Source organism: Arachis stenosperma, chromosome 2 (assembly GCF_014773155.1).
Source record: "Arachis stenosperma cultivar V10309 chromosome 2, arast.V10309.gnm1.PFL2, whole genome shotgun sequence".
Classification (NCBI taxonomy): Eukaryota; Viridiplantae; Streptophyta; class Magnoliopsida; order Fabales; family Fabaceae; genus Arachis; species Arachis stenosperma.
In genome coordinates this window covers 10,190,093-10,247,005 of record NC_080378.1, presented here as the reverse complement: position 1 = coordinate 10,247,005, position 56,913 = coordinate 10,190,093, and the positions used below count along the sequence as shown (strand labels likewise).

General features: G+C 32.9%; 6 protein-coding genes and 1 long non-coding RNA gene across 11 annotated transcripts; 5 read left to right on the top strand and 2 right to left on the bottom strand.

The window, feature by feature from the left end:
- Positions 1-1,233: 1,233 nt before the first annotated feature.
- On the bottom strand, positions 1,234-6,364 carry LOC130961832 (plant UBX domain-containing protein 9-like). Its single transcript, XM_057887853.1, has 11 exons — positions 6,218-6,364; positions 5,481-5,557; positions 4,545-4,965; positions 4,368-4,451; positions 4,186-4,275; positions 3,501-3,623; positions 3,189-3,398; positions 2,983-3,102; positions 2,235-2,378; positions 1,920-1,976; positions 1,234-1,544 (listed from the first exon to the last, which is right to left on the bottom strand). Exons 1-11 carry the CDS (start codon positions 6,299-6,301, stop codon positions 1,437-1,439), a joined length of 1,518 nt encoding a protein of 505 aa, XP_057743836.1. The 5' UTR covers positions 6,302-6,364; the 3' UTR covers positions 1,234-1,436.
- Positions 6,365-14,619: 8,255 nt separating this feature from the next.
- LOC130962078 (uncharacterized) lies at positions 14,620-18,898 on the top strand. Of its 5 annotated transcripts, none has more exons than XR_009079710.1 (5): positions 14,620-15,200; positions 15,800-15,913; positions 17,603-17,779; positions 18,122-18,225; positions 18,467-18,898. XR_009079710.1 is itself a non-coding variant. In XM_057888171.1 (2 exons), the coding sequence occupies exons 1-2, from the start codon at positions 14,918-14,920 to the stop codon at positions 15,871-15,873; spliced, it is 357 nt and encodes a 118-aa protein (XP_057744154.1). In that variant the 5' UTR covers positions 14,620-14,917; the 3' UTR covers positions 15,874-16,060. The 5 variants fall into 5 exon arrangements, 1 of the variants encoding a protein (XP_057744154.1); XR_009079708.1 differs by having other exon boundaries at positions 17,997-18,225; XR_009079707.1 differs by having other exon boundaries at positions 17,603-18,225.
- A 1,226-nt stretch (positions 18,899-20,124) lies between these two features.
- LOC130962526 (sugar carrier protein C-like) lies at positions 20,125-21,675 on the bottom strand. Its single transcript, XM_057888731.1, has one exon. The coding sequence runs from the start codon at positions 21,673-21,675 to the stop codon at positions 20,125-20,127; it is 1,551 nt and encodes a 516-aa protein (XP_057744714.1).
- Positions 21,676-23,064: 1,389 nt separating this feature from the next.
- On the top strand, positions 23,065-24,610 carry LOC130961778 (protein EMBRYO DEFECTIVE 514-like). Its single transcript, XM_057887783.1, has 2 exons — positions 23,065-23,477; positions 24,089-24,610. Exons 1-2 carry the CDS (start codon positions 23,133-23,135, stop codon positions 24,407-24,409), a joined length of 666 nt encoding a protein of 221 aa, XP_057743766.1. The 5' UTR covers positions 23,065-23,132; the 3' UTR covers positions 24,410-24,610.
- A 17,731-nt stretch (positions 24,611-42,341) lies between these two features.
- Positions 42,342-46,133, top strand: LOC130960160 (uncharacterized). The gene is given in 6 exon segments (XM_057885464.1): positions 42,342-42,469; positions 42,605-43,610; positions 43,612-43,907; positions 44,814-44,985; positions 45,075-45,646; positions 45,839-46,133. Coding segments are annotated over 2 exon segments (1,068 nt in total). The 5' UTR covers positions 42,342-42,469; positions 42,605-42,818; the 3' UTR covers positions 43,888-43,907; positions 44,814-44,985; positions 45,075-45,646; positions 45,839-46,133.
- A 1,468-nt stretch (positions 46,134-47,601) lies between these two features.
- On the top strand, positions 47,602-49,963 carry LOC130962033 (uncharacterized). The gene is made up of 4 exons (XR_009079698.1): positions 47,602-47,780; positions 47,871-47,925; positions 48,014-48,143; positions 49,617-49,963. It is a non-coding gene; the product is annotated as an uncharacterized LOC130962033 (long non-coding RNA).
- A 4,388-nt stretch (positions 49,964-54,351) lies between these two features.
- LOC130962525 (uncharacterized) lies at positions 54,352-54,843 on the top strand. Its single transcript, XM_057888729.1, has one exon. It carries the CDS (start codon positions 54,352-54,354, stop codon positions 54,841-54,843), a length of 492 nt encoding a protein of 163 aa, XP_057744712.1.
- The last annotated feature ends 2,070 nt before the right edge of the window (positions 54,844-56,913 follow it).

Genomic DNA, 56,913 nt, shown 5'->3' with positions numbered 1-56,913 from the left:
ATAATATGTTTTTAGTTCCACTTTTGTATACAAGTTTATTATCTAAACATGTCTCTTGAAAATTTTTATATTTTTCTATATTATCTTAATTGATATGTGATCTTTATCGGATGATATTAGTATTTGTGTTGGTTACTATATTTGTTTAAAAGAGATGTTCATAGATTAAGAACTTTATTTTAATTGAACAATACAAATAATATTTTGAATAAGAGGATTTGTTAGTATTATCTATTTTATTTATTATAATAAAACTGAGTTTCAGTTTTTTTTTTTTATCTAAAATTTGTGAATCATGTTTTTCTGCACAATTATATAAAGAGGTGATCCATGCTGTACTAAAAAGGTATAGCTAAAAATTAATTAACAAAGTTGGTCATATGTAATATTTTTTATCTTTTTTATTAGTAATTTATATTTTATTATTTGGTAGATAAAATAAAAACAAATTTATAAAGTTAAGTATATGGCCTTAAAATATAATTATATTAAAAGTATTATCAAATAATAGAAAAAGGTAAAAAGAGTAACAGTTATAAGAGTGTTTTTTTTTTTAATATGTTTTAAAAATATAATAAGTAGTTTTGTTTTACACTTTATCATCTAATATAATTAATTTTAGATATATTTCTCCTCATTTGGTAGTGAAGTGTATATTTTAAATAGACAAACTACAAAAACTTTGAAAAACCAATTAATTATTTGTTTGTTGATTTTTTTCGAATGTTGGTGCTCCATTCCATGATATAATTTTGAGGTGTTCTTTAGTTTGTTAATAATTAAAAAAAAACAGGGAAAATGAATGAGAATAAAAATATAGTATAAAATTATGAATTAACTTTATTAATAAGATATATTAAGATGTACCTAGTAAAAAAAATTGTATCAAATTTAAACATGAAAGATTTTCAACAAATTGTATAAGAGATTAAAGAAATAAAATAATAATAATAAGTCTTGTAGAACCTGTATAAGATTTTAAAATTTGACAAAATCACCCACTATAACGTCATGCTTTTATGTTTGAGTGTTTTTGTCAAATTTTAAAATCTTTCGAGATTATTTTTGTCTTTCGCATCTTTTAGAATCTTTTTATCAGTATCAAAATCTTTCAAGTACCATTTTGGTAATATACTCTTCTCTACCTAATCGCTCTAAATTTGTAATGATTGATGCAAGAGGAGATTCCGGAACATCATCATGAAAGGATCAACCACATTTTGCTAACTGCCATCCATCCGAATATAATATTTGAAAAGCTAGTAAGGAGATTTGTATAGACAGAAAGATACCATTGGCCCTCAGTGTCCAATGAATATATGTCTCAAATGTTAACCTCTTTACACTATATTGCCAAGTGAGAAATCCTGTTTTGTTTTGTCCTACTCTATATGTACAAATACAGATCAGGGTACTTACAGGAACTTAGATGAAAGCTAAATAAACTCCAGAAACAATGCCTCACTCTTGCTGCTAAGGCCAACTTCACTAAAAGTTAACTTGCCATCCTTGGTGCTATAAGCGCATCGCGGGTATGACTTTACCTGTATAAGTATCCAAGCAATGATTGAAGATCATTTTATTTATCTTAGTCACATAGACCATATGATCTAGATAAATGAAAAAAGATGATCTACACATACTGTACCAATAACAATAAATTTGGTTCAAAATGCATTTTATCAAGACCAAATGGGGAAAAAATGTGACATCATCATTTCAACCTTTGTATTTCAGGATATATTGTGCAGAAAGAACACAAAATTAACGAATCACATAAACAAACAGTAGTTTGATGAACCATAACTCGTGGTTCTTTTTCGCCAAGTAAACAAAAATTGAGGTTCATTCAAATGACAAAATTGTAAAAAGCCATGGCATAAACAAGGTAAATCAAAATATAGGAAGGAAACACTTACAACTCTATAGGTTCCAGGCTTCACTGCTCCATGAACGTCTACGAAATCAAAAAGGGCCTACAAGGTAGAAATATGACATTTAGTCCACGCGAGAAGAAAAATGATTGGTGGGAAACAGATTATATGATTGTAGTGTATATGTTCATCTTTGAAGATGAGCAGTATGTGTATATGATTGTGAAGAAATATAAACATATACTACACCCTACATAGATTCCACCCATTATTAAAAAAAATCATAATGAATTTGATTGTAAAGAACAAGCATCACAAATTCAGAATGCTACAGCCTTCATACCCTAATTAAACAGTTACCTGAAGCTTGTCGGATTTGAGAAAGCGACGTTCACTGCGACTACCATCTGGCATCCGAACAACTATAGTAATTGCATTTTCATCATCTACTGGTGGTTCCTTCGAAAGCCTAACTTCTTTATTATCAAGCTGTTTTTCCAATTCCTGAAACCAGAAGGAATACAGGACTCAGTGAAGTTTTATTATCGAAGGACAAGAAATCCCCCCCCCCCCCCCCCCCAATTAAATAATAAGAAAACAGAACATTTATATAATCACAAGTAGAATTCTTTCAGTAAAATTGCAAATCCTAAGACTGCTACCCCATACCACAATCCACCCAACTAAGTTAGTGAAAACCCAGGTGGGAGATATGATTCAATATCCGTGCAGAAGAAGACTTAATATCTTGAGTGATCTCAAATTCTCAATATCCCCTCCCCCCCCAACACACACAAAAAAAAAAGGAAGTGTACAAAAGAGTACACCTCAAGAACTATGGCTAAAAATTGAGTTGCTTCAACTAGTTTCTAATGAATCCAAACTCCAAGATAATGACATAGACCTCAATTATATAATATTGTGGCAACTTAAAACACTATAAAACAATAAGCATAAGAAAAAAGAGACTCTTTATAATTACTTGTGGTTTAAGAGAGCAGAAAATCCAATCCTTTAAGAAAAAAGTAAATTGGACTCAAAAAGCTCCATAGGAATATAGGATAGAAGGGCCAAGTCAACAAGTCACTAACTCAGATAAATGTGCTACCTTTGTTTCAAGAATCTTTTTCAACGATTTTTCTTCCCTCAGGCAATGAGTTTCAGCTTCTTTTAAAGAGTTCAATTCCTTCTGCTTATCAGCTTGTAGTGATGCCAGATAAGCAGCATCCTGCATCAAAACATTGACATGTCATGGCATCCTGTCATGACTCATGAACGTTGATCTCGCAACCATTGCAAGAAGGAATGTAAAACCTGTTCTTTTCTTAGCAACTGAGTGTCACTTGATAATTGTGACATTGGACTGGATAAACGCTGCGTACTGGGATTGATATTGTTCTCTGGATGATGATGCAGATCAGGCAAAGGTGAAACTCTCTGAGAACTGTGAGTGGGTGTCTCACCAAAAAGTGCAGCCTCAAGCATCAATGCTTCATTAAGCTCATCAGAAGAAATATCACCCCACTGCATATCAAAATAAGGGAAAAAAGTAGTAGCATAACAATAATAAATTTTAGGTCTGAATATTCACACATGCATAAAACAATCTAGGGTTCCCAACAGTACCTTGTCTGAAATGAAGACATCTTCAGTTCCTTTAAGTTGAGCAGCAGAACAATGGTTCGATGGATGACCAATGATTGGCTGTGCAACATCTCTAGGTACATTTTGATTTGATGATGTTCCAAGCTGTCTTGGAAAAAATATATATATATTCGTAAGAGGAAAGAAAAACATATAGTATCTCCAAGTGAGATTGGATTACTTAATTGCATACTCCAAGAAACAAACTTCTAAAGTGCTTTCATTCAAGTGCATCAAAAGCACACAAGATATGCAAACCCAACCAACTTTAATTATGTACTAGAGTATTCCTAGTTCCATTTCAGATTTAGGAAAGTATTATTCCATCTATCTATGGCACAACCATAACTTGAAATGGTCCAAGAGAATTTGCAGTGGTAAACACCAGCAAAGCTAGGATGAGACTCTTGGAGAAGCCAAACATATGAACTCAACAGAATTTAATTGAAACATGGAACTTTCTCAAAAGGGTGTTTTGGGGGGGATCCATTTTTATACAAAGAAAAAACAATATGCAATTTGAAGTTATGTAAGCTTTGGAGCTTGGAAGGGCCATGGCCCTCGAATCTTAAATGCAATTCCACCTAATGTATGCATATAACTCTGCATTGACACATGTGGTCTGTTTGTGGATATGAAAAGAGTATCAAGCTTGGAAAACATGCACCTCCATTGTGCTTCTGCTGCTGTTGCTTTCCTGTGTCTTGCTTATTTCCTTAACCATAAATTCCCGAACAGCTTCTTCTTCCTCCGCAGTCTATATTCAAATTGATTGGAATTAGAACTAGGAATCATAAAGATCTAACTAGTGCAAATATAATGGTCCCAAATAAGAATAATAAATAGAACCTTTATGGAAAGTGAAAGAGCATGAGCTAAATCATCATCTTCTTGTCGAAGATGATCACGAGGAATTTCATCATCCAATGAACCCTGAAATATTAATGTTTCATCAAGGAGAATTTCAAAAGAACATAAAAAACCACAGATAATTTAGAAAGAGTCAACTTTATGAGATGGGTATACATTAACATCGCCATGTTGTTCCCATGTAGACCTTTCTCTGCTATCGTTCTTTGAGGCCTCAATTGCAGCCTGAATCAATGCTTCTTCGACATCATTATCAGATACATGTTTAGAGGTGTTAGCCTGTCCTAAATTATAGTCATTATGGTGATAATCATGTGTCCCATACAAATTGCCGGTTACATTTTGACTTGTAGGAACAGTACGCGGCACATTATCACTACTTGCACCAATCCCATTGTATGAATCTCTGAGTTCTCTCCTATAATTTGGATCAAGTAGTAGTGAAGGTCTAAACCTTCTAGCAGCATTGAGGAAAGGCATTACCCCACGCGACCAACTACGGTTCTGATTATTGGCATTCATATTAGACTGAATATACTGCGGAGAACCACCACCACCACCAAGGTTTTGCCTCTGACTAAGTAATTTATTCACATTCACAAGAAAATAAAATAAATCAATAAACAAATGCATGTGATCTTGGACTACATTTCTACTTGATGAAAAGTGATGAAATGAGCTGGATCTAAATCATATTAGGTTCAAGTTGTTTGCATAAGTTACAGTAATATGAAATCTATAAATATCCCATACCATTCTTACACACTGGTGTTTGGTTACTGTTTGTCCTGAGACCCACAAGACAGAGAAATATAGGAAACAAAAACTTGCTCAAAGAAGGGGATCGAGACAAAAACTTAAAATTGTCTCCATATCCAAACAATTTTCAAGATAATTTCTATATTTTCCAAATAGGACACAAGAAACATGTCTTAAAGTACGATTTCTATTGTCCCACCGTCTTCTATCTTAGAACAAGAACCAAATGCTAACCTCAATTACATTCACAATGAATATCCAAAGATAGAATTAAGGTTCCAAGAAAGGAAACAGTAAGAAAAACTATTGCAACTGTGTCATACTCATACATACGTGGGCATATTATCAACATTACTATCCAATTGCAGGAAATGAGCATTAATAGCTTCATTCACGTTGCCTCCATATTCCTAACAAAATCCATCAATGTTGTTACAAACAAAAAATGTCACACAATATGATAATAATTAGGTGAAGAAGCTAAGAATATAGTGGAGTAAAGAGAACGCGAGATTGAAGAACTGAAAATGTAATTGATCTGAATTACTAACAATACAAAAACGTATCTGTTGCAGAGTCATAGGACAGTATTAGGCTAAGACTCTTTTACCCGATAACTAACCAAACTGAATTTCTATATTGTAATCACTAAATACCAAACTAGCCAAATCAAGAAAGTGTCAAGACTTTGGAGAAACAGAATCTGTCCAAGAAACAGAATCTTGATTTGCTTATCTCTATCATCCCCCTTCAAATTCAAGGATACTCTTGAAGTGACCTTGAATTTGCCAAGAAATTTGTTGAATGCTGCCACAGATAGAGGTTTGGAAAAGAGTCTTGGCCTATAAATACTGTCCTATGACTATGAGTCTATGACTGCAACAGATACGTTTTTGTATTGTTAGTAATTCAAATCAATTACATTTTCGGTTCTTCAATCTCTCGTTCTCTTTACTCCACTATATTCTTAGTTTCTTCATTAGGCAAATGTTCTTTGCATAAAGTAACTAAATCCAAAGGAAAAAAAAAAGCCAAAAAAGAAAAATTAAGAAAGGAAAAGAGATTATTACCTCGAGTCTTTGGATGGCGACGAACTCCGGTGCACCGGTCATACGCATGAAGTAAGCGACGGCGCTTTGGGATGGGGTTGCCATTTCAGTTGAGATCGAGATCGAGATCGAGGAGGTGGAGAGAGTAGAGAGTGTAGTACTGTAGTGTCACTGTGAAGTGTCAAGTATGGAGATTCGCGCCACCTTTGCCATTTTATATATATATTTTTTATTTAATTTTATGTTTTGTCGTTGTGCAGCATTTCTCTGTGTGACGCGTGGCACCGATCCATCAGTTGGGGGACTTTTACTAATTTACTTTTTGAAATTTTATATTTTACTTTTTTAATTAAAAAATAATAAAAATGAATTTTACTAATGTTATTCGATACATTCAAAATATATTCACTATTTATGAATTTAATTACTTTTTATATAAATGTCAAAGATCAAGATCAGGAATCTAAAAGGCTTGGTTAGCTATTTTGAGTTAGTTCTGTTTTTGTTATCAATTTAGTTACACAATATGTCATTATATTTCTATAAATAGTAATGTCTTATACATGAAGTAATACAGAGTTCAAATTATCAGATTATATTATGTGTACATTAAAATTAATCAATAAAATTAGTTATTAATATAAAATATATATTAAAATATAAATATATATTAAAAATAAATTAAATTATATATATATTTATATATAAATACATTAATAATTAATTTAATAATTAATTTTAATATATAAATAATATTTTTGATACCATTACGATTTTCTATCCATTCCTTTCATTCATATTAAAAACTTTTATATAGTATCAGAATTAAATAGTATACACGATAATTATGATCCTTTTCAACAATTTTACTTTTAAATATCGTACAAATTGAGCCTAATTAATCTAAAATTACAGATTAAATGGGTTAGTTCGCATATAAACTAAATGGATAATTTATTTAAATTTGTAAAAAAAATATTAATTTTTTGTTAATATTCTCTTAATTTGATCCGAAAACTTAATCTATTAATTTAAAAATTATTTATTTAAAATATTTAATATAAAAATATTTTTTTAAAATATCTTTTAAAAAGAAATTAAAAAAATAAACGAGTCAATTCGTTTAACCTGTTGAAATTGGCATAAACAGTTTCGAGTGAAAAAATCATATATGACCCGTGAATAAAGAAGACTTCAACGGGTCGGTCCCTACGTCTTGTAAACTTAGGCGGACTAAGTCTAAATAAGTCAGATTGGTCTGTTTAACTACCTTAAAAAAACGTTTTGTTAGTGAATATCCCTATTATAATACCATTTTTTTTAAATTATAAGTTAACTATAAATAAGTATATCTTTAACACATAATCAATATCTATATATACATATTTTATCTGACAAATATAATTTTATATCTGTATATCTTTGTTTCAATGTTTCGTAATATGAACAAACACAACTTAAAAGATAGAAGTTAAAATACTAATTTTGAGATTGAACAAAGTATTCTTAACATTCATTTTACAATTATATTCTCATTTTAAAATCGTAATTTCAGAGTTACTCATATAATAACTTTCTTCTTCCCCTCACTTTTTTATTCATTTCTCGTCCTCTTTTATGCGCCTCCAACTCAAACCACTTATGTCAACTCTCTTCCTCCTTTCTTGCTATCTAGTTTCTTTCTTCCTCCATTATTTCAATGTCTTTGAGTCATCGTCGCCTCTATCATCATCATTTTCTCTTTTGTTCTTTGCGGGTTTATCTTCGTCGTAGTCATTGCCCTTTGCATTTTTTTTAGAGGTGTATACAGATCGGATCATATATGATATTCGCGTTTTTTAGTGTCGATTCCGATCCGATCCGCAAATGTGCAGATTGAATCGGATCAGATATATCCGCATAATTGAACCTTCTCTTTTTAATCATATTTTTATGTAAAAAATTCAATAAAAATATTTCTTTCACACTTTTAAATTTATTTATTTCTAAAATATTTTTAATCAAACTTTTTCTAAATAACAAAAATAAATAATACAATATATGAATAATAATTACTAACTAAAATATACAAACAAGTAAATATAATACCAAACATATATATATATATATATTTTAATTATTATTGTGCGGATCGGGATCCGCGAATCGACCAGATACGCGGATGTAGAGCAGATATTCACGATCCAATCCGATCAATTTGCGTATCATATGCACAATTTTTGGATTGAATGCGGATATTTTTCGCAGATCTGCGGACACAATCCATCCATGAACATCGCTACTTTTTTTTCTCTACCTCTCTTCACTCCAACTTATTATTTCTTCTCCTCATTATTATGTCTACCTTTGTCAAATTTCTACGGCCTCTATTTTGTGTTGTGACTGCCTTTGTCTGTGTCCTAGATTTGTTGCTGCCTCTCCTTCATGTTGCATCTGCTTCATCTTTGATGTCATGAGCTTCTAAATCCATCCACATTTCTTCTTTTTCCTCTCTCGATCTACCTCCGCTTGCACCTCTATTCCATGCTTTAGTCTTCCTCTACCTCTGCCTGCTTTCTTCGTCAACTCATCATCTTTCTCTGCATGTTTCCATTTGGTTCTTTATTCTTTTGTATATTTTTAATTTTTATTTATTTAAATTTTAATTTAGATTTTGTTGAAGTAATTTTGTGTTGGCTTGTTAGATTGAATTTGTTATTAGGGTTAGACTTTTTAATGTTGGTGGTTTAGTCGAGATGATGACTGGTGGTGGTGAAGAAATAATAATAATAATAATAATAATAATAATAATAATAATAAAATTGTGATTTGTTTTTGTCATGTTTTTAATTATCATAGAAGTTAAAAATTTTGTTTTATTGCATAATAATACTATAAAATTATCACAATTTATGATGTTTGTCTAACAGTTATTTAATAACATTTAAAAATATTGATTAAAAACATGATGATGACTTATTAAACTAAAAATATTAAATTTTTGACTAAAAATATAAACTAAAATAAGTTAAAATTGTTGGTTTTTAAATCTTTCTGTTTATTGTATTATGGCTATAGTGTCTATGTTATACACAAGCCAAATACAGCCTAATGCTAAAATCTGCTTATATTTTTTGAGTTAATTATACATTAAGCTCATTTGTCCACCCATGAACAATTTCCTTCATTTTATTTTATCCTTAAACAATTCTTATTAAAAGAAAAAATAATACGCTTTTATTAATTAAAAAATCTTAATTTTTATTTATTAATTTTATATTAATAGTTTAGATTAAAAAATAACCTACTAATGAGATTAATCACTTTTTGACAAGATTAAAGAAAAAATAAAAGTTCAAAATCTCTTAATATATTTATTATCTCTAATTAACTAGTATATGTAATACATGTTCACTAATGAGATTGGTAATGTTTGGGGGTTTTCGTGCGTGTCATACATGTTCATTAATGAGATTATTTTTTTTTTGTATTACTTGGTTTGACTTAGATAAAAAATTATTTGGATAAATAATGTAAGATCCTGAATTTTTAAAAAATAAATAATTGACTATTTATAAGTTATTATATTATATTAAGATATACTTTTAAAAAAAATTATTTTCAACAAAAATAATTAAATAGAATTTTATAATTATTACATTTTAATTTAATTAAAGGTTGTTGGGCGGAAATCGGGATTCAACAATACTTGCTTGAGATTGAAGGCTTGAATGAATCAAGGGTCCAAGTTCTTCAAGCCAGTCAAGAAACTAAGCTCAGACAAATTGCAGTCTGCCCCGGCCCTTTCTTAGTAGTGACTTTGGTCAGGAGCCTGGTCTTTACTCTTCTGTGTGGTATTCATTCTCGTTTGGCTCTTGGAATCACATCCAGTAGTGGTTGGTGTCCTTTTCTCTCGTCAGGCAGCTATCTCGAGCTCACTGAACACTAACTTAATCCCCTTTGTGCTGTTTCACTTAATAACACAAGATTTAAAAGGTCTAAATTTTATTAAAATAAAAAGTGGCTAAGTTTCAAAGAAAATATTTTAATTACTGAAAACTATTTGATTTCGATTTATTACCGAAAGTCTTATTTTTAGCTTGATTTATTAAGAAAGTATAAGGTTTTACATTCAGTTTTTGATAATAGATTTTATTTCAAGTTATGTCTTGAATTCGGTTTATTAAGTAAAGGGACCTCTGCCACAGAAGAGCAGAGAGTAGAAACTGAAAAGATATTGAGTGTTGTTGGGCCTTAGTGCCAAGTGTCTAGTGAGGACGGCGATACGTAACGCTCACTTGACACAATAGAGATGGGTCATTGAGGACGGCGATACGTAACGCTCATTGGAGGCCGTGGGCCTTGTGTGTGAATGATTGTGCGAGGATACCCGTGTGTATGGAATGACTTTCAGGAGAAAGTAGCACATGCTTCAGCTGGAGAATCAGCGCCTGCAAGAGTTTGAAACCTTGCAGAGTTTATGCCATTGGAATGTCTTATATGACTTGTGAGTCGGATTGCGTCGGGTGCGGGTCGAGACCGACAAATGAGCTCATTACCTGCGATAGAAATATACATGCATCATACTTGTTTGTGCATATTTGTTTGTGAGTGTGTTTCCTATAATTGTGGGTGTGCTAAATGGCTGTCTGAATTATGTTTTCTATAATTGTTGAATTGAATTGTCCCTTGTTGACTGTTATTGTTGACCAAGTACATGTAAATTTAACTTCTAAACCCGACCCTATTAAGAACTCCCCAATTCTTATCCCCTATCTCCACCCCTTTCAGCTACTACAGGTGCAAAGGCTCATTGCGAAGCTGCGGGAGCACAGAGGAATATGTTTATGAGTTGAGTTGTTAGAATTTATTTTTCCTCTCGCCTTGTTAGTTAGAGTTTTTAGAGGAGTAGAATTTTTTTTTTGGAATTTTGAAATAAGTTTATGTATTTAATACTATGTGAATATATATACTTTTGTAATTTAGTGGTTTAAAATAAAGTCTCTTTTCGTTTTTTTAATTAAAGTTTCGGTTCGTTTTCACAAGGCTCAATATTAAATAAAATAATATATAATAAAAAGGTTTAGAGATAAGTAACGCTCAGACTTTTAGTACAATCATGAGGTGCTAAAAATTAGGGTGTTATATATAATCCAACTAATCTATCTATTATAATATAAAATAAGATATAAAAAAAGGGACTAAAATAGTATTTAACAAATTAATAATTGCTAAGACTTTAAGTTTTCTATAAATTTGCTATGATGACAACACTAAACTTAATTTGCAGTAACTTAGAGAATATATATATAATTACAGGTAGAATATCACAGTAAATAGTATTTATGTAACCAACTTATTATTTTAAAAAATTCTCACATTAAATTCTTTAATTATATAACCGAACTTACGTTATAAAAAATGTTAGTACATAAGGGTTTAAATTCTGATATTGCATATACTATTTGTTGAATAAACTTATTATTTATAAAATTATGAAAATTATATAAAAAAATAGATCAAAGTAATATTGCTTGCAGTAAGTAAGCTAATGATATATCTAAGTTTTATGTAATCAATCTATCATCTATTTCATAATTTTTTTTAATATATAAAAGTTTATAATATAAATATATTAATTCATGTCAAAGTCTAAATTTTAATATTGTATGTCTTATTTGAGTAAATTTTATTTTATAACATTATAAAAGTTATATAAAAGAAGATATCAAAATAATATTAAAATAAGCTAATTATAGATATAAGTTTTATTTTAAACTTTTATATAAAATTCTGATGTTAATGCGAAATTGTACTTTTAATAGTATAGAGAAAATATCTTATTCGTTTAAGAATTTTTAATAATGGTAATAAAATTTTGAAAATCATTTATATTTTATCCATATAAAGACCGTAAACACTATGTAAAAAACTAAAAACTAAAAATTTTGTGTATATTCATAAATAAATAGAATTGACAAAATAAATTTTATTTATTTTTATTTGTCATTATTTAAATATTATCCACACACACATATATATTCTCCTATGTCCTATACTAAAAATAAAAAGAAAATTAATTTATAAAATATTTAAAATATAAAATATTATATTTTTTTTTCATTGTACACCATTATCAAGTTTCTTTATCAATAATTTTCTATTAAATTACAGAAAATTGTAGAGTTTGCGAATATATACGTCATTCATTAGTATTTTTAGTGGATTAAAAACAAAAATCGAAGATAATATTAAGTTATTTTAAAATAATTGGAACATAAATGAAATGAAAAAAAAACATCATTAATATAATATATTTTGAACAAAAAAAACTTTTATATAAGGATAATCTAAATTAATTTGATATTTTTTAACTAACGGATTGTGGATTGGTTATATTTTTATTTTTTAAGTTGATTTATATTACAATTAAAAAAAATATTATATTCATTTTTAATAAATGTTATTATGACGCTTTGATTCATAAAATGAGGAATAATAAAGTATTGAACCTATCTTTTCTATCAGGTTCAAGCGTCCGCTTATGTGTTAGTGATATTTTTTATATCAAGGAATAAAAGGGTATTAGCTAAAAATCAGCCAAAATATTTTTGGTGAATTCAAAATCTTTATGAGTTAATTAATATGGATGTTTCTTCTGCTAAATATCATAATGTTTCTTTTTCATACTAAATGGATGTTTTTTTTATATATTTTTTGAATTTTTTTTGTATTACAAATATCAATGTCTCTATTTTTTTAAGAATTTCATATTTTTTAAATTTTATAGATATTTAATTATTTTTACTAAAATATAATTGGATGTTTTTTTTGTTAAGTATTATGATGTTTTTTTTTATATTAAATGAATATTTTTTTAAATTTCTGTAATTATGTAATTTGCCGTCTCTTTAATCATCAAAACGGCACCTAATATTCCAAAACGCAAAGAATAACATCGTGACGATGCTACTACCGTGCCATGTTTCGGTGAACCATTGTCCTTTGATGGAGAATTTAAACCCTCATTCATCACCACCATCTTCTTTTCACACAACCCTCTCACATATTCCTTTTTAGAGTAAAGTATCGTTTTTGTCCCCAACGTTTGGATAAGTCCTATTTGTGTCCCTAACGTTTAAATCGTCCTATTTGTATCCTTAACGTTTATAAAAGTGATTCAATATTATCCTACTATCAATTATACAAACAAATCAAATTATATTTTTCAATTATTCTCATTTGGATGTATTCATTCTCAATTAGGTCTCACTTGGATGTGTTCGATTTTAATATTATACCCACTATTTGTGTTTAGATTCAATTATGTCTCTAGAAAAGTGAATTATGTAAATGTTGTAGGAATTAATTTTAACTTTTGATGAGCTATTTTTCGAAGTGGATCATCGATTCTATCCCAAACATTTGTATTCTAACTTAAAGAAGAGATTTTTAAAACTCAAATTAAAGCGTTCATAATGTGTAATTAACAACAGGATAACATTGAATCACTTTTACAAACGTTAGGGATATTAATAGGACGATTTAAACGTTAGGGACACAAATAGGATTTACCCCAAAGGTTGGGGACAAAAATGATATTTTACTCTTCCTTTTTATTTGTATTCCTCACCGTTTTTCTTATTGGCTTTGAACTTGAAGAAGAAGAAAAAGAGGTATCACTCATCACTAGAATTATATACCACAAAACACACGTACAAAGTGTCGCCATCGATCTATCAAACACCGTCAAGAACACCAAAATCAATATCATAATGACGATGGGACGAAATCATCATTGTCGGAATACGCAAATCGAACTACTTGGAATAAACCTTCTTTCTTCTCTCATCGAGTTCAGCTAGAAGTTCTCAAAACTTGTCTAATCCACGTGTTGAGTATGGATTCTTGTTGACGGTGACGAATTCGATAAATCAGATGTCGGTGATAGAAGAGAAGTGGGTTGCAGTGGGGAGACGGAGAGGATCTGACGGTGAGAGAGAAAAAGGTCTGTGTGTGATTGTTGGAGGTGGGTAGGTTAATGTGAGAGAAAAAAAATTTTTTTTATAGGTTTTGATTAGATTTACTTAATCAATTTTAGATTTTAAATTAAAAAAATTTAAAATTAATTATTAATATAAATTAATGTGATTTTGTTTAACTTTTAACTGGTAACCTTTTTGTTCCATATACTTTTTCTTATATCGACTCAACCTACAACCTACTTATGTAATTATGTGTTAGAAATTAGAATCCATATTTATCAAAAAATTATTGAGTTACATTTGTCAAAAAAGTTATTAAGCTCATCATGCCTCCAAAAGTCCATCACAAAAAATATCCAGAAAAAAAAAAAAAAACCACTGTCAAGCTGCCGCCAAATAAAGGACTAATATTACCCGGTGTCACCTACTGGCTACCCATACCCATTGAAGGGATGAAAATTTCTCTCTCTATACCAATTTACCTCTGTAAGCTATAATTCTCCCAAGATCAATTGCTTATATCCCTTACCCCCACTTTTCATTCTGAAATCATATACATTTTTCTCGTTCACCCCGTTTTCATCCCATATTTTTCCAATTTTGTCCCACATTTCAAAATTTTCAAAACTTAAAATTTCCCAGGATCATTCTTTCATATATTATTCTCCCACCTTTATATAATCCCTTCGTGCACATTGTTCATTTTAATCGCGATGCAAAGACGTCGACTCCGGCAACGACGACGATCTCCCCTCAAATGGTGCGTGTACTCAAGGGCTTAGGCGAGAGCCATTCAAGAGCTATGGCAGTGGTGGTCGCGGTTGTTGCGCGTGGTGGTGGATACGGAGGAGGAGGAGGAGGCAGTGGCGATGGTGCTTGCTGCAGCTGCGGTGGGATAGGTCACATGGCCACAGATTACAACCACGGAAGAGGCGGATGCGGTGGTAGATACGACGGCGGAGGCAATGGTGGAAGCTGCAACAACTGTGGGTATTCTGGGCTTTTGCAAGGGACTGCCCAACAAGCTCTCGCTGAAAAATGTAAATATAATGCTTTAATTTCTCTGATCATTATGTTATGTTTGACATAGAGAACGGGTAAACGAATTTTCAATGGTTTGCATTTTCTTGCGGTAGTTTCTGGATTTTAATTTTGGAGTTTTTATATTACGGTTTTATTTATTTTAATTTCCGAGTTTTTGTGTTTGACAAGGAAATATGTGATTGAATATTTTCTGTTCTGTTTCTATTGTTAATATTGTGGTCTTTCTGTTCTAATATTGCTCATGGTTGTTCTGTTCTCCTATGTTTATACATATACTACTATTGAGAATTTACTATTAAGTATTAGCTAATTATATTGTATTGCTTATGTTGTTGTTGTGGTTTGTCGATATATGTTCTTCCAATATCATAGTTTCTAAATCTATTTGGCCATGTCTATAAAAAATAAAAATAAATAATATTATGTTCATTGATATCATTATATAAATAAGGTTCATCATTGGTTCCTCTCTAAAAGAAGGTGGTCAAGGTGTTTCTCTCTGAACAGATTTAGAAATTATACTTTCTGAGGAACAAGTGTCTCTACTTTATATCATTGCTGGTTCTAACTTTTTTCTTTTCCTCCTTTCAAGAAGTTACTGCGGAATCTTTTCAGCCATCACTATTCTTCTCGAGATTATGGAGAGATTTGAACTATGGATGTAGCTGAGTTTGAAGGAAAACTATTTGCAGCAAGTGATGCTAAGGAGGTAACTTTAATAATTTTTAGTTTTAAAAATGATAAAAGATAGACACTATTAAGATAAGCAAGGTGCGATATATGTTAATAAAACCAACTTGGTCTACACTTCGAACACACTATTAAGTTTGGTAGAAGCAATGATACAGATGACAAAAATTAAGAATGAAATACCTTCCTTCCACCAAAGCCTTCTAGTCTACTGAATTTAAGATAAGTAACATTGTGAAGATGTCTAGTAATTACCCAAAAACAAAAGGAGGCTTCTTACAACTTCAATCTTTGGCCAGTAATGGCAACGGTTTATTCACTAGCAAACCTTTAATAATTTGGTGTTATACACATTCTTTAGCTGAAGCATTCTTACATAGATTAGATATCTTTGTTTATAGATTGTAGTTATAGGAGGGAGTGGCTTTGTTGGTTCTGCCATAGTCTTCTGAATGCTCCTCCCCGTGCACGGTTAAATGTCTTTACTTCTCATATATGGTTATTTAATTTGATCATCCAACTTTCTCTGCCTATCTATGTTAGCTTATTTTACTCATGGCTGAGTTGTTCACCATTCATCAGTAGCAAGGTCTAATTTCTCTAAAGAATTATTATATAGAGGCTTCATGACTTGCTTTGTCCAGATTATATTCCAAGCTCTTGAACTTTCATAGAGCTGAATATATAATTAATACAACCTTTAATCTTCATTTAGAAAGTTTTCCATTTCAAATTTGTGATACGGTAACAATTGCTAGACTTTTGAATCTCACATTGTTTTTTTAGCTTATGACAGTTTTTTATTCCCAATGTCCGCCAGATCTCAGATACTTCTATCATTCATTTGTTAACTGCTTCCTTCATCTAAGTCATGCCAAAGATTGAAGTTGTAAGAAGCTTCCTTTTGTTTTTGGGTAATTACTGGCCATCTTCACAATATTACTTATCTTAAATTCAGTAGACTAAAACTTTGGAATTTATAGCCTATAATTCTTTCCTTTAATAGTGAAGGTTTTGGTGAAAGGAAGGTATTTTATTCTTAATTTCTGTCATCTGTATCATTGCTTCTACCAAGCTTAATAGTGTGCTCGAAGTGTATACCAAATTGGTTTTATTAACATATATAGCACCTTGCTTATCTTGAATCTGCTGAGGAAAGGATAGGGTTTCTTGCATAGGTTGTCTTTGGAGAGTTAGGATATATCTCAAATTTGACCCCTTAAATAAAACATTGCTTGAATATAGGATGATCCTTTTATGCATACAAGTTGACTTATTTTCTTAGGTAGTGTGAGAGTTGATGATATTAAATATGAATTTGAGTAATATTTATTAACTTTTACATCTTTTTGGTGATAGCCATAGGTATATCTCTCTTATTAATCAAAATTAGGGGGAAAATAGGGATAGTGATTACGGTTGCATTTTGACATGGATATATCTGTATGACTTTGATGTGTGCATGTGCCTTTGAATTATATGCATACTTCTAGAATTTTCATGTTTAAATCTTAGTAGAAATTATTATCATGAAGGATGCATTTGTTTGTGATTTTGGGGGTGCAGAAAGTACCTTTCTTTTTTTCTTAATTTTAGTATATGTGATTGTGGTATAGATGTTGTGGATGCATACAACTTTGGATGTGAAAATTTGAAAATGTTATTATATCTGAAATACTATGCAATGTGCATTCTCTGATTTAACCAGTGAAATTCAAATTCCATATCGACTGTTCTCTTATATGGTACAAATGGGGATGGATTTGCAATTAGCAAAGCAGCAGGTAAAATTGAAGGCATTCATGATAAGTCGCTAAATGAAGCCGAGGTGGCAGCAGCTACTGAAGAGAAAGGAACTTGTGCTTTTAAAATTAATCCTTTTCAGGTAACTTAGTTGTGAGCTTTTCAAAGATATTGTTTTGTTCTTTTACTGTTATGCCAATTCCTTTTTTTTTAGTTTTCCATCATTATTATTATGATGATGATATTAATCTAATTTGTGTTGCACAATTATTGTTGAATACTGAGAAAAGTGTTTGTGATACACATATAGTAAATATTTGCTAAATTCTTGGTTTTGGTTTTTCTTTTCCTCCTTTCAGGAAGCTATTGCAGAATCTAAGCCATCACGATTATTTTTTCGTTTTGCTATTTTCAGCTTTTTCTTCTTATTATTTTTTGATTCAGATTTTCTTCTTATAAGTTTTTTATTCATTGACTAAAACAGTTGAGATTGGTTAGCACCCGAGTTTACAAAGACATTTGAACTGTGGATGTAGATAGATCAGTTTGAGGAAGAACTGTTTGCAGCAGCCAGCAAGTGATGCTAAGGTATGATGATTGAATATATCTTCAATAATTGAGGGGTAATTGCATTGACTATATGGTAAGTTGCCAAATATTCAGCACATAAATTGCTTTCAGCTATTCTCCATATCTGTTTTGTTTGCCCCCATCTCTGTGGTCCGTGGAGGAAGTTTTATGTAAATTTAATCTTTTTCTTTTGTTTTCTGTTTTGATTATTTATGAATTAAGATCATAATATTGATTTAATATTGGTTGTTTCAATAAGGTTCAAGCTATGGTCAAGAAGCTTTGCTTTCAGTTAGCAAGAAGAGACCACCAGTTTCTTCCTTCAAATTGCTAAAGAGCAATGGAACCTCCAACTTTGCTTCTACATCACAAATCAACAACAGCTTCTGTTTCTTCAAAGTGAGATAACAGTAACATTGTTGCTACCCCAACTAGCAGCAACAACAAGCATGCTTAATTACTAAAAGTGAAATCAAATTATAATCTATATAATCCTTCTCTATGTAACTTGCAGAATTATGATCTTTTTCATATTTTCTCTAATCTTACTCCAATATTTAACCATTGTGTATCTTTTTAGCTATAGTATTATTTTACTCACGGCTCTCAGTTGTTCATCATTTGTCACTAACAAGGTCTAATTTCCCTAATTAATTACCATATAGAGGATTCGCGAATTTGTCTGACCAGATTATATGTATATGTTTTGATATTTGAATAAAAGTTATTAACTAAATGTACTGATTTCACATATATGTATTTATTTATGAATTGTTAATGTTATCAAGGGTCATGCACTTTTTTTTCCTTCCATATGCATGAGGCAACATGGTAATGAAAATGATGTGTGCATCTTCAGGGTGGAAAGGCACAATGAGTCAGTGTTATGTAGCACTTATCAATTTCGACTTTTTTAGTGTAAATTCTATTTTTTCTTCCTACCAAGTATAGAAATAGTACATTCAGTAAGGAATAAAAGGCATATTGGTGAGTTTTCGTTTTACAGCACCCAAACCTATAAGATTTTTTGGTGACACATGACATATTGTTTAAAAAGTTCTGCTAAGATTTTGACTAAGTATCTTCATGAATGCAAATTTGGTTTAAGAAAGGAGCATTCATATATTATTATGATGAAGCATTCTTTCTTTAAATCAATTTTTATGGAAAGTAATCATAAATTATTGTATCATTAAGCCCAAATGATTTATTTCCGTACATCACACTGGTTCATTCACTATTATTATTATTATTTATGGTTAGTTTTTTTTGTTTAATTTGTTCTATCTAACGGAATCACTAATAATAATAATAATAATAATAATAATAATAATAATATACAAGAACAATTATAAAATTGTACAATATCACCAAAAATTTAACAAAAAATAAAAACAAAATAATCATAAAAATTTGTCATTTTTATATTTTCTTTTTTTGCTATTTTTTTTTGACACTGTGAATTTGTCATTCTATGTATTGACCTCATATGTTCGTAAATAGCCAATAGCGAATTCCAGTATTTAGTTTGTTCATAATCCGACGAAGAAATACAGCGAATTATGTATGATTATTCGCATTTATAATCCGTTAGGATGCAGTGAATTATACATAAATTTCGTTAGCGATTTAGCGATTTATATATAAATGTGTAATCCGCCCGTAGAGTATTGCTGTTTACATAGATATGTAAAGCATTTTCAATTGTTATAATAAAGTAAATTTGAATCTACTCATTTTATTTATGTAAATTTATCCAAAACTTAATAACAAGTGAATTATTTATTAAAATAGAAAAGAAATCTTAAAAAACTGTAAAGTCTAAGTCACTATTTACTTTCTAATTAAAAGAAAAAGTTTAGAGAACCAACTATAGACAAACTCAAGCTAAAATTGAAACTATCTTAAAGGATCTAATTAACATGAGTTATCCACTTTGGCATTAGCTTCTTCACTTGCAGATTTGACAAATTTCTTCCAATAAGAATGATTTTGCCACACAACAGACATCTCTTCAATGGGAACTCCTTTGGTCTCTGGAAGAAACTTATAGATAAAACCGCTCATAACCAAAACAAAGCAAGCAAAGAAGATAAAGAGGCCAAATTTCATGTGACAGAGCATGGAGGTGAATACTTGAGCAATGGCAAAAGTGAAAATCATATTAACCGACACATTGATACTTTGAGCTGCAGATCTGACTTCAAGGGGAAATATCTCGCTGGGAACCAACCATCCAAGAGGACCCCATGACCATGCAAATCCCATCACATAGATGCATATAAATCCCACCACAAAGAACGCATACCATATTGGCAACATTCCTGGATTTCCATCCACTCCAAATTTACTTGCTATCGCGGCGGTTATCACAATCTGACAGATAAACATCTGAGCACCGCCTTCGAGAAAGAGCTTGCGCCTTCCAACTTTATCAACGGTGAAGATTGAAACAAAGGTAGCAAGCGCATTAAAGCCACCGGTGATCATGGAAGACATAAGAGAAGCGTTGCTGCCAAAACCAATTGTTCTGAACAAAACCGGAGCATAGAAAGTAATCACATTCATGCCGGTGAGCTGCTGGAAGAAAGGAATGGCTATGGCCATCACGAGCTGAGGCCTATAATGCCTCTTCAACAGAGTAGCCCATGGGTGTTTCACTGCCATGGACGATTGACTCGCCTCAACAAGGTCCTTGAACTCTTCGTCCACATCACTGGTTCCTCTAATCTTGATCAGCTCTTGCTTGGCTTTGTCATCTTTTCCACGCTCGATCAAGGAGCTCGGCGAGTCGGGGAGAAAGATTGCGCCGATGATGATCATGACGGCCGGGACAGCCGCGAAACCCAAGCTGTAACGCCAGCCTTCACCGTTCTTCATCTTGGCGAAGAAATAGTTGAGGACGTTGGCGACAAAGATTCCAATGGTGATGGCCAATTGGAACATCATGTTAAGGGCTCCTCTGTATTTGTAAGGAGCAACCTCCGAGACATAGATTGGAACAGACTGATTGGCACATCCGATTCCGAAGCCAAGCAACATGCGACCAACAATGAGCATCCAGACTTTCTGAGCAAAGGCATTGAAACCGGCACCGGCGAGAAACAGAATACCGCCGGACAACATGGTAAGACGCCTTCCAAAGATTCGAGTGATGGAAGACGCGCAGAGTGATGCCACGAGAGCAGCCAGATACAGGGAGGATGTAAAGAGTGTCAAAATCTGGCTGTCAAACCTGCAATACTGATTGTCAGATGGCTTCATGTTCATCTCCTTTGCATACACGTCTGGGAAAAATTTCTTCAGAAAAGGATCCATCGATGTAACTCCACCCGAAATGCCAAGATCATATCCAAAAATTAGTCCTCCAAATGCAGCAACCATGCACGTTACAAAAACTCGGAAAGTCAGTTTTCCCGGATATTGCTTCCCATTGGCAGTGCCCTTTCCAATGAGTCCACCGGCCATTGTAATATTCGATGGCTGAATGGAATGGGACAGAACCCTTTGAGTTGCTAACAAGGGAGAACAAAAAAGGAATCACTGGTGATGAGGGAGAAATATGACTAAGAGAAAAGAAAGGAAAGAACTAGTGTTAGGTTTGTAGTTGATTTGAGATCACACCGGAGAAAGAATGGAAAGACTATGATGCTTATATATATAGGGGATCCTGAAGGGAATTATTTAAATATTAAATTAATAAGTAGTTCAAAATAAATCTATCTTTTAGCATTTTAAAATAATATTTGAAAGATATTTATCTATATCTATATCTAATACAAATAGATAATATTAAATTAATTTTAAATAACATAAGAAAACAAAAATCAAGTTATCGAATAAATTAAAATTTAATTTTAAAAATAAGATAAAATATTGTTAAATGTATTTTATCTTATTAAAAATTTCCGAACACTACTATATATGATGGATGTTCAAATTCAAACCGATTTAAATTAAACTGTTTATCCAATCCAATCTAAATAACCGTACTAATTCGAATTTGATTGGATTCTATTTTTTGCAAACTACTAAATCGGATTGGATTTCGGATATACTTTTCATAACCGATCCAATCCAATCCAAACAGCACAATGTGCTATAATATTATTATTTTATTATTATATTTACAATTATACTTATAACATGTTCAATTTGTTATACATTTTTATATTATCTATGTATTATTATTATTTAATAAATATTTTATGTTCACAAAGTGTTTTATTTATTTATTTTAACTAATCTATAATTTTATTTTTATTGTTATGTTATCGTTAGTTTTTTAAGATATTGTTGAGACTTGTTATATCATTGTTGATTATTTAAAATTTGATGATAAAATTTATTATATGCATTTAATTTTTTTAATTTACAAAACGCAAATCCAATCCAATCCAATACAAATCGTTTGAAATTGGATGAATCGGATCGGATTTAAAAAAAATCCTTCAATCTAAACCACACCAAAATTAGTATTTAGATTCGATGAATTCTTTACTCAAAACCGATATTTCCATGCTAAAATAAAAAGAAAATCCACTATTAATTATATGTTATACAGATATTTAAAATAATTAGTATAAGAATAGTAATTTTTTAATTAATATTAATTAAGTTTTAAATTATTTTTTATCTTAAATTTTAAACAATAAGGCCTAACTTTAAACTATCAAACAAGGCGGTTAGAAGCTAGAACAAAATTTACAATGAAGAAATTGACCAATATTAGAGAAATAATTTTTAATTAACTAATATTAATTTTTAAATCTCTTCTGAAGTTCTGAGTACCAAGTCATGACGGAGCCTAATATAAAAAGGGAGTGGTGCTTCCACTCTCTCTTGCAGTTACCACATTTGAGTCCTCACCGTTACAATTTTGAATCGATTTAGGGTTTTATTTTTCTCTCAAAACCGTAACGCAAATGGCAGAAGGCACCGCACCGGAACCCGTCGATCCCAGCGCCGCAGCTGTCGACATGGAGCTCGAGAAGGACGACAATGTCGCCGACCCGAACCAGAAGCGACCCAGAGAGGATGCCCAACAAGAAGAAGCAGCGAAGGAGGAGGAGGTTGTCGCTCCGAAGAAGCAGAAGGTGGAGACTGAGGAGAAGTCCGTAGAGGAACAACGCTTGGAGAAGATTGACGAACCCAAAGGATCAGAAGAAGCCGTGAAGTTGGGGCCCAAGAGCTTCCAGTCTTCCTCTGACATGTTCAATTACTTCTACAACTTCCTTCATCTTTGGCCTCACCATCTCAACATCAACAAGGTATACCCAAAACAAAATGGAATATCGCGATTCATTTTATTTATGATTAGTTGAATCTGTGAATGACATCGATTGAGTTCGGCTAATATTTGGAGCAAAATTTAGGTAAAGTTTCGCAGGTTGTTGCAGATTATAGTTTTCTCAAGGGAGGGTCCAGAGGTTAAAAAATATTATACATGTCACTCTGAGCATTGAAAGAACTTTGCCCAAATTTGGTTCTGTTTAGGCCTGTTAACTTTCTTTTCAAAGTGTTTTATATACCTTCATTCACTGATTGATTACCTATATTATATCCAATTTATGTTTATACTTTGTGGACATTCCTGAACTCTTTCATTTTCACTTGGATTTTCGAATCTTTCTATTAAGACATTAAAGATTTAGGAGGGCCGAGCAGCCTTACCTATGCATTAGAAGAACCAGTTGTTTCAATGCATGCATTCTTGATTTGATATTCAGTGCGGTAGTTTTGGCAACAGAGTTTCACTGCATATTTGCATGAAGTTATTGAATTATTGAATGTTTAAATTGGTGATTGAAATGTATCCAGATTCTGAGTTCTGAAGGTGTACATGTTACTGAATCATTAATGACTTTCTTTTATGTATCAGTATGAACATCTTGTGTTGTTGGAGTTGCTTAAGAAAGGGCATGTTGAGTCCCACAAGAAGATTGGTGTAGGGATCTCTGCCTTCCAAGTCCGCAATCATCCGATCTACAAGAGCAGGTGCTTCTTCCTCATCAGGGAGGACAACACTTGTGAAGATTTCAGCTTCCGGAAGTGTGTTGATCATATTCTTCCATTGCCAGAAGAGATGCAAATAAAATCTGATCAGAACAAGGCATTAGACGGCAGGGGTGGAGGAAGGCGTCCTCATGGGAAAAAAGGTGGCAGAGGGAGGAGTGGAAGAGGAGGAAAGTGGAGACAGTAGAGCATAAAATAGTTCTCTAGTAGGGGTGGATCTCTGTTTTGTTGAAATCTAAGATAATTTTATGTATGCTTGACCAGCCTATTCAATATTTATTTATTTAACGTTTTTAGTTAATTATTGTATTATTTTTGCTTTAATATCGTATTAAACTCTTAAAAAGAAATGTTCCTTAGTCTCTAATGAATCATCTGATATTTGTTTAGATTCCATGGTTCTTGCATTGGCGTCCTGGTTGAATTGTTCATCAAACTTCCTCTAACTCTTGAATTTTATTTATCTTCTATTCTTGTAATTACCATTTCTCTTTTGTCTGTGATAAATTTTCTCCTCAATATATTTCACTGATTTTCACCGGTTGAACAAGTAATATCCTAGAATTTAGGAATTTCATTACTAGTAAGCAGATTATAAAGGTGCAAATTATTTATATAGACATAAAATCACAAATAAGAATAATACCTCAAACATCTTGTCACACATGCCTCTCTTGTAGTAGATAGATATCATTTTATCAAAGAATTTACGAGGCAAGCTTTCCATATACTGCATTAATAACTTCGTCCAAAGCTCTTCAGCTTCTTCGATTCGATCATCTTCCGCTAATGCATTCAATAATGTGAAATAGCTTCCCATAGTCCTACTTGACCTTTGCTTAACATCCACTTTGTTACCTACAGTTCCATAGGTAATTTGCATACGCGGGAACTAATTTAGCCAGATCGAGTATACACAGCAACATAAGACATTATAAAGTTAAACAAAACAAAAATGAAAAGAATAAACTCAAAATAAATTAAATAGCTCTGGTTCCTGAAGACGACATCCAACAACTTGGTGAATACAACATGAATGAAGACGAGCGATAAGGCTGTGTTTGGCAGGGGGACTAAAATTGAGAGAATAAGATTGGAAGACAAAGGCTGAGAGACAAAGACTAAATTAAGTCTCTATATTGCGTTGGTGTAAAATGTATTGGACAGTGTTATGTCTCAATATTATGTTCTGTGAAAGATAAATATGAAAATTGATGGGTAGATTTGGAATTTGAAAAGTTAAATAAAAGTGTTTTTGAGAAGAAATGTTATCAAAGTTTCAGTTTCCGTTTTAAAAAATTTTAGTCTCGTGTCCTGAAATTTTATGTCTTGGGATTGGAATTTTAGTTACCGTCGCTAGCCAACTAACACAATACTGAAAACAAACTTTCAAACTTTCAATTTCCCAATCTTTGAAAACAAACATTACCTAAAAGTTTACATGGATAACAATTTTTTAGATATGTTTTATTTATTTTTGGTATGAATGGGGTAGGAGAAATTAGATTAGGGTTCATTAGAAACAAAGTAATTTTAGTGTATATGAATAATAAAATGTATTTTGATTTTGACTTTTAAATTGATTCAGATATAAAATTATGAAACTAAAGTTAATTAAATTTTGATTAAATTAAAAGGATTAGGATTTGTTTTGTCCAATACAAAAGAAAAGGATACTTGAGTCATTTTATTAAAATTAAATAAAATTTATTTTTTATTTTTATTAAAGTATAAAGATAATTTAGTAAAAGTATTAATATGATATGTATTTAAAAAAAATTAATTATTAACGTAAAAAACATAATCCACATGGTATGTTCTAATTTATCCACATTTTTATTATATCAGTACGTATAAATTTATCGTAATTCGGAAGCAAATACCAAAAAAAAAAAACTTAAACATCATAATGTATTGTATGAGCATAAGGATTACCTCCGAGGAATAATTGGCAAATATTCCATCACATATATCAAAGAAAGGCTTATTGTATTTATTTAGTTGATTCTGATAATTTAAGCTACCATCAGCTGTCGTACCTACATGAATATGAAAACTAAAGTATGAGCATCAATTTTAGGCGGCATCATTAATCAATGTGAAGAAAATAAAAAGAAATGGTGATCTTTTCACCTTGAAATTAATACTCACCAAATTAATAGTGATCCAGGCACCGAAGAATGCATGGTTAATGTTAAATGGTTGACAAACTCTTTCAGATTAGGAATCTGAACACTGTCCAAGTCTACCTCCATATTTAGCTGCAATAATTTGAGTACTACTATATAAATTATTGAATCGATTACCAAAAAATGTTATTACTCCAGTCAAAGGTTTTCAAAAAACAATTATGTTTCAGTTTCCTAGCAAAAATATGCATGTATTTATTACGAAAATACTATCATTTTTAAATTATTTGTAAATAAATGAATAATTTAATATAAAAATTAGTATATAATTCATAAAATAAATAAAATAATTAATAGAATGATACATGAATAAATAATTTAAAAATAATAATATCATAATATACTTCAAAAAAAAAAATGTATCACATTGACAAATTAGTCTAAAAAAAATGTTGACAGAACATCACAATATAGTGTTTTTTAAGCCCTAAACTTATTTTCCTAATAAAATAGGTATCATGAATTTGAAGAAAAATAACTTATCAAATTAGATAGGGATAAATTACTCCAAACTCCAAAGGTTAAATGCCAAGTATATCATGAAAAGGTTAAGTCATAGGTATATAATATGGCATAATTTGAGAGGATAAAAATGTAATTTTATCAGCCATCCATCGAAGCCTAACACTATGTGAAAAAAATAAGAGTCTAATCACCGTTAAATTAAGATAATAAATTATTATAAATTTAATAAGAATTAAATCTTCTTATTTTATAACTTTATAATTATTTCATTTTAGAGAATTTTTTTTAAACTGTTAGTTACGGACATATAAATAGTACTTAAAAACAATAAAAATTGAACTCTAAATATTTTAATCATAAAAAATTTTAATATTATATTATAAAATTATTTATCTCAAAATTTAAATTGTTAGATAAATACACGTAAATACTCATATAAAAATGAAAATTTGTATGCATACCTTGACAGCATGGCGATGAGCTGTGTTAGTCCAAGTAACAGGAGGAAGAGTGACAAGTAGGGGTGAGCATGGTCCGGTCCGGTTTGAAAATTCGGTTTGATTCCAAATATTTTAGGGGTTAATTTGGTGTGATTTTATTGGGTTTAGCGTCGAATAAGGGTCTCAAAAATAGACCCGATCATTATTTCGGGTTGGGTCCGAGTCATAACTTGGGTCATCCGAAATCGGTTCGGTGGCCCGGTCACTATACACAATAAATATTTTATATTATTAGTGATGGATGGTGGTTATTATTATGTGGAATTTAAGTATTGTAAACCTTAATATTTTGTATTATTAGTCATTATATATAAGACTATAAATTAATGTTTTATATTTAAAATGCATAAGACTTTAGACTAATGCATAATATTGTGTTATTTGTATTGATTTAAATATTTGGTGTTATTAGACAATATTAGTATTGATTATGGTTATGCTTTAATTTTAGAGAAGAGTTGGTTCTTGTTATATTTTTCTAATTGAATTTTACCATGTCAAATAATGGTTGGAGTCTTGAAAATTTGGATATTTTTATATGCTAACTTACAAGAAGGTATCAAGGTAATATAATGTTAACGGCCCGGTTTTTACCGATTTTTATCCGGTATAATTATAGTCCGAAAGGGTATAGGTTTTATCGGGTTTAGGGTCAGATTCGGGTCTCAAAAATAGACCCGGTACATATTTCGAGTCGGATATAGATCACATCAAACTCAATTTCATCCGGTCCATATACACTCCTAGCGACAAGATTATGAGAGAAGTAGACAAAGGAATCAATTAGATACCAATGCCACAAGGAGTAGGCATCAGAATTGGTCCCTCCTTGGACATACTTATCATCCAAATACCCACCAGCCATGTCATGGCACACTAGAATTTTGCCACGCTTAGAAGAAGAAGTTGGAGTTTGAATAAGGGGAACAGAGGCTTTGTTGAAAGGATAGGGAAACGAGTCTAAGTAGGAGCGAGACTCAAGCTCCTTCAATGTCTTGAGTGGGTATGATATGGGCACTGATGCTTGTTTTGGATCAAAACTAGTAATGTCTTTAGACATCATTGTAACGATGAATATTGATTCTGATTTGTACTAGGATGTTTGAGACTAGAGTAATGTTATAGATAAGAGAACTAGAGAAGAAGACGACTTAAAGACTAGGAATAAAACACCATTGACTTCACTGGTGGTACTTGTGGATATGATTCTCTTCAATTTTTAATTTATTTTTTTCTCCCACTTCCCAGACAACATAACATGGCTCAGGATTTCTCACCAATCATGATGAAATTCTTACCACTTTTATGAATTTGTTAGTTGCACACACAAGTGATGGGAAAAAAGTGTACGTTCATCGTTGGAGATTTTTTTTATTCAAATAATTTAAATATAATATTTATAAAATTGTGTAATCTATAAAGTATTGATCCATGTGCATAATATATCATATTTCCGATGAGTAAATTCCCATAATAGTCCTTGAGATTCGGATCATTATCCAATGTGATCCCTGAGATCTCAATTGCACCATTATAATCCTCCAGATACGACTCCGGGCACCATAATAGTCCCTGGACAGTTTTTCGGTGACGAATCATCACCGACGATCTGATGTGTCACGAAGTTGCCACGTTGGATTAAGCCAAAACGTTGGCGTTTTGGGTTGGCGCCCCAATTTGACAAAAACGTCGTCGTTTGGCCCAAAAAAAATATGAAACGCGCTTTATCAAAAACACACTATCTCTTCACCTGTCTTCTCCACTTCCACTCTATGTCTTCTTCTTTTCTTCTTCTTCTTCCTCCTTTCTTCATGAATGCCATTACGTTAGGGTTCCTTTGGTGAGATTGAAATTCTTATAGTCAGAAGATATCAAAATCAAGTTTTACTTCATCGTTCGTTTTCTCCTGCATCAGAAACAAGAGGTTCTGCCATTTGTAAAGATAATTTTTTTTTATTCTTTTTTTTGCAATGCATGATGATTTTTGTATATGCTTGTGTTGTTAGTGTGGTTGAAATTATGGTTTTTTTTGTTCCGTTACTATGGTTCTAGGGTTTGATTAGGTTGGGGTTTCATGAGATGATCTGTTTGATTATGGTCATGCTTTGTTTGAAAATAATCTCTTTTAATTTACTTCCTTAGGGTTCCTTTGGTGAGGTTGAAATTTTTGCAGTCAGAAGACATCAAAATCAAGTTTCACTTCATCGCTTGTTTCCTCCTGCGTCAGAAACAAGAGGTGCTACCATTTGTAAAGGTAATTTTTTTATTCTTTTTTTGCAATGCATGATGATTTTTGTATATGCTTGTCTTGTGAGTGTGGTTGGAATTTTGGTTTTTTATTTCTGGTACTATGGTTCTATGGTTTGATTAGGTTGGAGTTTTATGAGAAGCTCTCTTTGATTATGGTCATGCTCTTTTTGAAAATAATGCTCTGTTGTTTCATGGTCATGAGTGTTCTGTTTAATAAAACTCTTATCTGTTGATGTCTAATATCTGTTTGATAAAACTCTTATCAATTCTTATGTATAATGATGAGAATTTTTAAAAGATCTATTTAACTTAAGCCATTTTAATTTTATTAGAAGATTAGAAATAAATAACAACATATTACCAGAAAAGTATACTCTTTATTAAGTTTGTAGAAGATGATATGATATAAAACTTGAAACATACATATTCAAATAAAAATTCCATGTCTAGCTACGAGTCAATATTATATTTGTTGCATACTTATTATGGGATTGCCAACTTGCCAGTTACCAGGGGGCAAAATACAAACTGATCCTTTAGTTAGGCCTATCTATATATGGTTGTGCACGTTTGTTTTCAATTTTGTTTTTTGTTTTTTAGATAACTAAGAAAAATGAAAATAACCAAAGACAATCTTATTTAGTTTTTCAAAACATATTGTTTCAATTTAGAATATGATTTATTGTCACAAAAATTGAAACAGACGCATACAGGGTACAGCACATAAAACTGAATTTTGTTATTCAATTACTTAAGTGGTCATTCAATTATTTAATTTATATATAATACATATTAAAATGTAAAATATATAATAAATATATGTATGATAACACACATACAAACGTGTATATACACATACATATAAATATATTTGTATAGCTTACTTTTTGTGTATTTTTGAAAAAATATTTTTGTGTATTTTTTGTGTATTTTTGTGTATATGTATTTTTCTTTTTTTTTTTGAATAGTTAGTTAACTGGTATTGTTGTTATGACAATTATGTTGTGAATGAATTAATACAATTTATTTGGCTGAAATGTTGAATTTATTAATGCAGAAAGGTTTCATTTAGTTTGCAAGTTATTTGACTGAATTGTTAAACTTATAACTTGATAGTATGTATGCTATATTAGTGCAGAAAGATTTTATTTAGTTTGCAAGTTATTTGACTGTATGTTATATTAGTGCAGAAAGGTTTCATTTAGTTTGCAAATTATTTGACTGAATTGTTGATTGGCATGCTTAGTGTGCCTATTATTGCTGTTAACATGTGATAGTTACTATATGTGTTGTTTTACCATTGTACATAGTTACAATGGGCTATCGAATTAAACGTCAGGGACTATTATGTGTACTCGTATTAAATGTGAAGGACTATTATGGGGAGGGTATTATTATGTTAGGGGCTGTTATGGTGATCGACCATGATTGACAGGGACTAATACACTATGTGTTATTAAATGACCATGACTGGCAGGGACTAATATCAGCAGTGCAAGAGGTGATGCCCAATGTGCACCATCGTTTTTGCGTCTGGCATTTGTGGAGAAATTTTAACAAGAATTGGAAGGATTTACAACTAAGGGGGCTTTGTGGGAATGTGCAAGGGCAACAACTCATCAAGAGTTCAGGGATGGAATGGACAAGATAAAAAGACTGAATGAGATGCATGGGCATATTTAGATAAATGGCAAAGAGATGCATGGACTAGAAGCGCATTCAGCCATAAGCCGAAGTTGGATAGTATTTGTAACAATGTATGCAAGGTGTTCAATGCAAAGATCAAGGATGCAAGAGCCAAGCCCATTATAACATTGTTGGAGGAGGTTCGAATGTTCGTAATGCGGACCATAGCCAGGTACAAGGCCAAACTAAACAATCACACTGGAGTGCTCACACCGGTTATAAAGAGTCGACTGGAGAAAGTTAGAAAAGAATCTAAGAATTGGAAGCCTATTTGGACAGGGGACAACGGATATGAAAAGTTTGAGGTGTATGGACACCCAACTAATCATGTGGCGAACTTAGGAAAAAGAATATGCACTTGCCAATTTTGGATGCTTACAGGTTATTTGCATTGCTATAATAATTGTTCTTGTGCTATAGTAATAATATGACTAATGGTATATGACTAAAACCGATGGTTGTTGTGGTTGTTCTTGTGCTATAGTAATAATCTGACTAATGGTATATGACTAAAATCGATGGTTGTTGTGGCTGTTGTTTGTATGCAGGTATTCCTTGTGTGCATGCATGTGCTGCACTGTCTCAGGTTAACAAGCCACCAGAAGACTTTTGTCACTGCTTACTAACAATGGAGTCATACAGGAAAATATATAATTATCATATTAATCTAATTCCTGGACAACCATTATGGGAGCATGCAGAAGAATGTAACATGCCACATGCACCAAAAATAAAGAGGAAACCTGAAAAACTACAGATGAAAAGACGGATGGATGCTGATGAGAAGGGTGGTGGAGGATCTAAAAAGTCTAAAGCTGATCCCAAGCCTCAGAGTAACAATAGAGATAATGTTCATCTAAAGAGGCAGTTGGGCCTTTTTACTTGTAGTTTCTATGGTGATAAAGGACATACAAAGAGAGGTTGTAAGAAGAAGAGAGCTTGTGATGCTGCTGCAGCTGCTGTAGTTGCTGCTGCTGCTGCTGAGGCTAATAAGAAGAAGAAAAATGAAGGAGGTGCCCCTGCATCTGAGCAGCAACTTCAGCAGCCTCAAGCCACTTCTGAGATTGGCCAAGCCACTTCTGATGCACAACCTGTAGAGATAGATATATCTCAGCCAACTACTTCTGATGTAGAAGATTCTCAAAAGGTAACTTCCTATTTACATTTCTTAAATTTTTTGTGATTCAAGTGAATCATCATTTATGTGTGATATAAATAATTTCTATCTAGGATCATGGAATAAAAAGGCCTTCAAAATTATCACCAAGGAGAAGATCCTCTCCACTAGCAACTTCTGTCCCAGTGAATCCCATGCAGGGTGCTAGTTCAGGAACTGCAACAAAACTTGTCAATTACATGAAGTTCATCCCAACTCCAAGATTTAAGGCTCCAAGAAAGAAGAAATTGAAGACTTTAGCTTAATATGTATAGGGCTATCTGTTTTGATGTTAATACTTTTTGCTAGACAAAGACTACACAAGGAAAAATAATCCTTTATGTTTTGCTGTAAAGTCCTCCCTTTTGAGGCAACTTTGTTTAACATGCTCATGTTAGATGGCTTCCCTTTTTGTTATATGACTAACTATGTTAAATTGAACCATTATCTTAATACAATTATCTTCTAAGTTTGAACCATTATCTTAATTTAGTGTTGGCTACTTTTCAATCACTTATGTTGCCTTCTTTAGCATATTACTGTTTTAATTAATTGAGTTATCCAAGTTTACATTCCATCAACAAACACTATTCAATAGTTTCTAATACCATAATCATGTTATCATATTTTACATATTGTTCATTCATTGAATATAGGGTATACATGATAAACCCCATTTTTAGGGTTTATCTTGTATTGAATTTAGAGTATTTTGATAACCTTTTTCTCGCATTTAACCTATGAATTGGCATGGTTTTGTAATCTCTCCCGTATTTGTGCTTAAGTGTAAAAACATGCCTTTTAAGCCTTGTTTTGATGAATTCTAATTCCTCTTTGATTCCATAAAATGCCTTGATGTGTTTGCTAGTAATCTCAGGTTGAGATAGGCTAGACATGGATCAAAGGAGCAAGGAAGGAAGCATGCAAGTGGAGAGAAGCACAAAAGACAAAGAATTGATCTCGGCCAAGCACGCGCACGCGCACAAGGCGCTTGCGCGCACATTGCAGAATCGGCCAGGGACGTGCACGCGTACCGTGCGCGCACGCGTCGAAGCCTGCACATGACTTCATTAAAAGCAACACGTGCCTGGCGATTTGGAAGGGTTTCTGAACCCATTTTGGCGCCAATCAATGAGAGAAAAGAATAAAAGGATCAAGGATTGAGGGGAAGATCATCATTCTACCATATAGCATAATTGGGATTAGTTAGAGTTAGTTTAGACAGAGAAATTCTCACTTCTCTCTAGAATTAGGATTAGGTTTAGGTTAATCTCTCTTCTTAGATCTAGGTTTAATTCATGCTTTAATCCACTTCTCCTTTATCAAATCTTAATCTTCTCCTCTTCCTCATTCTAGTGAGATGCTTTAATAATTGTAATTCTCCATTTTATTTTGGATGGATTGTTGTTCATTTGTTTTCTTTCAATAATGCAATTTGAGGTAATTCATGATAATTGTGATTTCCTTGATTGTTGTTGTTAATTCTTTGTATTCTATTGTAATTAGAATTAATTCCTGTTGTCAATTTACTATGCTTTTCTTTTGTGCCTTCCAAGTGTTTGATGAAATGCTTGGTTGGATTTTAGAGTAGAATTTTATACTCTTGGCTTGGAAAGGTAATTTAGGACCTCTTGAGTTACTAATGCCCAAGTAATTGATGATTGGGAGCCATTGACTCTAGTTCTCACTAATTGAATTAGTGGAGAGTTAGGACTTATAGACTAGGATTGATATAGCTCATTTGACTTTTCGTTACTACTAGTTAGAGGATGATTTAATGAGATTAATCCTTGCCAATTCTCATATTTTGGTTAGTGATTAGGATAGAACTCCTTGACCACCAACTCTTGTCAAGACCTTTTTAGGCCTTAGTTTACTTTCTTGCCATTTATCTTTCATGCCTCTTATCAAAACCCCAAAATAACTCACAACCAATAACAAGACACTTTATTGTAAATCCTAGGGAGAACGACCCGAGGTTCAATACTTCGGTTTATAAATTTTAGGGGTTTGTACTAGTGACAAACAATTTTTTGTATGAAAGGATTATTGCTTGGTTTAGAAACTATACTTTACAACGAGATTTCATTAGTGAAATTCTAAACCGTCAAAAATCTAATTCGTCAATACACCACCAACTCTTTTAACTCAGGCTTTACAATACAGGATAACAATTAACACAATCAATACAGACACAACTAATACCAATAATTGGTTAACCAATTTTTGATTCTGGACATCTTCTTCTAATCTCCCAAGCCTCCAATCAAAGTTCATCTTCACTTTATGATTATCTTCATAAGATTCTGGTTTCTCAACTGGTTCATCCTGTCCAGTATCTGCCCACACAAAAAGCTCACACCATCTTTTTCCACTTGTCTGTAATCAAGCAAACATGTAACATGCTCAAACTTCAGGGAAGAAGAATAAGAGAAGAACAGTCAGGTAGGAAGGAGCAATCATAACAACACAAGTAATACTGATAACTCACATTATAATTAGGACAACAAAAAAATAGTTTATTTGGGTTTGAATCTGTCCCAAACCACCTGAGAACTGGCCGGCAGCCGCAACTGCACCATTCCGGCACCTCGGATCTTCTGCTCTTGCTTTGCGTTCTCGTCCGATGACTACTGCACGGTGAACTAACAGAGCTTCCAACTCTAGTGCTTCCACCACCCATCATGGATATTCACTTCCAGCTCCAGGAACAACAGCAACAACAAGAATGGAAAAAGAACGAAGAAGAAGAAATTAAATTACTGAACATTTTGGGAATTTAGGGTTAAATATAGGGGGAGGGACCACATTGGGTATAAATTGAAACTGTACCAGCTCAACTAGCTGTTAGCACCATCCAGCATGGCAAAATGAGGCCATGTCAACGTCTTGTTGATGACTCATCACCAGAAAATTGTCTAGAGACTATTATGGTGCCTGGAGCCGTATCTGGAGGATTATAATGGTGTAATTGGAATCTCAGGGATCACATTGGGTAACGACCCGAATCTCAGGGACTATTATGGAAATTTACTCTATCTCCGATATAGTGTCTAAAATTATGTTAAAGGTACATCTCGGTTGCAATCGGATAAGTAAAAAATGCGCAAATCGAGTACTATGTATCTGAGATATGCTCATAACCAAGTACCAGGCATAGTATTCGAAATGTGTTTGAAAGATATAAAAATGGGTGCAATTTAGATCTTTGTGTTCATTCTAAATTTTTCGAGTTTTGGATAGTTTAAAAAACATACTTGACTCAACGAAGGGGTTATGTTAGGTCACAATATAATTTTTTAAGCCATAAACTCACTTTCCTAATAATATAGGTGTCATGAATGTGATGAAAATAATTTATCAAATCAAATAGGGACAAATAAAATACTCCAAGGTCTAGTTAAATGCCAATTATAATTTTAAGTCTCATGAAAAGGTTAGGTCATAAGTGTGTAATATGGCATAATTTGAGAGGACATAAATGTAATTTTACCAACTATTTATCGAAGCCTAAATGAGAAGTAAGCTCTGCCAAACGCCCTGTATTTTTTAGCAGACTCCTTTGTTTACAGCAGTTTATTACCATAGTTCTAAAAATTGGATCAGATCGGCCAGTCGAATTGGTTTGACCAAGAACTGAGAGCTTTTGCAATTCGGTCTATTAAAAAAACCACCATTTTAAAAACTGTGTGAGAACTACTGAAGCGGCTGAAAACTAATTGGTTGGACCAAACTAAAATCTACCGGTTTACATCAAATGACACCGTTTTATGTCATCCCCTTTCTCCTTTTTTCTTTCCTTCAGAATTGAAAATTCACTCTTGTTCGCTGCAAGGAGTGCCACCTCCGACCCTTGTTCGCTCTCACCGATTGCAGCTTCTTCCTTGAGGTCAGCTCGACGTTCGTCACGCTCAGGAGCTTTCGTCCTCGTCTGGTGCTCGTGCTTTGAGTTTCCAAGCCCTCTTCTCGTTGTGATTCTCATGTGGTTGTCATCTGGTCACCGATCCTTGTGTGGTTGTCATATGGTCGCCGTCGTTTGGTCACCATCACGTAGTTATGTTGTGCTGCTGGAATATTATGATTTACTTTGTTGATGCTTTGGGCTTAATTGCATAGTTATCAAACTTGGGCTGGACCGACCGGTTCGACCGAAAAACCAATGAACCGAATTCTTAATCGGTCTGGGTTAAGTGTCTGATTATTTTTGCTATTGACTCGTGAAGAACTAGTTTGATCCGCATTGAACCGGTCAAACTCGAATTAAACCGGTCTTATTGTTCCGACCGTGTCAATGTAACCCGCACGCCTCCACGGTGCACCAGCGGTCCGCGGGATCACAGTAGGGGGTAGCTTTGTGTATTTTTTTGTGACTAAACAGAAAAGAAATAAAAAAATAGAGACAAAACCAAATTAATTGGTTACTAGGTTCATATCTAATTCTATTAGATGTTGAAGCTCACTCCATGGTTGATTCCAATTCGAGTGAATGTCCGCATCAGAAGCAGCTGTTTTAGCCATACAATCTGCACCACTACTTGCATTCCTCTGAATTAAAAGAATAGAGACTCTCCAATTCCAATTCATAACCTCTTGTATATGCTTTACCAAATCCCATTCCGGAATATCCTTACCAAGCATTCTTTGGTTTACCAGGAAAAGAGCTTCTAAACAGTCTGTTTCACAAATAACCTCACGAAATTCACTATCCCAAGTAAGAAGTAAACCTTTCCAAATTGCATACAATTCAGCAAAAAGAACACTACACACTTCGACTTTTCCAATGCAACCTTTCAACCAACATCCATCAGAATTGCGAATGATACAACCAAAACCAGCATAGCCAAAAGGAGCAAAATAACTAGCATCAAAATTCAATTTAACAGAATGAACTGGAGGTGGAACCCAATGCAAATAAAGCGAAGGAGGAGACAAAGATTGATGCATAGAAAAAATAGTGTGGAGCTCCTTTACTGAACTACGAATCAAACTCACCACTTTACTAGCACTCCAAGAGTCATCTATATTAAATAAGTCATGATTCCTGCTTTTTCAAATCCACCAGATGGTCGAAAAGAAAAGAAAAATATCTCCACTCCTTGCACCTCAGTAGAGCCAATAACGTAAATCCGAGTTATCTGAATACATGCCTAAAAGATTCCAGACCTCCTTGGCACTAGGGCACTCCCAAAGACAATAAAGAATGGATTCAGAACTATTCTGATACTGATGACAGGTGCTAGATAAAGCTAAGCCACGATCCAACGAAACTTTGCCGTAGGAATAGCATTATGAAGACTGAGCCAAATCAAGAACTTGTACTTCTCAGGAATATGCAGCTGCCATACCCACAACCAATTATCATGCTCATTCCAGTCAAACTTTCTTTTGGCTAGCCAACTGTACCCACTCCTAGCTGAGTAGAGTCTAGAATATGCCATACCCCACGACCAACTCGAACTCTCTCCAGTCTCCAGCATTCAAATCTGGATGATAAGCATTCAAACGCTGTTTGACATCTTCTGGAATGTTAGAGAAAACATCATGGAGATTCCATTGACCATCTTTCCAAACGTCTCTAATAGTTAAATCAGAGTCAGATATATGTACAAAAGGGACATCTTGAGCAATTGGGCCCTCAATACTCTAATTGTCAAACCAAAAAGATTTATCAAGTGACCCAATGCACCAAGAGAAGGTATCCTTAAGAGCACCAAAAGCCTTTGAGATACTCTTCCAAACATGAGAAGCGTTGCAAGGGACAGGGCCATCTAAAACTCCCTCATTCTTCATGTATTTCGTCCTCAATAGAGCAACCCAAGACTTTGTGAGAGTAATTAAATTAATTGCATCCAAAATTTTTGTTAGCTCTTCTCGCAATAGCTTAGGATTTTTCTTTTCTTTCTTTTTGCTTAGTGTTTTATTTTATTTTTCTTTAGTATTAAAGTGGATGAACATGATAAACTATGTTGTTATATAATATTTGTCTGATGCATGAAAGAAATTTTATATCTTACTCTGTACTACATAAGATAAGTGAGGTGAAATTGAGTTTAAAAAAGAGAATCTAATCTGTTATTTGTAAAAGGTTCAACATCCTTATATTGATAAAAGTGATGTTCTTTATCTTAATTAATTCACAATTTGAAGGTAAACGTTAAAAGAGTTTATAACTGAATGGTTCCTTTATTTAAACCCTAACGGAAATAACTTCCATAAGTATTATAGAATTCTTAATTCTAATAATTCATTTGATAATTTTTATTTTCATTTCTTTAATTACAATCACAGAAGAAAAATTTAGCTTTTTTATTTAAAAATAATTATTGTATGACTATATAATTCAAGTGATAAATTATTAATTAATATTAGAATAGAAAAAAAAATTTATTCTAAACGTTAGAAATAAAAATAATACTTTATTCTTATTATTTTATTTGTTCTGTCTTCAAGCCGAATACAAGCACAAGGTTAGTGGATTGAAAAAATTAATACAATATCGCTTATTACTACATAAAATTTTGAAAAAAAAAAGAAAAGTGGAAGTGAACTTTTTCTATAACCCATTATTATCATCACCAATTGCAAGTAGATAATATTTAGTATGTCATTTCTTTAGTAGTTATGTATTATTTTGGATTAGATATTTTTTTGAACAAAGACATATATTGTGTTGCTAGGTTTTTCATTTAAAAAAATCATTATATTTCTTATTGAAAATTAATATGCGAAATAATTGATTTAATAGAATGGTATCCTATTAAAGAACATCAAAATAAAAATTACATTATATAGTCAAATATATTCAAATTTCAACTTATATCTTTCTAAAACTACTTAAAATAATTTCAATTTTTACACATATATCTTTCATTTTAAATCCTTATAATAGTTACAACTTTTTATAATCAATAAGTGTACTTAGTTTTTAATAATTGTTTAGATAGACAATAATTTTTTTATTTTTTTCATATTGTGCGATGGTGATGGATATAGTATCGAATGAGTAATTCTTTTATTTCACAATCAAATCCAAATTTTATATCTTAAAATAATTTTATTTTTTATAATTTATTGTCTTTTACCTTTTACGAAGATTTTATTTTTTATTTTTGTAAAAATAAATCAAATAGATTTTATTTAAGAAGTATGTTAAGATAATTGTGATATACTAATCTTTTAACATATGATGTGGGTGAGAATTAAGTACTAAAAGAGGGATTATAATATAAAAATGATTGTATGGTACTAAGTACCAAGAAATTATGTTTTTAGCATGAAAAGACCATCCAAAAAATAATTTATTTAAGTTGTATAGAATATTGAATTGTAGAAGATGATTTATTTTTTGAGTATGATGTAATGTTTTAAATACGAATTTAAATTTTATTATTCTTCTATTGCTAACTTTCAATTTGGATTGATGAACTTTTGTTGCCTGTTTTGATTAGAAATAAAAGTATAGCAAAAAAGGAATTTAATTACTTTTATATTTTTAAATATATTATTTTTTATATAGATATATTAGTGATTATAAAATTTTTTATTTGGTAATTATTTATGATACGAATCATATTCAAAAATTAAAATTAAATTTTTCTTTTTTAATTTTGTAATTATTGAATATATATATATATATATATCATATTTTCATTTTTAAAGGCAATTTAGTTTAGCACTAAAGATAGGTGTAGTAGTAGATTAGAGTGGTAAAATTAAAAATTTAGAGGGTCATTATTATTATTTTCTAGAGGAGAACGTGGATCGAATTGGATCGGATATGGCCAAAATTTCGATTCGATCCGCACTAAAATGATTGGATTGGATCAGATCTAATATCCACAATTTTTTAGCTTGGATCCGATCTGATTTGCACATTTGCAGATTGGATCGGATATCGGATATATCTGCAAAACATAAAAATACTTTTTAAAATCTTATTTTATTTTAAAAAATCAATAAAATCTATTTTTAACTCTTTTAAACATATTTACTTTTAAAATAATATTAAACATATTTTTCTTAAATAATAAAAATGAAATAATGTGACATATATGATAACTATTAGTTGAAATAAAACATAAAAAATATTTATTTATTTATTTTTGCGGATAAGCGGATATGCGGGTACCTACATAAAATCTGCAATCCGATCCTATTAGTATGCGGATTCGATCCAATAGCCTTGTGGATTAAATTCATATCCGCAATTTTCATATCGGATTTGGATAAATACCGCAGATATGTGAATTAGATCCGATTCATGAATACCCCTACTATTTTCTATTAAAAAAATAATAATATAAAAGCACAATCAAATATAAAGATATTTCATGAGATTTTTAGACCATTATACTTTATATTCTATTATTTTAATTTTAGAATTTTATTTATCAATGTTTTTACAATTTAAATTTTGGAGTATTTATTTGTGATCTTAGACTCTTAATATAAATCATGATCACTTTTTGCAAATAATATCTATTTTCATAGTTTGCTTACTTTGTAAAGTATAATATTACCCTTAAAGTTAAGTTGAAGAGAATGTTAATTATTTAAAAGGTTTAGTTGATACATTTGAAGATCTAAAATTTTATATTGATGATAGTTATATTATTGTATTGTCTCTAAAATTTATACAAAACTAATGTTTTATATATTCAATAATTACTATATTAAAAAAATTTATAGATGCTACAAATTTTAAAAAGTTATCTTTCAAAAATATCTCTAACTTTTAAAAGTCACAAGTATAAGCACATGAGCTTTTAATTTATCAAACGTAAAACGAAGTGCTTATACTTTTGAAAAGAAGAAGCATCTATTTAAAAAATTTTACCAAACTAAGCCTAAGTCTGTTCCAAATTATATCTTCAAAAATTTCACAAATATAAAATCAAGTTATTAAAATAAATATTACGTTACATTATCATATGTTTAAATTCTTTCCATGATAACAAATGGATCTAGACAAGAGATTGTTAATGCATCAATTGATTCTTTTTATCTATGGTATAAATATAAGTTATTAACTTTAATTCAGAATATGAGATTAAGATTTTCAATAGAAGATGAAAGCGTCATAAAACAAAAAAAAATGTGTATAATAAATCCTTGATTTGAGAGAGAAAGCTTGCAAATTTAAAAAATAAATACAATGTAGTACCTATACTATCTGAACTCTCAATTACAAATTTTAATGATTCAATTCATACAATTGTTGAATTAAGCATGTTTAATCAATACACAATTTAAAATTATTAATTACATCATTGTGATCATATTTCTAAACTCAATAAAGATATATAAGAAACATGTCATTATTCAATTTTTATGTGTTCCTTTGATATTTTTATTATTAATTTCACATACTCAATCACCACCCCGCGCAGTCTCTTGCTAGTTAGTTAGTATATAGAAGTGTTTGGACATAGTCCTAATGTTTTAGGATTCTTTATACTAAATATATATTAAACAATTATTTATTAATTATTTATTGCTAATAAATAAATAAATAAATAAATATTATCAAAAAGATTTCTTTAAGTCTATGTTTGATTAGAAAGAAAGAAATAGAGAAGAAGGAAATAAAAAAGAAAGAAAGAAAAAGAAAGAAATTGAGTGAATTTTTATTTTTTTTAGATGTATTTGAATAGAAAAAAAAAATGTTATAAAAAAATAATTTTACCCTTATATTATAAAATATATTGAAAAAGTGAAGGGGTAATATTAAAAGTAGAAAGAGAAACATTAGTTTTCTCTTCATTTTTTTTCCAAATATTGGAGAGAGAAAAAATTAGTAGACTCCACCAATTTTTTTCCATCTATTTTTTTTTTCTCTAATTTTCTTTCTCAACCAAACAAAAAAAAAATAATCATTTTTCCTCTCATTTTCTTTTTTCTCTTTTCTTCTCTTTCCTTCCATTTTTTCTCTCAAACAAACATAGTGTAAGAAAAAGACGAGTTCTTTTGGTTCTCTTTTCTGCATCTAGTGCTTTCGCAAGGTGAAAAATTCGATTAATTACCACCGCCTCTTGTTTCATATAATCATTTTTGCTTATATCAACTTCGTACTGTTGCTGATTTTGCAATTTCTTGCTTGCTTAATGAATTTGGGAACGCACATTTGAATGTTAAAGGTATTATAGTGGCGAAAGATTGGAACGGCAGCTGAAAGCGTCTTCGCAGGTATCGACACCTTCGTTCACTGACAAGTGACAGACCACAGTTAAGTTCTGAAGCTTCATTATTGTATGCTGTGATTATTCAAATGGTTTCTTTTGGAAGTTGTAGTATTTATAGAAGAACATAACCATTTTCTTATGGGTTCAATTCTCAAATTTCGTAACATATATGGTTCCTTTAAATGCTTTCATTCTAAACCTAATTGGGGTTCCGGTGCTTCAGATAAAACCCCCCAAATTGAAACCAAATAGGAATAACAATAGGATAGAAATTTTTTGGGACTTAAATAACAAGCCACCAAACCCAATTCCACCTTATGAAGTTGCCAATAAGTTTAGAACTTTTGCATCTTCATTTGGGGTTGTTAGGCATATGGTAGCTTATGCAAATAGCCACGCTTTCACCAGTGTCCCACACGCTGTCCGGAAGAGGAGGAAAGAGAAGGAGTTGTATAATCGATTGGAGAGCAAGGGCGTCAGCAAGAGAAATGAGCCTCATGTATGCAGGGTTTGTGGGAGAAAGTTTTACACTAATGAGAAGCTTGTTAACCACTTCAAGCAGCTACATGAGAGCGAGCAAATGAAAAGGGTGAACCAGATAGCATCGGCAAGGGGGAACCGAAGGGTGAAGTTGGTGGCAAAGTATTCGATGAAGATGGAGAAGTATAAGAAGGCTGCAAGGGATATTCTTACTCCAAGAGTGGGGTATGGTTTGGTGGATGAGCTGAAACGCACAGGATTTTGGGTTCAGTCCGTGTTGGATAAGCCACAAGCTGCGGATCATGCATTGGAAAGTCACATGGTGGATATGATGGATCATAAGTGGGTTGAATGCATAGTACTTGTGTCGGATGCTTATGATTTCACTAATGTAATAAGGGAAGCGAAGCTACGATGTCTAAAGACAGTTGTCATCGGGGATAATAGCGATGGTGTATTGAAGAGGATTGCTGATACCTCCCTTTTCTTGGGAGGAAATTCTAATGGGAAAAACTAGAAAGGAGGCTGTATCGGTTGTTGAGAACTGGAAGGATCATGATATTTTGAAAAGGTTAGAGTGGAAATACAACCTAGAGGTGGATAAAAGGAAATATAATCCGGCTAATGTGGTTATTGAAGAATCAGAAGATGATAATATTGAAGGTGTTTGTGATGATGTTGATGATGACTATAAGGATGATGGAGGTTCTTGGTGGGAGTTAGATTCTAATGAAAATGTCACAAATGAACAGACATGAAAATCATAATTGAAAATGAGGTAAAATTTTCTTACTCTGTTAATTTTCTTCTCATTCTATTATTTTTCTCCTTCAATTTTCACTTATAATTTGAAATTATTTTCTTAATTTTTGTCCCCCAATTGTCTTATTCCAAAATCAAACTCATATTAGAAGTGTGGCAATTGCATAAAGAAGAGAACCAGAACAACTGGTGGTAACTAAGAAGAAACAATTAAGCAAACAAACTATTAAGAACCAGGAGGGAAGATTGGAAAATAAAAAAAGGTTTTTGTGTATTACTGTGATGATAAGTATATGATACACAGCATAACTTATTTATAGGTGAAAACAATTAAGGTAATAAATACATAATATTTTATTATTAACAAGAATATCAAGCTAATCAATATACAAAACATGTAAACATGTAATAAAATCTTTTAATTACAGGTTCATTGCTCGACAAGTGTGTAGGTTCATTGTGTGACATGTGGCATTGAATCCTATTGCAAATACAAAACCAGTAAACATGCAATACCCATCGACAAAACCGGTGAAATAACATATACACAAATATATAGTGACTAATTTTTGGAGTTCAAAGAGCATTTTTGGTCCTCAAACTGTAATAAGAAAGTTAAGTTGATTTTGTTGGTAACTCTGGATTTAGTTATCAACCTGTTATATATGTTATAGGCGTACACACAGTTGTTAAAATGTTCACTCTTATGATTCTAGTTCTGGTCAATTTCTGTGTGTCGAAGTACAAATTTTCCTTCGCCAGAACTGGCTCTGTTTTGACAAGATACTAAGCAGAAAAGTTTGATTGTTTGGAACCTTTTGAGCTAATCCTCTCCCGTTATGCACATTTTCTATTTTCTAGAGTTTCTCTTTTTCACTGAGCATTCATATGTTACTAATGTAGTATGTAACTCGTGCTTTAGGTACTGCATGGTGCTTTTTGCAGGCATTGCAGCTGAAGCTCTTGTTTATGGTGAGGCAGAGGGGGGAGAAAATGATGAAAATCTATTCAGAAATATCTGTCTTCTTTTGGAGCCCCCATTATCTTTAACTGAGGTATCTCCACAGTGCACAATCGACGCCCTTGTTCTGATGGTATATGTTCATACATGATACTGAAATTTTAGCCTTAACTTTCTTGCCTCGAGAAGATGTCTAATCAAAAAAGATGGTTGGTTTTACAGTCTTATCATTTGCCCAAGTGGCACAGAGCTGCGCACCGAGCTGCCATTAAAGTGTTAGAAAGTGGTGCTAGTCTGAGTATAGTAGTTAGGAGGATTGAGGAAACTTTGTGTTGCAAGAAATGATCCTCACAAGTTCAGAATTACAGACAAAAGTATTTTGTGTATTCAACTTACTTACAGGGCCAACATCTCTTCTCGTTGTACAAGTATTCATTCACAATGGCTTTATTTTAGTCTTATAAGTACTTTGCTTTGTTTATTTTCCAGTACAGGGTTGTTGCAGCTGATCTGAAGAGCAACTAGTTTTATTGGTCTCTTTGTTTGACCTTATATAGGATGAAAGAGTGCCATGCTACAAACAAATGAAGAATTTTAGCTTCAGCAAGTGACCTCTTTGTTCACTTCAGTGTTCACATTGAGACATGAGCCATTCCAGAAGTTGCACCTGCTTGGCTAAATAATACTTGGAACAATATTTGATACATACAGAGAAGTAGCCAATAATTTGGAGCAGTGCTTAAGGTTTATTTTATTTCACCAGCAATATTGGCCGCGGTTGAAATCAATCACAGGTTTGTTTGTAAATTAACTATTTAGGCTAACTATTTATGTCAGTTGGTATTTCATAAGTTTGTGGACATTAAGTATGGGAATCTTTTTACCCCTAGTTAGAACTTTTTGTTTTCCCTGAATTAATTTTCTCTTCAAACACCATATCATTATCGGCTAAAATTTTCTGCATTGGCACATGGTGGTGGTTACAGTTGCTAAATGTTGGGTTAAGGGGCTTTGAAGTCTTAGGATGAAGTTCAGAAATTAGAATTGAGATGGATGGCATGGCAACAAACACTGCAAGTTGTGTATTGAAGTCATTGAAACAAAATAACTTTCTATTGCAAACAATCTGTAATTCCCATCTTGTCATATTGATATGGAGTTTATATATTATATTTAAGCTAGACAAATTGGTTATGTTCAAACCTAAACTCTCTAGAAACTGAGCTAGATTAATCTTTTTTATTTTTATGTTGGCCTACATTCCCTCCCAAAAATACATTATTTGAGCTATGAATTTAATTTTAATTATGTTTTATAACTAACTAATACTAAAGACTTGATATTTTGATTTAATTAATTAGTAAGATCATGAAATTATTTTAGTTAATTTATATAGTGTAATTACGATAGTTCAGCCTTCAATACGTTATTTGAACTATGAATTCAATTTTAATTATGTTTTATAACTATCTAATACAGAAGATGAGTTTTTATTTTTATTTTTTGATATAGCGAAGATATTATAAATTGTTTGGAATTGACCGGATATTAAATCTAATTCAATCTAATACTAAACTTAGACAAAATTTAATAATTAAATAAAAAATCCGATATAAACACCCATAATAACAAAAAATTTATCCAACCAAGCAATTTTCTTCTCTTTTTCTCTGCGTTCGCAGATTTTTTATTATTCTTCTCTACATTTTCGTTTTTTTTATCGTTGTTTCGTTTTTGATAAAACATTGAGAGTAAACAATGTATGATGCAAGTTCGAGTGTATTGAATCAGGGCGAGTTTGATGGTGCAAGTTCGATTACATTGAATGAGTTGGATGATTTTTTCAATCGAATGTAGTCGACAAGAGTTGATTGAGAGAATAATGTAGTTATGAATTTGATTAAGGAAACCAGTGTTGATAATTAAGGATTTGAATTTGATTGAAATATATGAGATTTGATAAATTCGTTTTTGTGATGGATTGGTTTATGAAGATGGCTTGTATAGTCTTGTGGCTTCAGATTTTTCAATGGCTTTATGCTTCAATTTATTTGTTTCGTTAAAGAGAACTTGTGAAGCATATTCTTTTCTAAAATGATCAATTTTATCGTGCAATTGAAAAAAATGATTAATTTGCTTTAATTTAAAATTAGAGAATCAACTAAAAACTCAAGTTCAGTCAATTTTATATAAAATAAATAATTAAAAATTATTAAATAAAAATTTAGTTAAATAAGTTATTTAACCGTTAAAATTGATTGTAATTAAATTTTTATCATAAATTATTTCTTAGTATGAATTACTACTAATAGGATGCTGACTAGAGATTATTGTCAACAGTTAATGCTACTTGGCATACTAACTTGGTCTGATAATGGTATATATAAATGATACAAAAAATTAGTAATATAAAAATTAATATTTTTATATTTTATTTAATAATAAATCAAAATACATTATAAAAAATTAATTTATTCTTATTTTTTAATTTAAAAAATTAAAAAAATATAATTGTAAACCCCGGTTAAATTAGTAGATAATTAGTCAATAAATTAATTTTTAATAAGGAAGATTAGAAATGTGAATATTATATTAAATTAGGATAGAGCTCATCGAAACGAGAATTTTGACACCAATTTCGAAGAAATCGGTCCAAGATTGGACCGAACGGGTCGAACCGGTTGAACCGGACTCGAATCGGGCCATCGGTTCAACCGGACCAACTCATTAAAAGCAGCCGAACTCCTTTCTCTCCCTCATTTGGATGCAGCAGCGTGAAACATTTCCAGGGAGGGGAGAAAGCTTCCGTAACGTTACGGTAAATTTCCGATCCCCGTAACTTCTCCGTCCGAGCTCCAATCGCCGCACCGTTTGCGGCCACGCGTTCACCGCGTTGAGCTCTACGTTTCTATCGGAACAATTTTACTGGTAACTTGTTTAATCACTCTCAACCTTCTCTTCCCCCAATTTCAAATTTTAAGTGGGAATATTGAATTTCTTTGATTTCTGATGTTTTAGGATCCAATTAGCTTGAGGAAAACGTTCACTCTTGCTTATGTGAAGCTTGGGTAAGGTGAGGATTCGATAATTCTATTTTATTTTCTTTGAATTTGAGCTTTGAGTATTAAATTGGGTATATATGTGTTATGAATGTGTATTAGGTTGTGAATAAATAATTGGAGCTTGAAATTGTGAATATTGGAACTTGGAGGAAGCTGATTAGTTGAATTTTGAAGGGGCTGCCTTGGTTTTAAATAATTTGCTTTGGTCGTTACGTGGAAATCGGCCAAGGTATGGTTTAGGTTTCTTGCATTTAATATATAATGTTCTGTGAAAACTTAGGCTAGACGACCATAGGATAAGTTGGAATGCAGGTGTATGTTTAATGTTTAGTAATTTGTCGATGAATATATTCGGTTGAAGTTTATTGGATAATTATTTATTAATTTTGGATGGTGAATGTTGTTATGTTAATTTGGAGAGAATCATGGTTGAATGTTATTGTTGATGAACATAGTTGGTTAGGTACTTGCTGATTAACTAATAATTTGGTGAATTATTGATTTGAGGTATTTTGTATTAGAAGCCTAGGATTAGTGAACTATGATCCTTAGTTGAATTTTGGTTGTTGGATTTGAATATTGTATGAGTATAATTGTTGATCTGAGGTAGATTTATTGTGGTGACTGTTATGATGATGAGGAAGGGTATGTTGAATTGAAAAGAAAGCAGGTTTGGACCCGAAAAGGGTGGCAAAGTCCGAGTTTTAGAGGAGATGCTGCCAAATTTTTATAAAAAATTAGAGATTTTGTTTATATGATTATTTAAAAAGATTTAGATTCAAAGGGTTATATGATTTGATTTAGAGTTATTAATAAATTGAACATGTTTTAAATCTGATTTATTTAGAAAAGAATAAATTATGTTTTGAATTGGAACTATTGATGGACGGAATGGGAGGCGTGATAATGAAGGATAAGGATTGAATATAATTGACGTATAATGATGAATGAAATATGGTTGAGAACGATGTGGATGTTGATGAATTATAATTAAATTATTTATATGGCTTATGAATTTGAATAATCTGATATACGAGATTCCCTGGATCAAATGCCGTGGCTTGCCACCACGTGTACCAGGTTGAAAACTCGATACTCTGTTGACCCTAAGACGTAAGTGTGACCGGGCACTATATAAATTCCCGGGAATGTTACCCCCATTGAGCAATATTGATTATTTGAGATAAAGCTATGCATAGACTCTTGGGGATGCACGTCGGGGGACAGTCTAAGGACAATTCAGACTTGTCGGGTTGGCTGGATAACCGACAGATGAGCCTCATCAGCCATAGGACAGGCATGCATCATATGCATATTACTTGAATTACTTGCGTGTATATTAACTGGGTGTGCCTAAATGTACTTGCCATTGTTAAATGTATATTTGTTATCTGCAGTACTTGTAACCTTCTTGTGCTTGCCTTTGTCTGTTTAGTTGTCTGTGAAAATGCATGATGGAGTTGGAGGTAAGGAGGTATGGCAGAATGGGAATTTAGATTTAAGGTTAAGTTAAGTTAGGTTTAAATATCCTTAGTAAACCACCTTTTATGGCTTTTGTTTAATACTTTAAGCTCTACAATCTGAGTGTCGGCGTTCTAGGATTGCCTCTGGCATTCCCAGGACCTTATATATTACGTGTGTGGCACCTTTACCATACTGAGAACCTCCGGTTCTCATTCCATACTATGTTGTTGTTTTTCAGATGCAGGTCGAGAGGCATCTCGTTAGGCATCTGGACCCTTGAAGCGGAGTGGTTACTGGATTATTTTGTTATGCTATGATGTATATATATGTACTTTGCTTTCTCTCCACATAACTTATTCTTTTTGATCCTCCTAGAGGTGTATGGAGAGGCAGAATTTTGTTTATGTACATTTGGGTTTTGGATATGTATATATATGTATATATGTGTGTATATTCTCCGGCCAGTCTTGACTTCGCAGGCTGATTCAGGAGCTCGTTATTTTGTATCTTTGACTCTCTGTTCCTATTTTGGGTTACTTTACACTTGACAGCTGTAGCTTTTTTAGCACGTAAGTTAACTCACTTCTCGAGCGTTACGCTTTTATATTCGCAATTTTTTTATTTCCGCTATTCTTCAAGGCTCCTAGCATATTATAATTCTTCTGTTATTATGTGTACTCATTTTATTTTAGAGGTCGTAATACCACACCACCTCTGTTTTACGGCTTAAGCGTAAAGCTTAGTGTGGTAGCGTGTTACATTATGGTATCAGAGCAGTTCATTCCTATAGAGCCTGAAAGACGAACTGATTGTACTTCTGTGCATTCTCTGTATATGTGTTTATGTGCTATTAGGATATCTGACTGATAAATATGGCATAAACGTTTGTGAGCATGCATTTGGAACTTAAAGCATTAGACCTGCGATATTGAGACTGATCAACTTAATATCACTTGTTTGGTGTGTATAGGGACCAGATGTCGACTCGCGGACGCGGTCGCGGGCGAGGTAGAGGTAGGATAGGCACCGTTACTCCTGCCCCTATAGGCACTGATCCAGTAAACTTTATGGCTGCCCTGGAAAATATGGCTGCAGCTATGCAGGCGACAGCCGAGGCACTGGGTAATGAGATAAATCAGGGTAATCATGGGAACAATAATGATGAGGGCGGTCCAATGACACTTGCTACATTTCTGAAAGTTCATCCTCCGACCTTCAGGGGAACCTCAAATCCCACTGACGCAGATAATTGGATTCAGGCTATGGAAAGGGCGTTACAGGCACAACAGGTTCCTGAAGAGCAATGGGTTAAATTTGGAACTTATCAGTTGCAAGGTGAAGCTCAGTATTGGTGGCAGGGAACACGACGTATCCTGCATCCTGATGGTGCTGCGATTCCTTGGGAGGTTTTCCGGACAGAGTTCTATAAGAAATATTTTCCTAATTCAGCCAGAAATGCCAAGGAACTTTAATTAATGCAGTTAAAGCAGGGACAGATGACTGTTGCTGAGTATACTAGTAAGTTTGAGGAGTTGTGTCGCTTTTCTCGTATCTGTCAAGGTGCGCCTGAAGATTTTGCTGAATGGAAGTGTATTAAATATGAAGGAGGTCTTCGGAATGATATTCTGAGCTTCGTTGCCCCAATGGAGATCAGGGTATTTTCTGAATTGGTGAATAAGAGTAGGGTGGCTGAGGATTGTGTGAGGAAGGCGGCAGCAGAGAAAGAAAGTTTGAGGGTGCCTTTTCAGAGGCCTTCAGGGAGGAACTTTGCTCCGAGAGGTAGGAATTTCAAGTGTGGAGGCTTTGTTCCGCAGCAGACTCAGGGTCAAGGTAATTACAAAAGGCTGAGTACCAATGTTAATCAGGGAAGAAGGTTTGGGAAGCAGCCACAGCAGGATCTGAATTGTCAGAAGTGTGGAAAGTATCATCCTGGAGTTCCGTGCAGATTAGGACTTGGAGTATGCTATTCCTGTGGACAGCCCGGGCATATAGCCAGTAATTGCCCGGAGAAGAAGAAGTATGAGACTAGTAGGGTGCAGCAGCCAGGGAGAGTATACACCACTTCTACCATAGGTGTTGAGGGATCTGAGACACTTATTAGAGGTAATTGTGAAATGGCTGGTAAAATCTTAAATGCTTTATTTGATTCAGGAGCAAGTCATTCATTTATTGCATTTGAAAAGGCCCATGAGTTAGGATTGAGAATGGTGGTTTTAGGTTATGATTTGAAAATATATAATGCTACTCATGAAGCTATGGTGACTAGGATAGGATGTCCACAAGTTCCCTTTCGAGTACAACAGCGTGAATTTGTGCATGATTTGATTTGTTTGCCTATGACTGGTCTTGATCTCATTTTGGGATTGGATTGGTTATCCAAGAATCATGTTTTGCTTGATTGTTTTGAGAAGTTAGTACAGTTTATGCCGGAAGGGTCAGAAGCACTGGTTGTGGTGAATAGTTACTATTTGAATTCTATGATAGTAAACTGTTATGGAACTGAATGTCAGGGTATTATGTTATTAACTGCGGGAGTATCAGGTGATGATCAGAGTTTAGAGCAGATTCTGGTTGTATGTGAATTTCCAGATGTGCTTCCGGATGATATTAATGAATTCCCACCTAATCGAGAGGTTGAATTTGCAATCGAGTTGGTACCAGGATCTGGTCCAATTTCAATTACTCCTTATAGGATGTCACCTTTAGAAATGGCTGAACTGAAAGCTCAGCTGGAAGATTTGTTAAGTAAACATTTCATCCGACCAAGTGTTTCTCCGTGGGGAGCACCAGTGTTACTAGTAAAGAAGAAGGATGGGAGTATGCGTTTGTGTGTCGACTATCGGCAGTTGAATAAGATCACTGTGAAGAACAAATATCCGTTGCCTAGAATCGATGATCTAATGGATCAGTTACAGGGAGCCGGTGTGTTTTCTAAGATTGATCTGCGATCCGGATATCATCAGATAAGGGTTAGAGATGAGGATATTCCGAAGACTGCTTTCAGGACGCGTTATGGTCATTATGAATATACAGTAATGTCTTTTGGGTTAACTAATGCCCCGGCAGTATTTATGGATTATATGAACAGGATTTTCCGACCGTATCTGGACAAGTTTGTTATTGTCTTCATTGATGACATTCTTGTTTATTCTAAGACTGAAGAGGAACATACTGATCACTTGCGAACTATGCTGCAAATTCTGAGAGATAGGAAGTTGTACGCTAAGTTATCTAAATGCGAGTTCTGGAAGAGTGAGGTGAAGTTTCTCGGCCACGTGGTGAGTAAGCAGGGAATAGCTGTGGATCCTGCTAAGGTTGAAGCAGTGATGAATTGGGAGCGACCAACTTCAGTGACAGAGATCAGGAGTTTCTTAGGTTTGGCGGGGTATTATCGCAGATTCATTAAGGGATTTTCACAGCTCGCCTTACCTTTAACTAAATTGACTAGGAAAGATATGCCTTTTATCTGGACTCCAGAGTGTGAGGAGAGTTTTCAAGAATTGAAGCACAGATTGACTACTGCACCCGTATTGGTATTGCCCGAACCAAGTGAACCGTTTGAAGTGTATTGTGATGCATCTCTGAAAGGTTTAGGGTGCATTCTGATGCAGCACCAGAATGTTGTGGCATACGCCTCACGGCAGTTAAGGCCGCATGAAATGAACTATCCGACACACGATTTGGAACTTGCTGCTGTTGTGTTTGCTTTAAAGATTTGGAGGCATTATCTCTATGGTGTTAAGTTTCATGTTTTCTCAGACCATAAGAGTTTGAAGTATCTTTTTGAGCAGAAAGAGTTGAATATGCGTCAGAGGAGATGGATGGAGCTTCTAAAAGATTATGATTTTGAATTGAATTATCATCCAGGAAAAGCGAACGTTGTGGCGGACGCTTTGAGTCGGAAGTCTTTATATGCAGCTTGGATGATGCTACAGGAGGAAGAATTACTAAGGGCATTTCATGATTTGAATTTGGGAATTAGAGAAGAATCTGGAATCCTGTGTTTGAGTCAGTTGCAGATTTCAAGTGATTTTAAATTAGAACTTTTGAAGGCTCATCGAGATAGTGAAGCGTTACGTAAGGTATTACCAGCAGTTGAACAGGGAAAACAGTGGAGAGTGTTAGAAGGTCAGGATGGTTTATGGAGGTTCAAGAATCGGATTATTGTGCCTAATATTGGAGACCTGCGACAAAGTATCTTGAAGGAAGCTCATAAGAGTGGGTTCTCAATTCATCCAGGGAGTACTAAAATGTATCAGGATTTGAAAGCGATGTTCTGGTGGCCAGGGATGAAGAATAATGTAGCATTACATGTATCTAAATGTTTAACATGTCAGAAGGTTAAGATTGAGCATCAGAGACCATCAGAAACCCTTCAGCCTTTAGAGATTCCACAATGGAAATGGGAGAGTATTGCAATGGATTTTGTGATAGGTTTGCCTAGAACCCGGTCTGGTTGTGATGTTATTTGGGTGGTTGTGGATCGACTGACAAAATCGGCTCACTTTCTTCCTATCCGAATAAGTTGTACAATGGAAGAATTAGCTCGAATGTATATTAAAGAGATTGTCAGATTGCATGGCGTGCCTTCTACCATTATATCTGATAGGGATCCTCGCTTTACATCAAGGTTCTGGGGAGCTTTTCAGCGTGCATTTGGAACTCAGCTAAGTTTGAGTATTGCGTATCACCCTCAAACAGATGGTCAGTCAGAGAGAACTATTCAGACCTTGGAGGATATGCTAAGGGCTTGTGTTTTAGACCAGCCAGCGAGCTGGGATCGGTATATGCCATTAATAGAATTCGCTTATAACAATAGCTATCATGCGAGCATTGGAATGGCTCCATATGAGGCTCTGTATGGCAGAAAATGTTAATCTCCATTGTGTTGGTATGAAACTGGAGAAAAGATTTTATTAGGGCCTGAGGTGATAGCTGAAACGACTGAGCAGATAAAGAAAATTCGTAGTCGAATGCTTATACCCCAAAGCTGCCAGAAGAGCTATGCTGATCAGAGGCGAAAGCCTTTGGAATTCAAAGAAGGAGAACATGTCTTTTTGAAAGTTACACCAACCACTAGAGTGGGAAGAGCTATTAAGACTAAGAAACTGAATCCCCGTTATATTGGACCCTTTGAGATTCTGAAGAGGATTGGGCCAGTGGCTTATAGAATTGCCTTACCGCCATATCTTTCGAATTTGCACGACGTGTTTCATGTGTCTCAGCTTAGGAAGTACACTCCTGACGCAAGTCATATTCTAGAACCGGAACCAATCCAAGTGAGAGAAGATCTAACACTTCCAGTAGCTCCGGTAAGAATTGATGACACCAGGGTTAAACGATTACGAGGAAGGGAAGTATTATTGGTAAAAGTAGCTTGGAGTCGAGCTGGTATCGAGGAACATACCTGGGAGCTCAAATCAAATATGCGAAAAGACTATCCATATCTCTTTTCAGGTAACTAGATTTGAATTTTGAGGGCAAAATTCTTTATTAGGTGGGTAGGATGTAAATCCCGGTTAAATTAGTAGATAATTAGTCAATAAATTAATTTTTAATAAGGAAGATTAGAAATGTGAATATTATATTAAATTAGGATAGAGCTCATCGAAACGAGAATTTTGACACCAATTTCGAAGAAATCGGTCCAAGATTAGACCGAACGGGTCGAACCGGTTGAACCGGACTCGAACCGGGCCATCGGTTCAACCGGACCAACTCATTAAAAGCAGCCGAACTCCTTTCTCTCCCTCATTTGGATGCAGCAGCGTGAAACATTTCCAGGGAGGGGAGAAAGCTTCCGTAACGTTACGGTAAATTTCCGATCCCCGTAACTTCTCCGTCCGAACTCCAATCGCCGCACCGTTTGCGGCCACGCGTTCACCGTGTTGAACTCTACGTTTCTATCGAAACAATTTCACTGGTAACTTGTTTAATCACTCTCAACCTTCTCTTCCCCCAATTTTAAATTTTAAGTGGGAATATTGAATTTCTTTGATTTCTGATGTTTTAGGATCCAATTAGCTTGAGGAAAACGTTCACTCTTGCTTATGTGAAGTTTGGGTAAGGTGGGGATACGATAATTCTATTTTATTTTCTTTGAATTTGAGCTTTGAGTATTAAATTGGATATATATGTGTTATGAATGTGTATTAGGTTGTGAATAAATAATTGGAGCTTGAAATTGTAAATATTGGAACTTGGAGGAAGCTGATTAGTTGAATTTTGAAGGGGCTGCCTTGGTTTTAAATAATTTGCTTTGGTCGTTACGTGGAAATCGGCCAAGGTATGGTTTAGGTTTCTTGCATTTAATATATAATGTTCTGTGAAAACTTAGGCTAGACGACCATAGGATAAGTTGGAATGCAGGTGTATGTTTAATGTTTAGTAATTTGTCGATGAATATATTCAGTTGAAGTTTATTGGATAATTATTTATTAATTTTGGATGGTGAATGTTGTTATGTTAATTTGGAGAGAATCATGGTTGAATGTTATTGTTGATGAACATAGTTGGTTAGGTACTTGCTGATTAACTAATAATTTGGTGAATTATTGATTTGAGGTATTTGTATTAGAAGCCTAGGATTAGTGAACTATGATCCTTAGTTGAATTTTGGTTGTTGGATTTGAATATTGTATGAGTATAATTGTTGATCTGAGGTAGATTTATTGTGGTGACTGTTATGATGATGAGGAAGGGTATGTTGAATTGAAAAGAAAGCAGGTTTGGACCCGAAAAGGGTGGCAAAGTCCGAGTTTTAGAGGAGATGCTGCCAAATTTTTATAAAAAATTAGAGATTTTGTTTATATGATTATTTAAAAAGATTTAGATTCAAAGGGTTATATGATTTGATTTAGAGTTATTAAGAAATTGAACATGTTTTAAATCTGATTTATTTAGAAAAGAATAAATTATGTTTTGAATTGGAACTATTGATGGACGAAATGGGAGGCGTGATAATGAAGGATAATGATTGAATATGATTGACGTATAATGATGAATGAAATGCGGTTGAGAACGATGTGGATGTTGATGAATTATAATTAAATTATTTATATGGCTTATGAATTTGAATAATCTGATATACGAGATTCCCTGGATCAAATGCCGTGGCTTGCCACCACGTGTACCAGGTTGAAAACTCGATACTCTGTTGACCCTATGACGTAAGTGTGACCGGGCACTATATAAATTCCCGGGAATGTTACCCCCATTGAGCAATATTGATTATTTGAGATAAAGCTATGCATAGACTCTTGGGGATGCACGTCAGGGGACAGTCTAAGGACAATTTAGACTTGTCGGGTTGGCTGGATAACCGACAGATGAGCCTCATCAGCCATAGGACAGGCATGCATCATATGCGTATTACTTGAATTACTTGCGTGTATATTAACTGGGTGTGCCTAAATGTACTTGCCATTGTTAAATGTATATTTGTTATCTGCAGTACTTGTAACCTTCTTGTGCTTGCCTTTGTCTGTTTAGTTGTCTGTGAAAATGCATGATGGAGTTGGAGGTAAGGAGGTATG

Coding starts and splice junctions, on each gene's coding strand:
- LOC130961832 (XM_057887853.1), bottom strand. CDS start 6,301: ATGGCAACCCCATCCCAAAGCGCCGTCGCTTACTTCATGCGTATGACC. Junction 4,452..4,544: donor AACAACATGGCGATGTTAAT/GTATACCCATCT, acceptor TTAATATTTCAG/GGTTCATTGGATGATGAAAT. Junction 4,276..4,367: donor CTCTTTCACTTTCCATAAAG/GTTCTATTTATT, acceptor ATTTGAATATAG/ACTGCGGAGGAAGAAGAAGC.
- LOC130962078 (XM_057888171.1), top strand. CDS start 14,918: ATGGTGCGTGTACTCAAGGGCTTAGGCGAGAGCCATTCAAGAGCTATG. Junction 15,201..15,799: donor ACAAGCTCTCGCTGAAAAAT/GTAAATATAATG, acceptor CCTTTCAAGAAG/TTACTGCGGAATCTTTTCAG.
- LOC130962526 (XM_057888731.1), bottom strand. CDS start 21,675: ATGGCCGGTGGACTCATTGGAAAGGGCACTGCCAATGGGAAGCAATAT.
- LOC130961778 (XM_057887783.1), top strand. CDS start 23,133: ATGGCAGAAGGCACCGCACCGGAACCCGTCGATCCCAGCGCCGCAGCT. Junction 23,478..24,088: donor ACCATCTCAACATCAACAAG/GTATACCCAAAA, acceptor TTTATGTATCAG/TATGAACATCTTGTGTTGTT.
- LOC130962525 (XM_057888729.1), top strand. CDS start 54,352: ATGCTTATACCCCAAAGCTGCCAGAAGAGCTATGCTGATCAGAGGCGA.